Below are 72,089 nucleotides of genomic sequence, written 5' to 3'. Positions count from 1 at the left end.
TCCCCTAGTGCCTGGTAGGCTTTCTATAAACAGCCATTTATTGACTTATTGACTACATGTATATGCTAATCCTTTTTACTAATTGTTGTTACACTATAAATTTCTCTTCTCCCTCTCTTCGCTTCCCTCTTCTCATGTCCCTTGATGCTTCCTACTCAATATTAACATGGACATCATTTTGTGTCTTCAGCATTTCTCTTTTCATTATATTATGATAGGTTAATTTTCCTAAGAAAACACTATTTTGACAAAAGCAAAGCATTAAAGTAAAGCAGCATAGGATCAATTTTTTCCTATTGAAAAGGAAACACCATCTTTCCGAGAAGACAATTCCACCAGGAAACAAAAAAAACACACACATTTCCGGTAAGTCCTAGTTCCCAAGACTTGAAGCCAGTATGTTTTTCCACTTTCAAGTATCCTTGACTGTAGAGATAAAAGGTATCCACTTAGAGATATTGACTCATTACCACTGCCTAAATTTGGTTTCCAGAAACACAACTTAATATGACATCAATGGATGTGATAATCATTTGAAAGTAGCTTTATCAAAATCATCCAACAGAACAAGTTACTTTCCTAATTAGCATCCTCGGTTAAATACCTAAATCTGATGAATAATAAGTTATGCATTATGCTAAATTGCATTGGCTCACTATCTTAGAATGCTTTCAAACTAATTAAAAATGAGATATTCAGTGATGAGAAACATAAAAAGATAAAAACCTATTTCAATCAGTTTAAATTAGAATTTAACATTTCTTCAATACGCTCTTTTGTAGTCAATTGCAAGAGTAATAAAGCAAAATTATTGAGTCTATATTAGTGACCGTTCAAAATTCATAGTGAATTATTAAAAAGAAAACTAAGGTCCCTGCCAACTTTCCACCTCACTTCAAAGCATAGCCAAGGTCATTACAACAGCAAGTAAAAGACTCCACACAATTCCCACTTCTTCGCCTCTATACTGTTACTTCTGGAATCTTCTACTGCTCCAAATTGTGTGTTTGCTCCAGACTCAGCAGTTCTCACCACCTTGTTCTTCCAATTGCCATCTTCTCTGTGCGGCCTTTCTTGACTACCCAGTTAAAAATTATCCTATCAAAATTATCTGATCCCCATCCAGGATTACTTTTCACCATCTAACTTACGATACTTTGCATATTTATGTGGCTCATTGTCTGTTATCTGTCTCCCTAAGTTAGAATGCGAGCTTCATGATGGCAGAGTTTTGGTCAATTTCCTTCACTCAATAATTCCTGACCCAAAGTAAACACTTCATAAGTATTTTTTGAATATACTAATATATAGTCCGAATTATCAAGGAACTTATAAATAAATAAAGACACAACCCAGCATATAGTGCAGCTTGAGAAATGTTGATAGTGTGGTACAGGAGGAGGTATGTAAACTATGAGAAGCAACAGTTAAATAAGAAGCAATCCAGAAAGACACACAGTGTGGGTGACATCTGAGTTAAAGGACAGAAGGTAAGAAGATAACCAGATGGAGAAAAGAGAGGAAGATCTTACAAACAAGCATCAGAAGTTACCATAAGAAAAGCAAGTACAAAATCATCAGAAGAAAAACAATTGCATCCCAGTTATTACCACAAACATAATTAACTATGAAAACCCAGAACAGTTCATGCTTTGATAATGCTAAAGTTGATACGTAGATTAAGATGTGATATAACAATCTGCAAATCTTAGTTTTCAGAAAACCTTTTTAGGCAAGATATGATGATTTAAGGAAGAAAAGTTGCTGATGGATGAGGCATGTTGTCCCTTAAAGACAAACACTATGAAGACTGCGTACAGCCTTTATAATGGAAAGGTGCCACGTTTTTTCTTTTTTAAGTCCTTGGAATCTCAGTTGGCAACTTTGAAATTCATGTGTAATTCATGAGTTTTTTAAAAGAAATGTAATAAGTAACACAAGTGATTCTAGAGCTTGTCTTTAGGCTGAGGTAGATATTGGCATTATAAATTGAAGTGCTAGAAAGGAACAATAAGAATTAAGAATAAGCAGTAATTTCTGCCAAGATCTGTGGCACCCAGTCTCACACATAAGGCTTTTTGGAATCTCTTGGTTTCCAAGGTTCAGGCTCTCATACTTTAGTTTGTACATAAAGGACTTAAGTTATTCTTAAAGCACAGTTTTAGCACTTCACACCAGGAGATGGTTATGAGACTGATCACAGGATAAAGTGAAATAGGATGTGTGCCTACTTGTAGAAGGAACCTCGTTCCTTTTGCCATTCTATTCCTACTTTTCTGGCAGGAAAGTCCTAGAAAAAATTTCATATACAGATTAATTTTAAACAATTTACATTATATTTTACTATTAATAGCTTCTAGAATATCTTAGCTTAGGCTGGCCCTGGTGGCTCACACTTGAAATCCCAGAATTTTGGGAGGCTGAAGTGGGCGGATCAACTGAAGTCAGGAGTTTGAGACTAGCCTAGCCAACATGGTCAAACCTAGTCTCTACTAAAAATCCAAAAATTAGCCGGGTGTGGTGATGCGTACCTGTAATCCCAGCTACACAGGAGGCTGAGGCAGGAGAACCATTGAGCCTGGGAGGTGGAGGCCGCAGTGAGCCAAGATTGTGTCACTGCACTCCAGCCTGGGCAACAGAGCAAGACTCTGTCTCACAAAAACAAAAAACAAACAAACAAAAAAAGAGTATCTTAGCTTATATATTTCTCACATCTGATCCTACCACTTTACTTCTTTTTTCCTGTTTATACCAATTATTTCTATTCCTCTTTACATATAGGCAGAAAGATAAGACTAAAATGTGTCATAGACAATGACATCTAGTAAATTGACGTATTCTTCATGTTTAATTCCACAACAGATTTCAAATACAACCAAAATCTCCAAATAAAATCTTAATTCTAAATTGAGTGCTTGTACAGTCTTCAAATATGTTCAAATAGAACATCAAAGCTCAATAAAAATAGTTATATCACTTGGGATGGTGTTTAAAATATTTTTTCCTAAATAAATTCAGCTTCAGAGGATGAGAAAACCTTCGTTAGGAGATGTTTTAAAGAACAAATTAAGTTAAATGTGAAGGAAATCATACTTTATTTTGTTGAATAGTAAGATTTTTTTGTTGCTATTGTGAATTAATGCCATCCAAATATTGAGTGATGTAATTCAATTTAGTAAAAGAAAAAAGTCTAAATTATCAACTTCTTTCCTTATAAAAATGAAATATGCTATAACTTGCATTTTTTCCATGGCAATGACCCTGATGATCAGAGAGGTTAAAACCTAAAAACATTTAAAATCATCTAATCTAAATTATAAAAAAGAAATCCCTTTCTTCAGAAAAAATAATTTTTTAAGGAAGCACTCATAAACAAATCTCTACTAGTAGATATACAGCATACACATCTCTTACTATCTCCCATGCAGACTGCATAAAAAGGCGTGCTGGCTACTTTTAAGAAAACAACATTCAGATGTCTGGAAAGTATCTGAAATGCATGATTAATCTACACAGATAATTTTCTCAAGAAACCAAATTTTGAAGACAAGTAATTCAAAAGTCTATTGTCTATAAAGTAAATCCGCTGGTATACTTAAACTGCTGTAATCCTTTCTCTGTTTACCTTATAGTGTGCACCTCTCAAGCTATGGGAATGCGTGTCTTCTCTAAGAAGAGCTGACTTCTTTTGTAGGAAAAAGCTGTTGGAAATGACTGTTAGGATTTCAAATGTTTGGGAGTGTGTATTCATGTGGGTTTTACGTGTTGAATATTTGCATTTGTAATTTTAAGATGCTTAAATCAAAAACTAAAATGACCTATGCAACATAATTCTGCCATAGGATAAATTAAATTCAATTAAATGTTCCCATACAAATTATTATCTACCACAATGTAAAAATATTTATATATCACAAAGATGTAAGAAACACTGACTTCTATTATACAGCAGAGTTCAATTTCACTACTACTTAGCTTGATGATATTTTAAGGTCATGTCTCTTGGAATACACATTCAATATTCATTGCCAAACGTCTGAGCTCACCTCTCTTGAAGCAATATTCAATTATCAAAGGAAAATAATTTACCAAGCAACCTCACAAAACACAAACTCTAGGTAGCATCAAGGTTTTTCAAAGTGATTATTCCTTACTGGTCGAGATCCTAAGATATTAAAACTCATAGATCACATGATCTGAGATTTTCTAATTGAAAAGCTGTAGCTGTAAACCTTTCATTCAAAGTCGGATACTACTTTCAGCTGTCAAAAGAATTATGCAATCACTTAAACTTCTGGAATGAAAGAGAAAATGAAGGGAACAATAAAAGTAACTGAAATGCACTGAGAAATGAACATAAGGAACCAAATGGAGGCAAAGACAGAGAGAGAGAGAGAGAGGGCTGTTTATCTAACCTTCCCTTCTTGAGTGGGTTTTCTCTGATATCTCTAGAGAACAATTGGATGTGTAACAATGAAATACAAAACACAAGATACTGTCTTCGTATAATTACTTGTAATGATTCCAAGATGGCATAATTTGAGAACTTGCTAAATAGGACAACAAAGTGATCTGCTTTTCCAAAATTTTGCCCCGTAGCTTATATATTATTTCATGGTGAAGATCAATAAAACTGAAAATTGGAATTGCCAGATATTATCAGATTTTATTTTTTGAATGCTTAACAGCTGACCCAAAATCTGGTCATAAAAATGGAAGTTAAATTAAATTGTCCTCAAAATTTAAGTTTGCTACATTTGTAAGAACCACTTGCTTCTTCAAAATCTCAAACTTTCTCATATCTAGCAGCAAATTGAAATTAGGAATTTAAGCATGTAAATTCATCATGGAAACCAAATTGATTAAAATTTTCTGTGTATTCATGATAATGTTTAAAATTTTTGCTACATTTAAACCCTAAGTTAGTTACAAAAACCCTAAAATTATGCTTGTTTAAAAACTTGGGCTAACTTGCTTTTGAAAACATACTGACATATTCGTTCCATTCTTCTTATAATTATTTTTTTGTCACTCCCAAGCAGCACACCATTGTATATATCCCCAAAACGGCACTTCTTTGTTAAAGCCATTAGGACAGAAATATTTTTGAGCCAGATGCAATGGCTCATGCCTGTAATGTCAGTACTTTGGGAGGCCTAGGTTAGAGGACTGGTTGAGGATAGGAGTTTGTGACCTGCCTGGGCAACATAGCAAGACCCAGTCTTTACAAATGAAATGAAAATAAAATATAAAATAAACTGGCTGGACAAAGTAGTGCACACCTGTGGTCATAGCTACCAGGAGGCTGAGATGAGAGGACCATATGAACCCAGGAGTTTGGGGCTGAGAATGAGCTATGACTGCACCACTGCACTTCAGCCAGAACTATGGGTTGGTGAGTTAGAAATAAGTTCTCAGTTCTGAATATAATAACTGCTCCTGGCACTCCCCAGAATGAGCTGGGTTTTCTTTTGCCTCTCTATAGTCCCTCTTCCTCAGGAAATACCCCCATGGTTCTGCCCGCTGTGCTATTAATTACACCAATGCTTATTATATGTCAGTTCAGTTTTATCTAGATTCTCCCAAAGTCAGTGCTGAACTTAGTTGTTTGAAAATGTATATATTGTAATAGTTACCAAAAAGACCAAATACAGCTAGATATTTATGCTATTTGTTTTATTTCCATCGTAGGTATATTTCCTTTTAAAATTCATATATATCTTTCTCTAAGGATTGTCTCCGTTTTCAGATGTTAAGCACTTTCTCATGCACACACCACCTAAGCAGCAAAGACAGAGTCCACGTCAGGGAATGTCACATTCAGGATAAGTACCTATTATTCTGTAACTCAGAAGTAGGAAAATGGATGTCCTCAAGCAGATGCTTTTCTTGACAGATACAAAAATTTGACAAGGATCACTGACTGACTTCCAACCCACCATTCATCACTTTTATCTTATTTTGACCCTAAGGGTCCCAGAGGGATAATGGCACTACATTCCTATTTAGAATTCAGATTTCAGATTGCATTTCTTATATCATTGTTTATAAGTAGTGGTTGCACACAGTCGCGATAATACTATGACATTAATCTACATTCCTCGTTAAATCGATTTTTGTCTTCCGTTTTTAAGCTTAGCTACAATTTCTCACACGGTTTCTCTAGGAAGATTCCTCAATGACTGAAACATTTAGAACATGGTCGATTCATAAATACGACACTGGGATTCCCCAATGACTGAAACATTTTGAACATGGTCCATTCATAAATACGACACTGGGATTCCCCAATGACTGAAACATTTAGAACATGGTCCACTCATAAATACGACACTGGGATTCCCCAATGACTGAAACATTTAGAACATGGTCCATTCATAAATACGACACTGGGATTCCCCAATGACTGAAACTTTTAGAACATGGTCCATTCATAAATATGACATTGGGATTCCCCAATGACTGAAACATTTAGAACATGGTCCATTCATAAATATGACATTGGGATTCCCCAATGATTGAAAAATTTAGAACATGGTCTATTCATAAATATGAAGAGCTTGTGTAGAAAGTATAATTTACTTATCCTATTATGCTTAAGAAATTATGTGAAATAATGTGAAAATAATCTTAAAACATTTGCATGCATATTTGCTGCAAGAGTCATCTTTCATTGATACTTAATCATAATCATGGACATGGTGGGTCCCAATAACCAATATTTAATGCAAGACTGTAAATTTAATAGAGAGAAAACCTTATTTATAAATTTTCATGTGTTCTTTTCTTGACAATAAGGAGCTGTGAGATTTGTATTTTAAAAGATACTTAGTAATAAAAACTTTAATTTTTAAAACTTTTATTTTTAAATTCTGCTTAATTGCATAAAAGTTAAAAGGTAATATTTAATATTTAATGAGGCTTATTGAGCTAAATGATGATATGCAGCTTGGGTTATACTTGCAATTATAAGATTTGCTCATTATACCTAAGCAATCTCCTTCACTCAATCTAGCTACCACTAAGGAAGCAAAATTCCCTGAATCATAGTATCAAAGCATTCCATTATGTTTTCTATTAAGTTGTTTTGTTCTTTGAATCATTGTCTATTTTAATTTATCCTTTTAGAAAGAAAACAAATTACTTAACTTGCATTTCCCACTAGAAGCTTCACTACAGCTAGACTTGGAATTGATTTCAGGCCATTTTTTAATAAATGATGGTCCCTAGTGAAAGATAGAATACTTGAGCCATCAATATTGAGTAAATAAAAGGGTTTGGGTAAATAAGAGAGAAGATACCTATTTTTCTCAAATATTTTAAATATCTAATAACCTATTCCTCATCTAAAACAAGCCACAATTACTGGAAATGATGGTCAGAGGAAGGTATTAGCAACCCTGTGTAATACTACATGTCATGTTGGATCACTATTACAGAGAAACAGTTGTCATGCTGCATTTTAGTAATTCTACACATCACCAGAGAAATAGACAACTCTTATAGCCAAAGAAATCCAACGTAGCTACTGTCTACATATTCTTGTTTTAGACCTTTGGTGAAAAAAACTACTATGTGTATTGAATATATTTTACATTAGTTTTATCACAAAAGAAAAATGAGAATTCTATTAGATGCAAATACAAATTCTGAATGACAGGAAAGAAAAATTAAAATCAAAGCTGATCTTAATTAACAAAATGTATTATCTGCTTACATGTATATACAACTGTTCATATACAAAGGCACAGATGCATTTGTGGTTTTGAAAAAATATCTATTTCATTTCAAATCTTCATTGAACAATATTACATATGGCAAGAAAACTGATCTTTTTGAAGGATCTTTTAAAAAGTGTTAAACTTTATTAGATACTCCAAACTAGCAAAGCTCAACTTCATCACAATTATATAATAACACTGCACACTTTCAATTTTATCTGGAGAAATATATCTATCCCTTGAAATAACTCTGTAAACTTCCTGCTCACAGATTTCATTTCAAGCCTTGAAAATGCAGAAAATCAATGCTGAATATACTTGCCCCGAAAGGAAAAGAAAATTTCAGGGGTGTCAGGATGTTTTATCACATAAAGTACAGAATTGCAATTTGTATATGAGCAGGCAACACACCTCCAAAAATAATACAATACTTATCACAAAATACATTCACAGATACTAGATTTGGCACAAACCACTCCATACAGCTATTGATGAAATCAGTATTGAAAGCCTTATTCCAAAATCTATGGCCCTTTTCTACTCTCCAACTGACATTTCAGGATGCCACAACCTTGCAGCTCCACTCTCTCATTAATTTCCCCTAAATACCCTTGGCAGAAGAACGAGAAACGTCACATTTTTCATTTAATTTCTAAAGAACATCACATCCTTTAAGAATAGGTTCTTGAAATTTTAAAATGTTAAACATAAAAACCCTAAAGAGACAAACATCCAAAAACATAAAAACCCTAAACAGACAAACGTCCAAAAACTTTTCTTCAAAATCACAACAACTTTATATGCTACGTGTTCCTGTAAAATACCACATACACAAACTCACAGGCACACCCACCCACCCAAAACCCACACACTCGAATTTATATGGCCTCGTAATACCTCACATATATATACATGTCACCAAATGCAACAGAGACACACGCATATATATGGCCTCATAATACCTCACATATATATACATATCATCAATTACAACAGAGAAAAGCCAATTTCAGAAACATGGCTTCAATTTTGATGCATTTACTCACACTTAATTCTATTTCAATTTAACTGCAGAGATATTACAATACCCTGTAACAAAAACCTGACGGAAGATTGTAACAAATTGCTTAAACATCAAACCAAACACTAAACATAATTTCATCACAAAGTGAAATTCGCATCCAACTCGCAAAGAATTAGAAAATCCTTGCACTTACCTTGGCCTTGTCCATTCCCCAGATGACCCCAAAACACCACCGTCATCATCAACAGCCCCGGAGCCCACGTCCACATCCTTCTAGTGACACGCTCGTGTCTTCTGGCCATTGCATCTTAAACTCTGCATATTCAGTGGGGTGGATGTGAAAGTACAATAAATTACATTCTTAGAGAAATACACTACGACTCAAATCCCATATCTAATATGCACTGCGCATTTCTGAATTATCCTGCCTACAAGGAGGTACATTTGAAAATCATGCTTCCCTTTAGGGTTGTCATATTGATGATTAATACGAAAGCTCATTCATTTTTAATCTTTAAGCATTCATCTGAATTCCATTTTTAATATCATTTTCCAAAACAGGCCACTTAACCTATGAATGTTAAAAAGTACTCCCGATATACATATTGGAGTTCAGTCAAGCAAAAGCATGGTGTATGGACACTACTTAAGTATAACTTGATATTTAGGCAAATTGATGAATTTAACATACCATGTAATCTCTACATATATACAAAAGGACTTTTCAACACATTTATGTAAGTTTTGCATAAATACCCTTGAAAATATTCTCAAGTTTTAAGTGGTATTCTAATTATGTCAGTAATTTTAACTGAATAAAGAGATGCATCATGTGCAAAAACTAATCTTGTTTACTTAAAATTGAGAGTAAAATTAATTATAGAAGGTACAAAACACTTGTAATTTTGATTTCAGATATATGACCCACAGGAACCTTCATATATACAAATATTATACACATATATGACAATGTATATTTGAATGTTCATTTTGAAACTGCTTTTCATACTGATACATGAAAATACTTAAATGTCCACCAAAGCAAGGTTATTTATTCATACATTTGAATGATATACAGTAGCTCAAAAGAATAAACTTGAGTTGCATGTACTAATATGGATAAGTGTCCAAAATGAAGAGTGAAGCAAAACTAGCAAATTTAATAATGATAAGTTCAAAATTACACCTTTCATATGTAAACATGTGCAATAGTTAAAACTATAAATTTTATGTTGCATAAATATATAATACAGTATAATAACGCATAAGAATGAGAAACACCTTCAAGACTAAAGTTAGGAAATTACAAGACTACAATTTAAATGGTTAGTAGGTGGAATTTTAAATCAGAGGTTACTCCTAAATCCCAATTTTTCCACAGTTGACAAAATAACGGAGTTAAGAAAAATAAACTTAATGATTTCCAGAATGAATGCTTTATTCAAAATGCTACGTAATTACAATTCTAATAAACTTGCAAGGGAATCCAGTCACCCAGAAATTTTTTATGCCTTTCTCCTACATCACGAAAGGGGAAGATTTAATTACCAACTTTGCATTACTTAACGTCAGACTCATAGTATCAGAGCTAAAGAGAAATTTAAGAAACACCTAACTCAACCTCTCCATTTTAAATGACCAAATGAGTTGAGAAGGTTACAATGACATTTCTAAGTTCATATGTAAAAACAGAATTTTGATGACAATGACAGTTTAAGTACTAATAAACACTCCTGGAAAAGTTACTGTAATCCAGGTTATTTTACTGTGCTAAATGCCTTACATTCTTTACCCAATTCAGTTTTCACAGAAATCCTATGAACAAAGCACTTCCAAAATTTACCACTTCACAGCTAAGAAAACAAGGCTTAGAGAAATGCTACACGATCCCCTAGTCATGAGGTTAGTAGGTACCACTGTGGAGACTGAGGCAAAACAGGACGATTTCAAAGCCTATGCTCTGAACAAGTAAACACTAAGCAGGAATTTAGTTCTAGATCTCCCAGTTGTAGTCCAATAATCAGCCAAAAAATGGTGCTGAGAAGAGGGGAAAGAAAGATGTCTTGTATGTGGAGCCTCATGTATTTGATCCCAAATACATCTTCATATTGAAAATCATTAGAGCACAAGGCAAAAGAATTATTAGTTTGTTTCTAAAATCATCAACCTTTCCCAAGTTGAACATACAAATATATTTTATCATATATATACTATATGTGTGTATAGCGTGTGTTTATCTAAGTATTCCTGTGGTTTATATATCTGGATGTGGAATTACAAGTGTTTTGTGGTTTATTATTTATTTATTATTATACTTTGAGTTTTGGGGTACATGTGCACAATGTGCAGGTTTGTTACATATGTATCCATGTGCCATGTTGATGTGCTGCACCCATTAACTCGTCATATAGCATTAGGTGTATCTCCTAATGCTGTCCCTGCACCCTCCCCCCACCCCACCACAGTCCCCAGAGTGTGATGTTCCCCTTCCTGTGTCCACGTGTTCTCATTGTCTCCCTCTGTTGCTCTGGCTGGAGTCAGTGGTGTGATCATAGCTCACTTCAGACTCCAAGTCCTAGGCTCAAGCGATACTTTTGCCTCGGCCTCTCAAGTAGCTCGGACTACAGGCACGCACCACCATCCCCGGCTAATTTTTTTACAGAGATGGGTCCCACCGTGTTGCTTGACTGGTCTCAGCCTCCTTAAGTCAAGGGATCCTCCCACCTGGACTTCCGAAAGCACTGAGATTACAGGTGTCAGCCACCGTGCGTTTTTTGATTTCTTCAATTAATTTTACTTATACACTTGATTACACAAGATTAATTTTGTGTACATAATGAATCTCTTTTGAGGTTTAAGTTACTGATTAATTAGAGTACCACTTAACAAGCGTGTCATCCCAGCACTTTGGGAGGCTGAAGTGGGCGGCTCACCTGAGGTCAGGCATGAGCCACCGTGCCCGGCTTACACACATTCTTTTCACTCCTGCTTGCAGATCTCTGTTCCCTTCTAATTCCAGTGGAACCACTTTCACTTAGTATCAAAATATCCAGATCCACTCATCAAAGTGTAAATAATCCTCCAGCAAATTACCTTTGCAAATCTATTTTTATGTAATATTTCCTTAACTTCTTCTTACCTACATCCAGTAGTCATTTTACAAGGCAGAATTTTTTCTATTTTATATAGAACTGAGGCAGTATTTGAAAAAAATCTCAAAACACTCTTCAGGAAGGACTGGCATCTAAAACACCAGTTCCAATATATATTTCAGTAACATTTTAAAGGACAGATGCTTTTCAAAATGTTATTATAATTTAAAAAAATGTAACCTTCCTCTCTGAGTTCATGTTTATGGAAAACTAATATTTCATAAATGCCAAGTTACTATGATGTATTATCTAAATGCTGCCCCTGCCATTCTATAAATACAAAAATCATAACCTTCTAACTAACTTTGGTATTAGTCAACAACTGTGCTGATGAAAAGTAAAATCAATTCATTTAAAATAATTTTCCATGAACAAAATCAAGTAACTTGTAAGTAGTATGGTAGATGAACCAAAAAGTAAAGTAACATTAACCAGAAAGACATGCCATGGACTTCTCTAATCTTTTTTTGGAACACCCTTTTCATGCATATGAAAATAAAAATTAAATATAAAATACCTACTTTATGTATGTACTTTTACTTGTGTCTATTGTCCTTTAAAGATTAAAATAACTCCTAAAGCCTGGATAGCTGAGCCCATTGTGCTCTTCTGCCCATAAAATAGATCGGATGTGCAGTGAAAGAGGTAAAACTTAGGCTTTCAGGTTAGTTATGACGATGGAAACACAATTCTATTCAATAGTGTTCATCTTGGTCTTTCAAATGTTTAAGGTCACAAGGCAAAAGAGAACAGACTTTAAGAATGTTCGTGTATTACTTCTCGTCTTACCCAATAGCTACATTAGTTCAATTAGGCCAGTGTTTTGGAGTAAACAGCACTGTGAAATGTGTCGTGGAGTCCGGAGGCTCCACCACCTACCTCCATGTAGTTGTTCTGTCCGATGGAGCCTAGAGTAATACCTTAGGAGATGCATTACATCTACAGGTACCAACCAGGAAGGGTAGTCTTGAATTAAATGGCTTTAGAACACGTTATAAGAGCAAATCGAAGCTTCTAGGTATTAGAACCACTTCAATCACAGAGCGTCTCTGGGTTCTATCTGTGGCCAGCATCAAGTATCTGTCTGCCCTCCCCGAATGCTTTCTCTCATCATGTGGATCTTCTAGATGGTCTTATTCTTCCCCAGCCAGCCAACTTGATCAACAAGCCTAGGTATATTAGATATGTATAAAGTTGGTTCTTAAATAAAGTCCATTTCTGTATCTAGGTAAGTAATGTCTTCAGACTTACAATTTCATTGATATCTAGAAAGAGTGACTCTAGTTAGCTTCTAGTGTCAGTTTTTCTAGCAGCTTCTTTAAAAACAAAAATCCTCTCTGGAACAAAGCTTCCTTGCAAGTATTGCTGTTGGCAATAGTCCTCTTTACTGAAATGCTTATCCGGTGAAACTTGCGCTGTGCCAGTGAGCCTGCAGGTTGATGGTCCTTTTGTTCAACTTCTCCATTATAAAGCAACCTCTCTGATCACCCTTTTAAAACTAAAGACCAAAGAATCAAATGAGATCAGGAAGTGACCAGAGCTCACAGGTCATCAACTCCTCTTCTTAGCATATTATAGCACACAGTCTAAGCCCGAAAAACACAGCAGAACCCATTACAGCTCTCGAGTTCCAGTTATTAACATTGATTTTTTCCAATGGGAAATTTTCATTAGAAGCTATCACAGGACTCACATTCAGTAATAACTTAGATTAGGATACATACTGGAGCCTTTGTCCTTAGAGTAGGTGCCACTGAGTCACTATTAAAAGGAGTCTTTTTGATCTTAGTAAATTCTCACAGGGCTTATCTCAGTCTAAACTGTAACTGGCCTTTACTAGTGATGTCATGTGTAGTTCAAATTAATATTGTAATGTATATAAATTGTATATATAGGTATAATACATGCATGTATTTACAATTATTTATTTTATTTTATTTTTTAATAAGATAAAAGTTAGAGGTTAAAATATGACTCTAGGCCATTGTGCTTTAGAATGAAGAGCACAGACATGGGTTGGAAATGTAAATTTTGGCCCAATTTAATTTCTGTGACAAATTCATTAATGTCTTCAAGGTTCAGGCTCTATGTATGAGACAAATGAAAACAGCTCTAAGATTCCTGAAAACCCTAAAATATTAAAATTCCACTCTGCCATTAGTTCAGATAAATCATTTGCCAATTTGCCCCACAAGAACCAGGCATCTTTAAATGGTAACATAACATGCACTTCTCTCTCCCAAAGTGTGGTGCATAAACGTTCTGCTTCTCAATAACACAGGATGCCTGCTAAAATGTGCTGTCAGTGGGATTAGTAAGGAAATGTTGTATCAAAACTTCTGCAGATGTGGCCCTGAAATACACATTGTAATGAATCCTCCAGGCCTCTCAAGTTAGGAATAACTGGTTTATAAAATTGTACTTACTTAAAAATTATAGATAAACAGATTTCACCATAACCCATTCTTTCTGTTCTGAATGAAATAAGGCTCTATATTCAGACTGAATTTTCAGTGAAAAACAACTTAAAATAGTGACAAATCGTCTATAAGTTTAAATGAATATAACTAGGAGACCTGAAAACTCAGGTTTAGCAGTCATCTTCCAACAGTTTGAGAGCCCACAGGAGCCACAGAGCCCTCATGTCTCTCCAGAGAAGCAGGGTGATTCTTCCCCCTAAACACCATGCAATTCTTGAAGTGAGTGAAAGCATCCCTGCTCACACTGATACCCTCTCAAGTGAACTCAAAGTTAAGCCATCTCCAGCCAGACCAGATATCCTGGCCCATATCTCATTCATTAATATATGTTGAGAAGCCTTTGTTTCTTGGAAACTACATGAAGTGAATAGGCTGTGGACTCCACTGGACCTAGTGGTCTATATTTAACCAATTCCCTTCACACATATGTATCAGATGCTCTCTTAGTTACGGAGCTGCAGTGGTGAATAAGAAAGCCACAGTCCTGTACTCCCAGGGTTTCAATTCTGAAGACGAAGACAGGCACAGAAACCCAACTGAGCAAAGAGAAGAGATTATTACAAAATGTGTTCACATGCAAAGTGAAGCAAGGGACTGAATATACAACAAGGGTTTTGGGGCGAACATTAGATACAATCTTAATTCAGATTATATAAGATTCATACATATAATTTTTATATATAGATATATTAATTTGGGCCGGGCGTGGTGGCTTATGCCTGTAATCCCAGCATTTTGGGAGGCCAAGGCGGATGGATCACTTCAGTCCAGGAGTTTCAGACCAGTCTGATCAACATGGCAAAACCCCATCTCTACTAAAAATAAAAAAGTTAGCCGGGTGTAGTGGTGTGCGCTTGTAGTCCCAGCTACTCAGGAGGCTGAGAAAGGAAAACTGCTTGAACCCAGGAGGCAGAGGTTTCAGTGAGCCAAGATTGTGCCACTGCACTCCAGCCTGGGTGACACAGCAAGACCCTGTCTCAAAAGAAAAAGAAAAAAAGAAATATTAATTTGGATTATACAGATTCTAACCACTTCTTTCAAGTGAGAATATTTAAGGTAAGACCTGAGAATAAAAAGAGTTAGCTTTTCATACACTACAGAAAGATTCGTCTTTTAGGAAAAACCCCCAGTGTTCATGGACCCTAATATATGAGCAAGATCTTGGCATGTAGAAGAAACCTGTGAATTGGATGAAATGAAAAACTGAAAAGTAGGAATCTGGATGAAGTACAGAAGGGAGAAAGACTAATGTGAGACGTGGCTGAAAGAGAAGGATATGTGAAACAGTACAGGTCTTCATTAGTAATGATGAGGAACATAAATGTTAGTCCAAGTACACCAGAAAAGTGGGAGAGTTGGAAACTGAAAGACATGTTAAGAGATCACTTTGGTTTCTCTGTAGCTAACAGGGTGTAGGAGATTAAGAATTAAAGTAGGTTGACTAAGGATGACCTAAGAAAATAAGCATAGGTAAGAAAATATGTGGCTCTGGCTAGGCTGGGGACATTGGAAATCAAAAGAGGTGGAGGAAATTACAGATGTATTTGGAACCAAAATATTTTTTAAATGAATGTTGAATTGGATATTGTCAGAATATTGAGGAAGGGCCAAAAATGACTTATAAGCGTCTAGCATGGCTGGCAGTGCCACTTACTGACATGTGGGAAACCAGGACATGTTACCTCTGAATTATTCGAGTGCTATTGTCATGTAAATCATCAACTCCCAGAATAAAGGTCTGGGCCAAACTCTAAGACTGGAAATTATGAGCTGTTTAGTAGTGTTTAGAGCTTAGAGAGAGTATGTGTGTGGAGAGAAAAGAAGAGCAATTAGGACAGAACCCTTAGAAACATCAATATTTAAAATTTGGGAAGAGAAACAGAAACAAATAAATTGTGGGAAAATGAAGCTCAGGGTAGTTGCAAGGGAATGCTAAAAATGAACTATGGCATTTGAGGAGGAAAACGTGGAAACTGAAAGCAAGAGAGTACGGATGGATCGTGAGGGAGCAGCAGCAGCTGTGTCCTAAGAAGAGTCTCAGTGAAAATGAAGGGTTGTAGGAATGAGGACATCTGGGCCAACGAGCTGGCAAGGAGTGATGTCCAGGAGGCAGAATATTTGCATCTAGATCCTGGTGGTATATACCCTTATAGAAAATGTTTCAGATTTGATGACAATAAAGTGGAGGAAAGAAAAAAAGTAATGGAAATAAAGATGTCAAAAAACGGGGAACCGAGGTTTGTACTGGTCCTTTCACGTGAAAGCTGAGCCACTAAAATGATGGCTGAACTTGCCTGAAGATGATATTGAGCAAAAGATCTACAGCCTTAAATAAATGGCAAGAGGCCAGGTGCAGTGGATCATGCCTGTAATCCCAGCACTTTGGGGGGCTGAGGCAGGCATATCACCTGAGGTCAGGAGTTCGAGACCAGCCTGGCCAACATGGCGAAACCCCGTCTCTACCAAAAATACAAAAATTAGCTGGGTGTGGTGGTATGCACCTGTAATCCCAGTTACTCAGGAACCTGAGGCAGGAGAATCACTTGAAACCGGGAGGAGGAGGTTGCAGTGAGCCGAGATCACACCATTACACTCCAGCATGGGTGACAGAGCAAGACTCCATCTCAAAAAAAAAAAAAAAAAGACAAGAGTGCCCAGGAGGGAGGTCTGTTGATGATGGTAATACCAAAGGGGCATGGCCGATATTTCCAAGGGGTTTGAGTTTCAAAGGAACAGTCTAATTTGCAAGGAGCGGAGAAATTAACAGTCTAGAAGTTGTAACGGGAACCAAGAACAACCACCTCGGCTTCCAGCCATAGGTATGTGGAGGGTGAGAAAAAGACCTGTCTCAATTTATGAAAGCTAGAGGAAAAACTGCACTTTAGTATCAACCAACTTTTGTTTTAAGATAATTACAAACCAATATGGAACTTAGCAAGAGTCAATTTTGACAGTTTCCTGCAGCTTAGTAAATTCTGCACAAAATTAAGATTTAACACAAAAGTAGAGAAAAATTTTAATGGCATAGCACATTTCTTCACAATTCCTTAAACCAAATAATTCCCTGTTCTTCTAACTCTCACCTTACACTATCAACTAGGCTTCTTATTCAATGAACGGTTTAAGTCTACTAAGACACACACACACACACACACACACACGTCTTATCCAGCTGCAGATCTCATTTTTGAAGGTACACTGAAAGTACATAGATCATTCTATAATCATCAACTATGAAGATTGTGAGCAACTGGAACAAGTATTCTTGGAAAAGAAGTTTCCTGTGTATAAGAAAAAAAAGAGTCCAACTCTGGGAACTGACTTGGCTGAGTCATCATTATATGCCACTGGCAAGAAATCAAGAAGTAACTCAGGACTGATAAACTTTGTTAAAGGAAATGGAAACAGCCTATCTGTGAGGCTTAATTCTTGATAATCTGGCCAAGATATAGCATCTGGATAAGAGTTCACTGACTCAACTAAATTTTGTGAAGGTGAAGTACTTGTTAAAATGAAAGATCTATTTAGAGAGAAATAAGTAGACATAATGTCTGCACTATGGATAGGTGTATACCTGTTTTTTGCAAAAACAGTTTGTATCTTTGAAATGCTGGTTTGCCCTGGACAGAGCTAACTTAAATAGAGACCTGGCGCGGTGGTTCATGCCTGTAATCCCAGCACTTTGGGAGGCCGAGGAGGGTGGATCATGAGGTCAGGAGATCGAGACCATCCTGGCTAACACGGTGAAACCCCGTCTGTACTAAAAATGCAAAAAATTAGCCGGGCATGGTGGCGGGCACCTGTAGTCCCAGCTACTCTGGAGGCTGAGGCAGGAGAATGGTGTGAACCCGGGAGGCGGAGCTTGCAGTGAGCCGAGATCGCGCCACTGCACTCCAGCTGGGTGACAGAGAGAAACTCCGTCCCCAAAATATATATATATAGTTTTTTTATATATATATGTATATATACCCAAAGGATTATAAGTCATGCTGCTATAAAGACACATGCACACGTATGTTTATTGTGGCACTATTCACAATAGCAAAGACTTGGAACCAACCCAAACGTCCAACGATGATAGACTGGATTAAGAAAATGTGGCTGGATACATATGTAACAAACCTGCACATTGTGCATATGTACCCTAAAACCTAAAGTATAATAAAAAAAAAAGAAAATGTGGCACATATACACCATGGAATACTATGCAGCCATAAAAAAGGATGAGTTCATGTCCTTTGTAGACACATGGATGAAGCTGGAAACCATAATTCTCAGCAAACTATCACAAGGACAAAAAAAACCAAACGCTGCATGTTCTCACTCATAGGTGTGAATTGAACAATGAGAACACATGGACCCAGGAAGGGGAACATCACACTCCGGGGCCTGTCATGGGGTGGGGTGAGGGGGAGGGACAGCATTTGGAGATATACCTAATGTAAATGATGAGTTACTGGGTGCAGCACACCAACATGGCACATGTATACATATGTAACAAACCTGCACGTTGTGCACATGTGTCCTAGAACTTAAAGTATATATATATATATATATATATATATATATATATATATATATATATATATATATATATATAAATATAAAGAGAAAACCATTAAAGAAAGGCTATAATACACAGGAACACACAGACATACATACACCTGTGTGTCTATATCTTCAGTTATCACACTTTTTCTATACAGACTCCACACGAGACAAACATGTTACATTTTATGAGAAACTATAAGTGGAAAGAGGAGAATTTGTGAAATCAATATAGAATGTTCCTTGTTTAGCATAATTCTAACTGTTTCTCATTAGAGGTCTGAGTATCAATCTGTATTATATGTGGCCATGCTGGCATTTGGGAAATTCCACAAGAAACTTTTTAAATATGAATTTGGAAAAGGGAAAAGGATTTTTAAAGTGTCTTTTTTTGTTCTGCATTCTATGTGGAACATCTATTTTGTGCTAACTGCTCGTGTTAGCTTGTGATTGCCTGTGACTATGTGGAAGATATACTTTATGTGACTATGTGAGCAATAGTCTTAAAGTTAAGAAATCTAAAATTTGGTTGGTTTAGTTGCTAATTAGGTAAATTACCTTGTAATGGTTACTTAACCTCTCAAAGATTAATTATCTTCAGTGGTACATTGAAGGTTCCATTCATATTGATTTTAGTAGACTTATCCTACTAAAAAGTAAATTTAACAGAAATTATTCTAGACCTCATTATTTCAGGAGACCCCACCCCAGCTTTTATTCCTAACTTCAAGAAATGCAGAGAAATTTAAAAATTCGATGTTCTCCCAATTCAACAGAATATAACTGAACTAAATCGATTTATGTATAATTCATTATTTCAACCTTTAACGCTATATCCGAGCGGTTTGTTTTCACCATAAAGTTATAGCTGTTTAGGCCAATAATTAAAGAGGACCTTGATAGAGAATGACAAGAGAGGATGATCACCCTATTGTCTATCTTCCAGCTGTTTTCAATGCCCTGAAGTTTTATTCACACCCAAATATTAGAATCTTATCTGAGAGAGCGTACTCAAATGATGAATCATGCTAATTTCTCAAGAAAAGTGTTACAGAATAATAAATGCCTTTCTGGTCAAAGCACTGATGCTCTGGAAATAATCTTTATCCAAATGAGGTACAGGAATTGTTAGGACTATTAAAAGTTTGTATATGATATCTGCCAGGTTCGACTGAGCTTCACTTAAAATCTACCATATTAGGGCCAAGTGTAATGACTCAAATTAGTGAACTTAAAAATTGTTTTAAAATGTTTCCTGGAGACATTTCAAATATTGCTCTCTGATTTATCACTGTTACTTTTGCTGAATTCAATTTGATGCCAAGATTTATTCAGATTAATCAAATGCCATAAACTCTGATACCTAATGTTCCTTAACACCTTAAGAACTTTTAAACAGATCAAATGTTGAAGATACGCTTTTAGTGAAACTGTACCTAAGCACATGAATTCTATTGAATATAGCTTTTTAGAAGACTAACAAAGAAAGAAGACTTAGGAAATTCGGAAACATTTTTTAAACCTTCTAGAGGGAATTAAACTACTGAAAAATAATTTCAATTGGTGAATCTAATGGCATTAATCAGAAGATAAGAAAAAAGTAACCATAAAACTTTATGGGGGTAATATTTGCTATGAGGATCAGGAAAAACAACCAATGGATATTAGGCTTAATATCTGGGTGATGAAATAAACTGTACAACCAATCCCATGGCATAAGCTTACCTCTGTAACAAACCTACACTTGTACCCCTGAACTTAAAAGTTAAAATTTAAATAAATAACGTTGTGCTATTAATTTCAACCAGAGCCTTTCCAAGGTGCAGGGAACTTTTGAGAATTTTATTTCTTGCAAAAGGAAACTTGATTCCTTGCTTAGGGCCTTCCTAGGAAAACCTCTATTCTTTGGAGAAGCATCATACTCCTACAATATTTAAGGACCATCATATTTGTCAGACTTTTTTTCTGTTTTACTGTGAGCAGTTTACAGAACATAAAGAAAAATCAAATCCGAAGGTGCACTACACGTGTTTTATCAAAAGGAACATTTTTGTGTACTTTTAAGAAAATACGACAAATTGAGTTTTCTGACCTATTACCAAGTTAGACATCTTGAGTGAATTGAATCTGTTGTAATCCTGTTTGGTTTTCATCCCATGGCTCTGGAAAACTGACATTTATCTCCAATTTTTCAACTCTGCTTCTTTCCAGTACCTCATCTATACGACTATTATAGTACTTTTCATCTGCTTCTACCACTACACTATGGCTGCATTACTTTTAACACAGTGTCCCACATGTTACTCATTTCTACCTTATATAAAGAGTAGAAATTGAATTGTAATTGAGTATCCAGTTGCCTCATATTCAGGTCTTCAACTGAAATAACTCCAGCTATCTCAAAACTTCAACCCTCTCTGGAAGTATTGGACCAAATTATCCCAGATTATAGCACTCTCAGGCTAAAATTACTAATGCTTCTATAGTTTCAGAGACTGTATCAGGTTATTCAACACAACATTCCATGCACCATTCCAGCCTCATATAATCAGAGGACACTTAGACGACTTTAATAGCCTTCAAAAGACACCCTCCTCTTTTACTTATATATATATTTATTTATCTATTTATTTAATGGAGACAAGGTCTCACTCTGTCACCCAGACTGGAGCGCAGTGGCATAATCACGGTCCACCGCAGCCTGCACCTGCCGGGCTCCGATCCTTCCACCGCAGCCTCCTGAGTGGCTGGGACCACAGGCGCCGCCACCACGTCTGCCTGGTTTTTGTATTTTTGTGGAGATGGGGTTTCACATGTTGCCCAGGCTGATCTGAGACTCCTGGGCTCAAGAGATCCACCTGCCCCGGCCTCCCAAAGTGCTGGGATTACATGAACGAGCCATTGTGCCCAGCCGGTCCCGCCCGGTTTTTAACCTTCGTACTGTTTATATAATCATCCTTCACAAAATAGAACACTTCATTACTCGATGGTTCTCATTATTCTAATATGAAGAACTATATTAAGAAAATAAATTCCCGGCCGGGCGCGGTGGCTCACACTTGTAATCCCAGCACTTTGGGAGGCCGAGGCGGGCGGATCACGAGGTCAGGAGATCGAGACCACGGTGAAACCCCGTCTCTACTAAAAATACAGAAAATTAGCCGGCGTGGTGGCGGCGCCTGTAGTCCCAGCTACTCGGGAGGCTGAGGCAGGAGAATGGCGGGAACCCGGGAGGCAGAGCATGCAGTGAGCCGAGATCGCGCCACTGCACTCCAGCCTGGGCGACAGAGCCAGACTCCAGCTCAGACAAAAAAATAAATCAATAAATTTCCAATATTTCCTAGCATATCCAATTTAATTCTATACATCACATAAAAATAAAAGCCGTCTTACTGTGTTAGTTTCTTACTGCTGTTACAGTAAATTAACATAAACTCAGAGGCTTAAAACAACACATTTTTTTTCTTTATACTTCTGGGGGTCAGAAGTCCAAAATGGGTCTTAGTGTGCTAAAATCAAGGTATCATCAAGTGTATATTTTGTCTAGAGATTCCAGGAGAGAATTCACCAGGTTTGAGGGGTCACATGTATCCCTGAGCTCTTGGCCTCTGCACATCTTGGACACAGCACATCACTTCAGCCTCGGCTCCAGTTTACCCAAGCTCTTCTGCTCACTCTGGTCTCTCCGCCTTCCTGTCTGAAGGTTCTTTGTGACTACAGTGGGCCCACCTAGATAATTCAGGATAATCGCTCCAGTTTAAGGTGAGGTGATTAGCAATCTTAATTCCACCTCTAACCATAATGCTTCCATGCTGCCTAACAACACATTCAAAAGGTCATCCTGCTAAGGGTCATTATTCTACCTACACACTAAGTGACTGAGAAAAAGTAAAGTTATCTATCATGCCTTACCTATGGCGAGGAAATAATAACTTATAATGATTTATCTACGAAAACCTGTTTTTAAAAGCTTTGGTCCTAGTCTATTGATTAAAGTTTTGGTATATTCCAGATAAATTTCATGTCCTTGATGCTAACACATTGTGCACAGTAGATGGCCTTTTTAAAATAGTACTGCATAAAGGAATATTTAAGGTTGTCTGGACAATAGAAAAGGAACTTTAGTTGCTATGCCACAAAAGTCCGGATTTCTGCACATTACACCTCCTACCAGTGCACACATGTGCCAAACTCCTTCCTGAAAGCCTGGTTTATGTTTCCTATGTGCTTAGCAATAGTTTTACTCTCACGACTGTTTATATTAAGTCCTATTTTTTAAAGCATATCCTCATTTGTTTGTTTTCCTGAGCCTCTGAACTGGATTTCATCTGGTATGTATTGCACAGGTTTGCACACTTGATTGTACGCTACCTAAAAGCATCCTCTTGTGTTCTGGACACGGTTATTTTTCTCCATGGTAAGGTGATAAGTGACTTCTCTGAGGACTTGCCACCTTAGAATGCAGTGGTGACATCACCTGCTCAGGCTCTGTCTGCAATGTGGAATTTAGTATTTTCCAACTTCTGGTCTAACTTGAACTTCATAATTAAGCAGAGCCGCCTTTTGAGGGAACAGTAGGGTGTCTGCCCCTAAACGTCTGTGTAAATGCAGAGACACATTTGGGAACATAACTGACTTTTACGTACAGAAGCCAGATGCATTTCATGACCATGCATGCTTAGGGAAGCAAGTTCATCTCATCTATCACAATAAGCATCTGTGCCACTAAATTCCACTGCAGGATACTTTTCACACTTAGACAACAAAACATTTAAGGAAATAAAAGCTCTTTCCAACAAAAATGTGCATCAAATACTGTGTGTATGTTTAAAAAAAAACCTTCCTCTATAAGATAAGGCCACAGGAACTACTAAAAAAGCATTCTTGAAATACATTTTCTGATAGGAATCTAGGCCCTTGCCTTATATAAGATTTAAGGAAAGTGATGTGTGTGTCTTTATACTTGAAAGGCTGTTTTCAACAGCAAAGGGTATGCTTTGAGGTATCAATATAGTTTTGAGAATGCAAAAGTTTAAAAGAAATGGAATGCATATTCTCCAGGTATGAATATGCAATTGTCATTATTTTCCTACCATCTACTAGATTAGAAACAGAAGAAAAATTATGGAAGTGTCTGTTTTCCCTCAATAGGAGTACCTATTTATTAAAGTTAATTAATTACTATTCTTTAAACATTTTCAAAATAGACTCATAAGTGACAACTTTCAGAGAAAACAAGGGTTTTTGGATGTAAATATTTACTTATAACATGGATAAAATAATTTTGTTAAATATTAACTCCATATTCATAATGTTCTCTATTGTTTTTGCATTTTGTTTAACAATAGAGAATCTAAGACATTTAGTGTTCATGAGTTTCATACAGTTTCCTGTCAATGTACTTTGTCTTTTTTTTATTGGACTACTAATCATTTATTTATGATTTGTTGGAACTACTCATATTTTAAATATGTCAAGTGAACTGCAAGCACTTGTTGCTGATTTGATATTTGCTTTTTACACATATTCATTGTATCCTCTGAAAAAGAAAAGTTTTATATTTTAACAAATTCCAATCCATAAATTTTTTTTTAAATTTTCTGTTATTGGTTAGGGCTATGTTTGGATATTTAATTTTAACCGTAATGTTGCAAGTGATATTTGTCTATGGTATTTTTTCTTTATATTTTGGAAAAGTGTATTTGACATCCACTATGGAATTAATATTTATTAATGACATATTATACCTTTGTGCAACTATAAAATACATATAGCCAATTATCTGAACACCATTTTATGAACTGTTTATCACTTATCCACTGATTTGAAACACTATCTTTATCATATATTGGATTTTAGGTTTATCGAGATTATGTAACATGAAATTATTTAATTATGAAATTATGTGAATTCAAGCATGACAGTCAGCTCTTCTTCCCCACCACTACCCTGTAAAAGGATGGATGGAATAATTGCTTCCCTATGGCTTAAGTGTATGAGAGGTATACAACATGGTCTTGATGAAGTGGGAACTACACAGAAACTGTTTTTGGTCCTGAAATGTACTCCAGCTTTACCAATTTGTTCTACACATATACCATTGAGGGTAGAAGCTGAATTTTGCTAATGATTATATTTATACTACTTAACATTGTGCCAGATACTGAGTAGATGCTTAGAAACATGTTTAATGACTTGTTTTATTGATAGAGACCTGATTATCTGCTGTAGTGGTGCTATCTCATTCAGAATCATTTTGACCAGCCTTTCTCCATCATGAATAAAACACTTATTTACACACTTGTGTACATGCACATGTGCATAGAAACACACACACCCTTTGCAGAGACAAACTGCATCGAAAGCATGTACAAACATTATAGTATTTTTGTTGATTCTGACCTGATTCTGATTCTATTGTATACATTTTCATTCTGATCACAATAACAATAAAAATAGAAAACTATAAGTTGTGAAGCTGGAAGATGCAGAACATGAAAGATCGAATTACCAATTTTTTTTTCTATTTTCTTTAGTTGGCTGCTGATAAAATCAGAAAAGAAATGGACACAAAAATGAAAGTATGCAATGTGTGTGCGTGTGTGTGTGTGTGTATCACATGCACTCGTTTCCATGATGTACATATGGAATTTCATAACCAGCCAAACTAAGCTTCATAAGTGAATGAGAAATAAAATCCTTTACAGACAAGCAGATGCTGACAGATTTAGTCACCATCAGACCTGCCTTCCAAGAGCTCCTAAAGGAAGCACTAAACATGGAAAGGAAAAACCAGTACCAGCCTCTGCAAAAACACACCAAAATATATAAACCAATGAAACTAGGAAGAAACTGCTTCAACTAATGTGCAGAATAACCAGCTAACATCATGATGACAGGACCAAATTCACACATAACAATATTAACGGTAAATATAAATGAGCTAAATGCCCCAATTAAAAGACATACACTGGCAAATTGGATAAAGAGTCAATACCCACAGGTGTGCTGTATTCAGGAGACACATCTCACTTGCAAGGTCACACATAGGCTCAAAATAAAGGGATGGAGGAATATTTACCAAGCAAATGGAAAGAAAGAAAAAAAAAGCAGGAGTTGCAATCCTAGTCTCTAATAAAACAGACTTTAAACCAACAAGGATAAAAAAGGACAAAGAAGGGCATTACATAGTAGTAAAGGGATCAATGCAACAAGAAGAGCTAAGTATCCTAAATATATATATATGCCAAATACAGGAGCACCAGGATTCATAAAACGAGTTCCTAGAGACCTACAAGGAGACTTAGACTCCCACACAATAATAGTGGGAAACTTTAACAACCCACTATCAATATTAGACAGATCAACAAGAAAGGAAATTAACAAGGATATTCAGACTTGAACTCAGCTCTGGTCCAAGTGGACCTAATAGATACCTACAGAACTCTCCACCCCAAATCAACAGAATATACATTCTTCTCAGCACCACATAGCACTTATTCTAAAATGAACCACATAATTGGAAGTAAAACACTCCTCAGCAAATGCAAAAGAATGAAAATCATAACAAACAATCTCTCACACCACAGTGTAATCAAATTAGAACTCAGAATTAAGAAGCTCACTCAAAACTGCACAACTACATGGAAACTGAACAACCTGCTTATGAATGACTACTGGGTAAATAGCAAAATTAAGGCAGAAATAAATAAGTTCTTTGAAACCAATGAGAACAAAGACACAACATATCAGAATTTCTGGGATACAGTTAAAACAGTGTTTAGAGGGAAATTTACAGCATTAAATGTCCACATTAGAAAGTGGGAAAGATCTAAAATAGACACCCTAACATCACAATCAAAAGAAGCAATGGAAAACACATTAAAAACCTAGTATAAAACAAGAAATAACTAAGATCACAGCAGAACCGAATGGGAGAGAAACACAAAAAAACCTTCAAAAAAAAATCAATGAATCTAGGAGTGGGTTTTTTGAAAAGATTAACAAAATAGATAGACCGGTAGCCAGACTAACAAGGAAGAAAAGAGAGAAAGATCAAATAGACACATTAAAAAACGATAAAGGGGATATCACCACTGATCCCACAGAAATACAAACTATTATTAGAGAATACTGTAAACACCTCTACACAAATAAACTAGAAAATCTAGAAGAAATGGATAAAGTCCTGGACACATACACCCTCCCAAGACTAAAGCAGGAAGAAGTCAAATCCCTGAATAGACCAATAACAAGTTCTGAAATTGACTCAGTAATTACTAGCCTACCAACCAAAAAAAGCCCAGGACCAGATGTCTTCACAGCCGAGTTCTACCAGAGGTACAAAGAGGAGCTGGTACCATTCCTTCTGAAACTATTCTGAACAATAGAAAAAGAAAGACTCCTCCCTAAATCATTTTATGAGGCCAGCATCACTCTGATTCCAAAACCTGGCGGAGACCCAATAGAAAAAGAAAATTTCAGGCCAATATCACTGATGAACATCGATGCGAAAATCCTGAATAAAATACTGGCAAGAGAATCCAGCAGCACATCAAAAACTTATCCACCACGATCAAGTTGGCTTCATGCCTGGCATGAAAGGCTGGTTCAACATATGCAAATCAATAAACATAATCCATCACATAAACAGAACCAATGACAAAAACCACATGATTATCTCAATAGATGCAGAAAAGGCCTTCAATAAAATTCAACACCCCTCATACTAAAAACTCTCAATAAACTAGGTATTGATGGAACATATCTCACAAAAATAAGAGCTATTTATGACAAATGCATAGCTAATATCATGCTAAATGGCCAAAAGCTGGAAGCATTACCTTTGAAAACTGGCCCAAGAGTAGGATGCCCTCTCTCCCCACTCTTATCAACATAGTATTGGAAGTTCTGGCCAGGGCAATCGAGTAAGAGAAAGAAATAAAAGCATGCAAATAGGAAGAGAGGAAATCAAATTGTCTCTGTCTGCAGATGACATGATTGTATATTTACAAAACGCCACCACCTCAGCCCAAAAATTCCTTAACCTGATAAGCAACTTTGGCAAAGTCTCAGGATATAAAATTAATGTGCAAAAATCACAATCATTCTTATATACCAATAACAGACAAGCAGAGAGCCAAATCATTAGTAAACTCCCATTCACAATTGCTATAAAGAAAACAAAATACCTAGGAATACAACCTACAAGGGATGTGAAGGACCTCTTCAAAGAAAACTACAAACCAGAGCTCAAGGAAATGACAGGACACAAACATATAGAGAAACACTCCATCCTCATGGATAGGAAGACTCAATATCATGAAAATGGCCATATTGCCCAAAGTAATTTATAGATTCAATGCTATTCCCATCAAGCTACCATTGACTTTCTTCACAGAACTAGAAAAAAACTATGTTAAATTTCATATGGAAGCAAAAAAGAGCCTGTGGAGCCAAGGCTAACCTAAGCAAAAAGAACAAAGCTGGAGGCATGACGCTGCCTGACTTCAAACTATATTACAAAGCTAAAGTAACCAAAACAGCATGGTGCTAATACCAAAACAGATATATAGACCAATGAAACAGAATAGAGGCCTCAGAAATAACACCACACATCTACAACAATCTGATCTTCAACAAACCTGACAAAAGCAAGCAATGGGGAAAGGATTCCCTATGTAATTAATGGCGCTGGGAAAACTGGGTAGCCATATGCAGAAAAGAGAAACTAGACCCCTTCATTATACCTTATAAAAGAATTAACTCAAGGTGGATTAAAAACATAAATGTAAAACCTAAAACTATAAAAACCCTAGAAGAAAACCTAGGCAATATGATTCAGGACATAGGTGTGGGCAAAGACTTCATGACTAAATCACCAACAGCACTTGAAACAACAGCCAAAATTGACAGATGGAATCTAATCAAACTAAAGAGCTTCTGCTCAGTAAAATAAACTATCACAAGAGTGAACAGGCAACCTACAAAATATGAGAAAATTTTTGCAATCTATCCATCTGACAAAGGTCTAATATCCAGAATCTAGAAGGAACTTAAACAAATTTACAAGAAAAAAAAAACAAACAACCCCATCAAAAAGTGGGCAAAGGATATGAACAGACACTCCTCAAAAGAAGATATGTATATGGCCAATAAACATATGAAAAAAGCTCATTATCACTGTTCATTAGAGAAATGCAAATCAAAACCACAATGACATACCATCTCACACCAGTTAGAATGGTGATCATTAAAAATTCTGGAAACAGCAGATGCTGGAGAAGATGCAGAGAAATAGGAACACTTTTACACTGTTGGTGGGCTTGTAAAATAGTTCAACCATTGTGGAATACAATGTGGTGATTCCTCAAGGATATAAAACCAGAAATACCATTTGACCCAGCAATCCCATTACTGGGTATATACCAAAGGATTATACATCATTCTACTCTAAAGACACATGTACATATATGTTTATCATGGGACTATTTACAATAGCAAAGACTTGGAACCAACATAATGCCCATCAATGATAGACTGGATGAAGAAAATGTGGCACATATTCACCATGGAATACTACACAGCCATAAAAAAGGATGAGTTCACGTCCTTTGCGGGGATATGGATGAAGCTGGAAACCATCATCCTCAGCAAACTAACACAGGAACAGAAAACCAAACACTGCATGTTCTCACTCATAAGTGGGTGCTGAACAATGAGAACATGTTGACACAGGGAGAGGAACATCACACACTGGGGTCTGTAGGTGGGTGTGGGGAAAGGGGAGGGAGAGCATTAGGACAAATAGCTAATGCATGTGGAGCTTAAAACCTAGATGACGGGTTGATGGGTGCAGCAAATTACCATGGCACAAGTATACCTATGTAACAAACCTGCATGTTCAGCACATGTATCCCAGAACTTAAAGTAAAATTTTAAAAAATGAAAGTATGCAATATGTGTATGTGTGTGTATACATACATATAAAACAAGCACTCATTTTCATTTTGTACATATATGCACATTATGAGTGTGAATATATGTTAAATAATATCCTATCAGTTTTGTATTTGTAACACATATATGTACATGCATATACAACAAATAGAGGTGTTTTGCATAATAATTTCATTTATATTCATTTCATCAGCTAAGAACTAAAAAGAATTTAAATCAAAATCAATTATTCATTTACAGGTGTTTTTAACCATCATCTCCCCCTTTATCTTCAGTTTTATGCCTCCTTGTATTGCCATTTTGTGACTTTTTTGCCATAAATTATACATATTTGGAACAGTCACTTTAAGAAATTCAATCTTTGGATAAGATCTCTAAGATTGATTTAGTATGAATACGTGTGTGGGCACACACTTGACAAAGAAAGGTCAGTTATAAATATATGTGTACACTTATCAAAATAATTCACATAAAATCTCTGAATAAAATTATCTGTATGCTTTTTCTGTCAATAAAAGCAATATAGTATAATTCTTGGTAGTAAACCTGTTTGTTTTCATTCTGTTGCCTACCATGTGAGCTGCCATGTTGGTATAAAACATCGATCATTTGATATTTTACTACAGCAAATAATAGTGATCCCCACGAAATAATAAATAAATCAGTGAGTTTCACGGAAATAAGTTTTTGGATGGATCAGATAATTTGAAGTTGTTAGTTTATTCTCCAGCAAGGTGAAAGAAAAAAGCTGTTAGTTTGTTCTCTATCAGGTGATCGAAGATGAAAACTAAAGTTCTCAAGGCCAGTGCATAATAATGGTGCCATATTCTGTGCATCAATCACCATTACCAAATACCTATATTGCCAAATATTTCATGTACCGCTTTAGTGGTGATTAATCAATGTGCCATGGCACTGAAACTGAAACGAGACTTTGTAGTACAAGTGATATTCAAAGGGTTTTGAAAATTTATCAGCTCTATAGATATAGATGAAAGTTTATCATCATCTATCTAGAAATCCTGTTTTTATAAATGTTACCTAGCCAAATATTGGTTTTATTTACTTAATATTTAGAAAACATGAGTTTAGTAAAAATTGTTCAGATTTTCTTAATGTAGTGTGTGAAATTACTATGTAATTATACAAGAAATATGCTACACAGCTGAATACACAAAGAGGTCAGCAGAGGGAGCAAAAGGTGCCTTTCCCCTATAATCCACAGCAACATCACCCGCTCTCCTCTCTACATCATCGATGTATGTTATCTAAAGTCCTGTGCAAATGCCACCTCAACACAAGTCCTCTAGCCTTGCCTTCTTATCAGAAGCAGCTCGAAAGCCCCGATAATTCTAGAACCACTGAAAAATACACACTTGTTGCAAGGATTGAAAAGCCTCATATTGCAAATTCAGAATTCACAGTACTGAAAAAATTCATAATTTTTTAAAGTTACAATACTGTGAACTATACAAAATGAATTATGCTGGGATCCGACGACTCTCTTCATTCCAGCCTATCTTATATTTTCTCATTCATTTCTCCACATAGTCACAACAACAGACTCACTATTACATTTCATTAATGGCTATTTTATAATAAATGATCTCAATAGCATTTCTGAAACCTCTGCTGTTCTGGTTTTACAGAACTCTTGAATTTTTGAATGAGTTAGTTTTTGATTGAAAAAGACCTGACTCTTATGCTTAGAAAAGCCATCATTTCTTTCTGTAAGCTTTCCGTCTTCTATAAGCTTTACATGTTCCATAAGCAAACATTCGCTGGTTTTGTGATCAAACTAGAGAGGCAAATTCAGTTAATAATAACAACGTCATTTATCATCCTCAAATCTAGTGTTATGGATAATACGATCTCCACAAGGAGACGGTTGCACGAGCGACAAGAGAAAGACAATCAACAGTCTTTTACTCATACCAAGATATGTCCACACACACTTGTTTCAACAGTCAAAGTAACGCCATATGTCCCCAGTGATGTGGGTGGGCAAAAGGAACAGTTGGCCTGCTAATGAGGGCCATATGTACACGCAGCCTATCGTACCATCCTTCTTACTTATGGTTGCTGAAAACTCAGTGGAAGAGCTTGCTCTGAGGAATGGCATGGCTGGAGGAGGAGAGGCTTCCTTAAGAGCAGGAAAGGACCATTTGTTGTACAACTACTGTATCTCTGAAACTGGGAGCTAAAGATATGCATGTACGTTACTCATTCTTATTAAGAGTTCCTTACGCATCCGTAGAGTTCTTTACTCCAGTTTCACCTTCTTTCACTAAATTGTTTTGCATTTATGTGCAAAGGGATTTTGGGCCCTTTTCAAAAATTACTTTTCCTAATCAATCTTGTTAATTTGATGTTCATTTACATCGGCTTCTCTTTATTTTTAGCTTGATTTCCAGAAAAATTATACTTTCTTTGACATTGTTAAATGTTACAATATTAAAAGAAATGAAAAAGACTTAAAAACTTAGAATATTTGAATGAGGGTTTCTGGAAGGCAGAGAGAACAATAAGGCAAAAGTACTTACTGCACTACTGTTCCAAAGTAAAAGAAAAACAAAGATTTTAAAAATGATTATAGCAGCTTTGTATCTCAACCAGGGTTTCCTTTGAAATTTCTACAACTGCAAACACTATTCAGCAATTTGCACTGATTATAAAATTTATTGTTTTAAGGTCAATTGTGTTACTATGATCAGATAATATAATTTACTTTACTCTTAATGGCTTCATTTTGACAACTGAGGGAGCTTTCAGGAAGGACAACGCTTCCTGCACAACAACCAGTAAAGCAGGTCACATCCATTTTCAATCTAATTTTAAGAAAAATGAAGGACAAACTACTTGTGAGGCAGCAAGAATTCATTTGCATTAAATTAATTTGAACAGGGCATTTCAAGTTCTCTCTGGCAACAATGGAATAAAGGGGAAAATGAATCTATCTTATGCAATGATCCTCTTCTAGGTTACAGAAAGATTTGAAAGGCTGACATGACCATTGCTAAATTTCTTCTAGAAGTCTATGATTAGTGTCATAGATATAACTCATGAGATAAAATATTCACAAAGAATGTCTGTGAACTGCATCAATTGTGATGGAACTACTGTCTAACATCCCTTTGAAAAGTTATATTCTGCAAAGGTTAAAAAACACCAACCTTTCGATGCTTTCTTATATGGATGAGCTTTTGTCAACAAGAACTAAGCTTCACAATTAAGCACTATGGAAGATAATGTTCTAGGTTAATTTAAACCTAACTAATCCAGGACTTGGCCTTGATAAATAATGGGTTTAATTAATATTTTTGACCCTAGCAGTGCAAATACTTTTACTTATATTTTACTAAAGCTAGTTTTGACAAATCTAAGGGTATTTAATTTATCAGTATCTGTTGTCAGATGAAAACTTCCCCATCAATACCTTCTAATGGTTCAAAAATAAACTGTTACCCCCACAGATACATTGTTTTTCCATGCGTAAGCAAGTACATTAATTTCAGGGTCTCAAGGCATAAAAGTGATATTACCACTTGTGATAGGCTGCATAATAGTCCCAAAAGATGTTCTTCACCTAATCTCCCGGCCCTGGGAATGTGCTGCCTTACACAGCCAAAGGACTTGTAGATACGATTCATTTAAGGATCTGGAGACAAGGTGATTATCCCAGATCATCCACGTGAGTCCAAAGTAATCACAGGAGTCCTTAGATGAAGTGGAGAGAAGGACTCAAAGTTAAAGGAGGAGACAGCGCGGAGACAGAAACAGAAATAAAAGCAACGCACCTTGAAAATGGAGGAATGGGGAAAAGACAATGAAGACAGGTGCCACCAGAAGCAGAAAATGCAAGAGAATGGATTCTCCCCTCAGCACCTCCAGAAGGAACCCACACTGCAGACACATTGACTTAGCCATATTAAAGTGATTTTGGACTTCTGACCTTTGAAACTGCAAGACAATAAATATGTGTTAAGTTATGTAAATGTGTCGTAATTTGTTATAGCAGCAGTAATACAACTAATACACCACTACAATAAGCAAAGGAAATAAAGTGCAATAGTGACAAACTTAAGGGTTTCCAGGAAAGAGAAACGAAGTGGTAAACTCAATCACAGGATTATATTAGTAACTGTAGTATATGTTACTTGCTTACCCTTTCAATCACATTATTGCTGTAATTATCATTATCATCCAATCAATATGATTACACCAGTATGTATAACTTAGACATGAAAATTTTTTTCTATTTCACTCTTCCCATAATTCCATGCAGCTACCCCTAAGCAACTATGTATCTGATGAAGCTAATATTTTCAGGGAAAATCTTCCATGTTAAGCAGAAAATTTACATCTAAAATTAAATTCTTTTAAGCCAGTCTGGGGACAATACCTAGAAAATTCAAACATTACTTCTCAAGAATACCACTAGCAGTGAATTTGTGACGCTATCTTCCACCAACTGAATCAAAATTAATTTTAAATATTTTCAAAGCAATATTTTAAAAAATCGTGTACACATTTTTTCCTCTTGGTAAAAATAAACCACTTCTCAACCATCCATTATATTTATGTTAGTTACATGAAGTCCATACATGAATTATCATACCACAAATAGAAAACTATTTAAATAGAAAAATCTCACTTGGTGCTGACAGAATGACAGCATAAAACTGTTAAGCATGAGGAGAAAGTTGTTTGCAGTGTAAATATTTCCCTTTTCCTATCAAAGTGTGTCCTGTGATCTAGCGCTCTTCTCTCCACATGCTTAAGTACAGCAAAAGTTATAAAAACACTCATTCTAGTTTTCTATACTTTAATGGTTGTAGAACATCAGAAGAGAATTGGGAGATGGGAATGTTTTGTGCTTGACATTGCATTTGAGGGGAAAATAAAAACTTGGACATAATATGTGGGATGTCTCCACAGTAATACATGGGAGGGCAAGAAAAAAATGCTATCAAATTTCTACCATGCGCTGAGCCCCTTATATCAACAAATATCCAGCCTTTCTAATGTACTAACAACCACTCTTCATAGCAAGTATTCTATTCCCAGCTTGTAGGTAAGAAACAAAGCTTCAGAAAGGGATCTTCACCAATTTCACACAGTCAATAAAAGGCAGAACTAGGGCAAATATCAATAATAAAAATAGCAATCTAATCCTAATTGGACCTGGCACTGTTCTAAGAAGAAAATCATTAACAAAGGATTTTGAGTTACCACACTCTTAGTCTCCCCGTTTTACAAAAGAAGCAACTGGGGTAAAGTGAAGCTATGCCGTTTCTTTTCAAGCTCATATACCTAACAAGATACCACTTTAATCATGGGTCTCTGATAGATCGTGTACCTCATTTCTAGCGTTTGCTGAGATTTTTCTTATTAACCCTAAGCAAGTATTTGATCCCTGGTAAGTATGCTGTAATTTTTTCACCGCTCATTCTTATCACGGTTCTTCAAGAAAAGTACAGTTCAACACATTTGTCCTATTTGGTTACAAATTTTGAAATTCAAAATATGTATCACACTAAGCTGTTAGCTCCATTTGGAATTTTAAAAAACTAAATTTTTCACTCAGTTAAAAAAAATTGCATTGTTTACTCCCATATCTACAATATAGCTTATAAGTGTATATTTGTATTGAAAACATAATTTTCTACAACTTTTATAATATTTAAATATTATTTAAGGTTTTAATAATATTTAAATATTTAAATAATACATTTAAAAACATAGTTCAACAAGTCCGAATAATCCATCACTTACTTATGACAGAATATTTGTTCAGTATCTTCTGTTTGTTCACTCTTGTGTAATATATCCTATTTTAAGAATCAAAAACTTCTCTTAATGTCAACACTACAGCCTCTTCACAATTCCTACTTATTCCTAATTACCCTTCAGGAGCAAATAAAATGAATTTATCCCAAATTTCTTTGCTTTGAAACAACTTCAGTGAAAATGGTGGTTGTCAACCATATCTACCATTCATATATCCCATTGTTTTCTGCATTAAATTTCATCTAATACTCCTTATGCCATCAGTGTCACTACAAAGGGGGACAGGGGATGAATCTCATCATGAACAAAGGTATATACACTAGATCTTAGGATGTTCAATCATTTCCTTACTCTATTATGTCCCATCTGAACTACTCATATTAAAATGAGCAACTATATGAACATGGTACTTTTAAGAAAGGATGTTCAAAAATTAATTCATATCTTGTACAAATTGGTATCCAAGAAATCATGACCTAATAGGCATCACATATGTGAATGAAAAAATTCACTTTCAGCAATGAATGTTGATGACACTCCTTTAGCAAGAGTTGTACCGAGCTACCCACAACTCCTCAGCACTCACTATTCTCATACATGCGGTCGGACAATGTCCAAGGGTGCAGTGATTCTGTCCAGAGGCTTTTCTGGGCCGTTAGAGCTGTCTCAGCCTGTGTACAGGGTTATACAGACACTCTAGGGCATTCATGACTCTGATCACTGGAGCAGCCCTGTACTAACTGCAAATTTATGGAGGAAACTTTCAAGTCCTCTTGCCCCCCAGTTGGGGTAACTCTGTTACCTATTTCATGTGGTCTCAGTTCTCCAACAAAAATGATCTCGGCCTGCTCATCTTACTTCCATTTCACTACATGGCATAACTAGAAGTTGACTAGGTATTCTGCTTTAATGTATATGCAAAGCCCTCTTGTTCAGGAATGTTTGTAGAATAATATTTCTAAATTAGGAATACAATTGGTCTTGTTCTTTCCTGAGGGATAAAATGTCATCTCTCTTCTTCTCTCCCTCTCTCCTTTCTTCCTAACTCAGCTAACCCTCTATCTGAAAGAATTACAAAGGAAGAAATCTAGGGCATTGTTTAGCATTCTCAGGAGGATTGGAAATGTTGGAATGACAGCGAGTATCACACATACACTGCTTGAAGTATTTTGTAGGATCCAAGGGAAGAGAAAATTTTGACATTCCAGAAAATTTAAGTCATCCTTTTAATATCAGGACCAGAAAGAAACAGGTCACACGGGCAAGAGCCATAAAACTAATTATCTTGACTCTTTCCAGAATACCTGAGCTATAAATGTACAGGGAATCCTGTAATCAGATGCAAAGTTGTGTATAATATACTTAGTTCCCAAATGTAACTAGGAATTTTATGTATATAATGTGAAAAATCGTTCCAAAGTATTTGAGACTCCAAAAACTTTCCTAGCTAGCATTCAATATTCTTGCTTAACTTCTCCTTATACCCCTAACTGTATTGAGCATGCATAGACACACAAAAGCTAGGATCAACTATTACCGCTTAGGAAAGAAAAGGAGGAAAAGGGCTGTATTATAGGGATTTAGTTTTCTTCCTCAACTCTTGAAGAAGCCTATTTGTATCAGCCCGTGTCAGACAACAAAGTACTTATCAATAAAGTTTTATGAATGTGGTCACATATGAAATATAAGAGCATTCAGTTTCTACCTCTCCTTTTCTCATAAATCCTACATCAGATAGACATTAGCTATATCTGCCAATGTTTCCACGGAATCTTAAAGACTATTCACTGCAAAGCTGGCAGTGTAGCCTGAAAGCAAGTTATGTCTGCGTTGCAACTTCACACTAAGTGGTTTAAAAATACAACTAAATGTGGCCTGTCTTTATCTTGATTATAAGACATAAATTATCCCAAGAATATTCTTAGTAAAAATTGGGTCTCCCGGTCAAGCCACTTCTATTAAGAAGGACACAGGTCAGTTTTTAGGAGTTTAGGTGTTATTTGGAAGTTAGGAGCATCTAAATATGGAATATAACTCCATTAAATTATAGTATATTTTATATCAAAGAGAAACGACAAAAATAAGAAATGTTTTAAGTATTTTTTCGTATAGCGTGTTCATATATAATTACTTCAGTAGTCTCAATGTAGTCATGCAATTGTTTGGGTAAAGAACTAAACTTGAAGTTAAATAGCATAGGTCTGAATTCTTATGGTTTATAACATTCATATATTTTATATGTTCCAGAATAATATGTAATTTCTAAGTTTATAACATAATAATTACAGAAATCTAGGTAAAGTAATACTTCTGTGACACAGTCTCTTCATCTACAAAATGGAATATTGCTTTTCTCCTTAAATTTATATTAAAAATTGGAGAAGTAATATATGTGAAAGAACCTTACATTAAATATGCAAGTTTTATTTGTTGAATTCAAACAGTCATTAAAGAACAAAATAAAACATTACATTTGGATTAACAAAGTAGATACATATATCTCAATCTGAGAAACCTTTAAGCTCTCTTGACCATAAAATGACATTAGATCCTATAAGAGAGTTTGGTAAATATTTGAAAGATATTTCAATTTCACACCTAAATGTTGATTCTGACATTTATTTCCTAAACTTATCATTTGTATACTTACCTGCTGTTAAATCCACAGGGGTCATGTCACTAACTGTATGCCCACCGATTTTATTGAGAGGTATTCAGCAAGGCCCACAAAGTAAGTATTGAATTTTTTTAAAAAACAGACCCAAAACACCTAAAAGCAAAACACTTAGTAAATTCTTATAATCATGAAGATCACAAATTAGTGCTATTAGTAAGAAAGAAACTTCTAAACCAAATAAAGTCCTAATACCTCCAACGAATTTTGTCTCTCTGATACACACACACACGATTAAAAAAAAAATGAAGGAAATGTAAAAAAATAAATAAATGAAGGAAGTTCTGTGGGAAATGTCCATAATTTCATGCCCAGAATTTCCCTATCAATCTCTTTCCCCAAAGTTCTTCCGAGAAAATAAAGTTGCCTTTCTCTCAACGTTAACTCATCACTTTTCTCATAGCATTTTCAAAAGAAATATTTCCTGTCAGCCGGCCACTTAAACTTTGTGCTGTTAAAGAAATCCAAAAAGGTATCAATTTTGCAACAAAGGATAAAGAGGAGACGAAGTGAACCAACATGGCTTTTAAGCTAAATTGCCGTCACCTGTCACAGGTTGTCTAGCGAGCCTCAAGTTCCCTCTAATAAGCTTATGGAGGGTGCGGAGCAAAGGCACCTCAAGGTGCTCTGCGGGTTTTCCCCTGGTAAATTAGGCTGAAAGGAAAAGAGTCCCACCCCTCACCCCCAAACTTGGAGACCAGGGCTGCCCTGCCGAATGCTGTGCCCAGACCTCCTACTTCCACGCCCTTCCAGTCCTTTCCTCGGCTTGGAAAATTGGGCATGAGGCAAGCAAAAGGAAGGACAGAAGGCCAAAACGGGCATCCGGGAAGCCAAATTTCTGTCTCAAAAGCTCGTCTAGAAACGCGTACATAGCGCGTGCCTTGCGGACATCTCCTAAAACCCCGTTCACTGAAGCTAATTCCTCCCGAACGCCCCCACGCCGGCTGAGGATCGCAACCGCCCATCCGCCCCTCCAGCCTGTGCAGCCGCCCCCAAAACCTCCCGTGAATCGGGAAATGTCAAGGCAGCAGCGCTTGGGGAGCCGAGCAGCCTCGCCAGTTCCAAGTCTCTGGTTCGAGACCCCTCGCTTCGCCTCTTTGGGGAACTCACCTGGAGTCAGGTTTAGATGGCAGCCTCCACCCAGGGGACCGGGAAGCGGCCCCGGGAAGCGCCGCCGCGTCCTGTGAATAACGAGCGCAGCGCAGCGGAGCAGCTCCCCCTGGACTGGCCGCTCCCCGATTCCTCCCGCTCTGTCCGGGAACCGTCCCTCCGTTCTTTCCTCTCCCTCCCCTGCCTGCAGCCGCCGCGCTCCCTCCTCCTGCTGGCGGCTCAGGGCTGTGCTTCCGCCTCCCTCCTGCGGGCGCACGAGCTGCCCGCGCTGCTAATGAGCAGGCTCCAGGCTCCGCCCGGCCAGGGGTGCGCACACACCCCACGCCGGAGACGAGCTCCCGGGAGCGGAGCTATGGATACGCCTGGTGCGGCCGCTGGAGAAATGAACTGGAGGAGGCATCCAGCATCTCACACTTTCTGGCCACTCAGCTTAACTAAGCCATAACCCCAGACTTCTTCCTAAATCTCCAGTAATTTACAGGTGCTGAAAAGTCAATGAGGGGTTTGAGCACAATCTGTGTTAACAGTATTGCCAGTATAGACATGCTAATCTGGCTAGATTCTAGGGATGAAATGTTCAAGGGACGGTATATGATTCTTTCTGGTGGTTATTTTGACATATTTTGGCTATACTTACAGATCTGTAAAATAAACCAGCAATCTTCTAATCATGACAACACAGATTCCTAATTGAAGGCAGCTGATACTTATTAAATACCAGGCTCTGTTTAATAGGCTCTTCTTTCCCAGCTGATCTTTACTACAATTCTGTGAGCACTACTAGCACCCCTATTCTATATTTTAAGAATTTGGGTTTAACTTTTAAAACAAGACGGTCTTAAAACAAGACTAAGGATCATGTCCAACCTTGCAGAGATTCTAAGTTTCTGAGCCTAAATAATAACTGAAATCTGTAGCTCCCACAACCCATAGCCTGTGTATAATGTGTTGCAGCATCTTGGATGGTACTGTGTAACTGAACCAACAAAGATAATAGGACCATCAGCAAATACACACCACGAGACTAATGAATACCTAGAATCCTAGTGAGACTTGTAAATAGTCAAGCACCCTAAGTAACAATAGTTCAAGTGCATGCTAAACATGGTGATTACTTATAAAAGAACAGCAACCAGTATGAGTGAAGACAGGCAAATAATGTTCAAAATGTTCAGAATCAATGTCCAGCCACTTATGAGTTGAATTCCCCACTCTAAAAAGGAGGCCAGATGTGATGTATTCTAAGAAGTCTACAATGGGCGTGGTCTTTTCGCAACCAAAAAGGGCTTTTTAAACACTTATTTCCCATTAAGAATATGCAATAGCTAATTAATATTAAATCTGAAAATCAGTGATAATTTATTTCAACTAACCTTACATGAAAAAATCATTACTCATTCAAGCTTTTAGAATTAGATTAAATAGCATTGAGTATCAAATTTACTTCAACCCATAGAAATAATAGACAGTTAATTAATAAAGTAAGTAATTTAATTAACTTTACTTTTGTGTCATGATGTATTTTTCCTTAGGAAAAGGATAAGACATTTTTTCCATGGTATAAAATACTAGAATATGACTTTTATATTTTTCTTCATGAAGATTAAAGAATTAATAAAATAAGTACAGACATATTGTCAACAAATCTATCCAGATCATTCATTCTCCACTCAAGAAATTATGCTAGGCAAGCTTTATTTCTCCATATGTACAAGGCAATTCAGAGGTCAAAAATTTGAAAACACTTCAATGAACATCAACCATTAATTAACTAAGAGTAGATTTTATTTATAAACAACTTTAAAAGACTATAAAAAAGGTATAACAAACTTCTACTTTATCAGTACTGCTACTCCTGTTGAACACAAAGATATATAATTATAGTTTTCTCCCTATTTAAAATATTTATTGATTCTGGCATAATAATGTCATACTCATCCCTCAATAATCAGTGTACATGGAACCAGAAATCTTTTCTTTCACCTAGTCAATTTAAGTATTTCTGTGTTTTGCATGTTAACACTCTATTTATTCTGTGTTTCTAGTGCTTATCCTCAAAATTTTTATAGTTCCGTTCACATATGAATTCTACCAATCAGCACTATATATAAATAATGCAACGTATAAAATGTGTTAAATAAATGGATGTAAGATTTATGCTAAATTTTTCACATAGTAAGTACTTCAAAACCCTTATTATTTTTCCTTAAGCTTTTATGTGCATATATTTTATCTCTCCAACTAAAGAATAAACTTCTAAATAAGAAGAGTTTTGTCTATAAATTTTACGCATTTTAATACATTATTAATCTAAAACCTTGGACTAGAGTTTGGAATTCTTTTATGTATTCATTTATTGATTCAAAAAATAGGTGTCCATGCCATTTTTTCTAAACCTTGTGCAAGATGTAGGGTATACAATGATGTCCAGACTTTAGAGTCCTTGACCTCATGGCGTTTAAAGTGCAGTAATGTACAGTAATTTTAAAATCTATTTATTATTATTTAAAACAATCAATGAATACATTCTTGTCGAAAATAACTGAAAAGTCTGTCTGAATTCCCTGGCCAAGGCCAAAACATGAAAGCAAAAGAGCTGCCTGAAAACAGTGCAAGCCACTCTCCAGAGGGTTTCTCTGTTGAAACAGCACATCGCATTATGGAAATAATGAGAAAAATTAGTAACTGTGCAAACGACAACACATATGCATCTTTGTGGTTTCTGACCTTTTAGCATCGTCGAAGCAAGACCACAAACCTTTCAACACCAGGCGTGGTATTAATCTTGCACAGAATATAATGTTTTCACATATTTTATTCTGATTTCCTACAAAGTAATTTCAATTTCTAGCTAAAGCTAATGGATTTTTCTAGTGAAAACATTGTGTACCGAATGACTTTCCAGTGAGATCCGCGTACCATGCGCCATTTTCATGTTCGTGCTCATTTCTCTGAAGTCTGTTTGCCTTTAATTCACCATAATGAAATTCCTTGTGTACTTTTATTGGCAACCATTGCATAGTGACACTTGCATCCAAATGTAATTCCATTTGAGCTTGGCAGTGTTTGCTTTTTTATCAGAAGAGGAAAGTTAGAGGGAACAAGGGGCAAAGATGTGTGTAAGAATATCTGAGGGACCATCACAGCATCATCACAAATTCAAGATTTTTTTGAAACATTAGACAAGGGACTCACAGCCATGCCCTGGGATGGCTGAAACACTTCACAACCTGCTCATGTTTATGACCAAAATCATCACCTAAAATGAATTCAATGTGTCAATATCATAATATTGTTTGTGTATAAGTAATCATGAAGCAGTTAGGGAAGGGAGTATAATCTAGTAAGAAATTGGAACAAAAAGTGTTAGACAAAATTCAAGAAGATTTAAAAGAAGAAAATTAACCTGTCTGATCTGAACAGAATTGGAAAAGCACATCAATCATAGCTCTATACATTGACCATAGACTTAAAGCATAACATAAAAATAAAGAAGGCAGATAACTCAGGAAAACATTTCTATTAAATCTACTCCGTAAAGTTTTCCCATACTTTTATTTTACTAACAGGAGCATACATTTAAATCTGACAAAATCATATATATTTTGTTGATTCAATTTGTAGCAGATAGAGGAGCATGTCCCAGTGCTATGACAGTGAGTTGTCACTATAACATACCACTGCTTTACATCTTACCCACAGGCTAAAATGTTTACCCCTAGAGTCGTGACTTTGTATATGACAGGAGATTGCTACTAAAAGTAAATATATTTGGCTGAAGGGTAGATACAACTTTAGGCCATTATATCATTCACTAAAATTTAGCTGGCATTTACATATTTACCTGCTTAGTTCATATGACAAATATGTTTGAGAGACTGCCATATACAAAAAAAAAAGATGGAACCATCTTACAAATTTAGAGATTACTTAAAGAAATGGAACTGAAGGGTTAACTGTGATGGCAAGAATGAAGAGAGCAAAACCAGAGGGTACTTCAAGGAGAACAGGCATGAGAGAGGCATTATAATTTGGAGGGTGCTCTGATTTGAACCTATGTGCCCATCCAAAGTTTGTATGTTGAAACTAAAATCCCAGGACAATGACATCAAGAGATGGGGCTTTTGGTTAAGTGATTAAATGAAGAAGGATCCACCCTCATGAATGAGATAAACGTCCTCGTAAAAGATGCTTTAGAGGAATGCCGGGCTCCTCAGTCTCTTCTGCCATGTCGTTACATTGTCCGTTTTTGCCCACTTTTGTCACGTGAAGACGAAGCAAGAAGGTGCCACCTCGGGACCAACTGCCAAATCTCCACTGCCTTGATTTCGGACTTCTCAGCCCCAGAACTGTGAGAAATACATTTCTGTTTTTTATGAATTACTCAATCCGTGGCATTTTGTTATAGCAGCATACAGACAAAAACAGGGTAAACAGCCTGGTGAGAGTGGATATTTTAGAAACTTGAGATGATTCAATGTCGCTGATTCTCCATTTTCTCATATGTAAAATGAAGGAAATAATGCTGATTACTTCATAGTTCATTGTACAAATTAAATTAACTATGTAAATAAAGCAATATAGTTCCTTTTATCTAGTATACATTGTTTAAGTGTTGTTGTCATTACATGAGGAAAACAAGAACTTCCCCAAACAGAAGGATGTGGGAACCAAAACTAAGATATAAGAAAGGACCAAAGTTCACTGTGACAATCTGGTCAAGCGCTGGTTAGGGAAGATAGCATAATGTTACGCATAGATATTATTATAGGATAATTTTCCTCCACCCCGAACTCCTCTAGCACTTTCCCTACGTCTTTCATTGCACTTCTTCATTTGTCTCTTTAATTACGGTTATTTATATAAATCTTTTAGCTTCCTACAAAAATAAGCTTGTAGTGGGACAGATTCTTGAGGATCTATGTCAAAGCAATTTTTCTATTTCCTACAGCAAGTAACCCAGTAGTAATCACACAGAATTTGTTAAAAGAATAAACATAGGAAGATTAATTTCCATTTTTTTCTTTGCTAATTTTTAATCAGAATTATACCATTGTTAGGGAGGGAGAAATTATAAATTGAGGACATGAGTATTAACATTTAAATCTGTTATTCTGCTTTATTTTAGAGCTTGCCATGTTTTGTGATTAAAAAAAGAAACAGGACATTCTATATAGCTGTTGCAAAACGTGTGGTCTGTTGGTGAACTAGCAGCACCAGCATTATCAAGATTTCCTTAGTTTGCAGGGCTACTGAGTCAGAATTCGCATTTTGACAAAACTCCAGGTGATTCATGCTCTGCATTTAAGTTGGAGAAGCACTGTTCTATAGTTCTCCTTATGTCCTAAATGCATTGTCAGTGAAAGAAAATACTATACGTATGATAATAATAACGGTAATATTAACAAAAATGTAACTATTAGTAATTTTCTATGCTCTCCCAGATACTAAGTCCTTTATTTAATACTTGTGATATTTCTGCGAAGTTGCAATTGATATCACCTACTAAACTGATACTCAGAAATCTGAAGTAATTCTCCAAGGTCACAAAGCTAGTGAATCACAAACCAGATTTTTAAACTCTTGCTGCTTCATTCCAAAGACTAAACCGTTTCTAACTCACGGTTAATACATTTGCTTCTGCCTTCCATTTCCTAAATATGGTTTCCTTTCTATTTCATTAGCTTTACTTATACATGACTGATTTTTAACCCTCTCTAACATTTGCAGAATATGGTGTACTATGGTTAATAAGGACAATACCAAGTAATATCATGTTGAGAAAGTGTGCAGAAGTAGCATCAAAAAACAGACTTTTTCCAAAATGTTTACTAAAAACTTTCAATAAAAACAAGATTTTCTACTTAGAATTTCTACCTTGCATAACTCAAATGGAGCATGATTATTAAAATGACAAAAAGATTCCGTAATTGCCTAAGAGCTAAGAATAAGAATTGCTATATAAAAAAGCATAAATATGCCATATGAATGACATGTATAAGAATCATGGGAGTGCTATTTGGTATTTAGTATTTAGTTCCATTCTGCAGCATGATCAAAAAGAAGCATCTGTATAGTTCACTGTGCATTATAGCACAATAAATCACCTCATTAGGCTCAGATATATGTAAAGATTTACAGTCTGGGAAAGTCCACTAGATATTCTTAATCACTTCTTAGACTGTACTGTCCCCCATATTTCTCTTTTTCTATAGAAAGGTTGCACATGGAAAGGCTTTATTTGAAATCCAGCAATGAATGGAATGTCTGTGAAGCAAGAAATAGATGGAAATTGACATTTTAAAAGAAAGTTTGGCTTCTGAAGAGATACAGCTGTGACCTTGGTCTTTTTGTTGGAGAGAAGTATTCCCTAGCCTTACTGTACTATTTTTCCCAAAGCACCCTCTCTATTGTTCTCCCTTCATCTCTGGCTCGTATCATATGGCCCCTCCCTCATTCTATCTGGTGAGTTCTGAGAAAAATGCTTAAATTCTGCAGAGAAGATTGAGAACAATGCTAAATATTCCTCAGAGAAGCAAAATATTATGTTAACAGTTTATATTTTCACATGAAATTGTCTATCTCTTCTCTCTGTCTCATGTGTGTATGTGTGTATGTGTGTATGTGTATATATATATACATATAATATACAGTAGATATGTATATATAGAGTATAATATTCAGTATATATGTATATATAGTATAATATACCGTATATATGTATATATATACAGTGTGTGTGTGTATATATATATACATATATATATATATATGTATATATATACTACCATTTACCTCCCAGGCTATACGTCCTGACATCTTAAAAGTAGAAAGCCCTCACAGGCCGCGGTTGCTCATGCCTGTAATCCCAGCACTTTGAGAGGCCGAGGCGTGCAGATCACCTGAGGTCGGGAGTTCAAGACCAGCCTGACCAACATGGTGAAACCCCATCTCTACTAAAAATACAAAAAATTAGCTGGGCGTTGTGTTGCGCACCTGTAATCCCAGCTACTCAGGAGGTGAAGGCAGGAGAATCACATGAACCCGGGAGTCGGAGGTTGTGTGAGCCGAGACCATGACATTGCACTGCAGCCTGGGCAATGAGAGCAAAACTCCATCTGAAAAATAAAGGTGGATAGGCCTTAAAAGACTTTTGAAAATGAGATTTGTCAAATATTTATTAGAGATGAAGAAAATAAGTGCGGACCCACACGTAACTTGTCTGAGGTCACAGAAGTAGGGACCCACACGTAACTTGTATGAGGTCACAGATGTAGTCATGCTGCAGCAGCCTTATTGGTTTTCCTCTATGACATGCATTATTATTGTTTTTGATCATTTCAAGAGGTTTCTAGTCGATAGTGGGACAAAATTTCTAATTTGGGAACCTAATTTTCTCTGCAAATCTTCTTTACATCTCTAGCTTATTAATACACCTCAGAAGTGTTACAGGAATTAATTCGCAGGATTTTGAAGAATATTTTGAGGTATGCTGGGAAAAATCATGTCAAGTATCAATGATTAGAAACTAAACAATCAATATTAGATATTGTAAAATTATATTTAATCTTCCATATGGCATAAATAAGTTATTTTAATGTACAGTCGTTGTACTTTGTAAATTTGCATATAAAATATTTGAAAAAATAACTTTCAATATGTAAAATGTAAATATACAAAGGAAAGGATCGGAAAAAATAGATAAAAATAATCAGGCTAAGAAAACACTACAGTGTCACCCTCAGAAGACTATAGAAGGATTCTCACCCTCGAGAAACAGAGGAACTTGAACATGGAAATGACCCTCTGCTGGCCATACTGATTATGGTACATAATTTTAAAAGGCTTTTAGAGAGAAGGGAAATGTTTTATTATGCATTCAGCACAGTGTTATGGTGATGTTTCTTAACTATCAGCTATTTTTAAAATTCTTATAATCTTTCTATAGATGACAAAGTTACATAAATATGAAGGATAAGAAGGGCCCCTGCAAACCTGATAATACAATTCTCTTTTCAATGATAACGTATTTCTAAGCGCGCATCTCCTAATCATATTGATGTGCATTAAGTGTTCTTTTACCTACACCTGTCAAAGTGGCTAAAGTAATATTTCATGAGGAGATAATTTTTTCCTTTAGGTGATTTTTTCCGCATAATACTCTAACATTTCCAATTCCATCTTTCTTGAAAAAGTTTACATGATATATATATACAACTACTAAAATTTTGGCGGCATAAATAATTTAAATGGACTTTACTTCAAAGATAATATTTACTTTTAAAGTTGTAAACCTTTGAATCATCAATTAATTAGAATTATCTTTTTCTTTATAAATAAAGTTTTTTGTCCCTACATATTTATGATTTGGAAATTTTCACCTGGAAAATTTCATTTTCAGTTGTATGCCTTGTCTTTAGTATAAAATTCAGTATTTCAATTTCAATATAATTTTTTGATTGATTTTAATGCAGAGAACAGAAAGGAATATCTTCAAATATAAACTACACAGAATCATTCTGTGAAACATCTTTCTGATCTGTGCATTCAGCTAACAGAGTTAAACCGTACTTTTGATTGAGCAGTTCTGAACACTCTTTCTGTAGAAAATGCAACTGGACATTTGCAGCGCTAAGAGGGTAGTAGTGGAAAAAGGAATATATTCAAATATAAAGTAAACAGAAGCATTCTGTGAAATTTCTTTCTGTTCTCTGCAACTTCTTTCTGTTCTCTGCATTCAACTAACAGAGTTGAGCCTTACTTTTGAAGGAGCAGTTCCGAAACACTCTTTGTGTAGAAACTGAAATTGGACATTCGGAGAGCTAAGAGGATAAAAGTCGAAAAAGGAATATCTTCAGCTAAATACTACACAGAAGCATTCTGTGAAACTTATTTCTGATATGTGCATTCAACTAACAGAGTAAAACCATACTTTTGATTGAGCCATTATGAACACTCTTTCTGAAGAAAATGCAAGTGGACATTCGGAGCACTAAGAAGGTAATACAGGAAAAAGGAATATATTCAAATATAAACTACACAGAAGAATTCTGTGAAACTTCTTTCTGTTCTGTGCATTCAACTAACAGAGTTGAACCTTACTTTTGATTGAGCCGTCCTGAAACACTCATTCTGTAGAAATTGCAATTGGACATTCTGAGCGCTAAGTGGCCTATATTGGGAAAAAGAATATCTCCAAATAAAAACTACTCAGAAGAATTCTGTGAAACTTATTTCTGATCTGTGCATTCAGCTAACAGAGTTAAACCATACTTTTGATTGAGCAGTTATTAAACACTGTTTCTGTAGGAAATGCAAGTGGACATTAGGAGCGCTAAGATTGTAATAGTGGAAAAAGGAATATCCCCAAATAAAAACTACACAGAAGCATTCTCTGAAACTCCTTTCTGTTCTCTGCATTAAACTAACAGAGTTGAGCCTTACTTTTGAAGGAGCTGTTCTGAAACACTCTTTGTGTAGAAACTGCCAGTGGACATTCGGAACGCTAAGAGGGTAATAGTCGAAAAAGGAATATCTTCAACTAAATACTAAACAGAAGCATTCTGTGAAACTTCTTTCTTTTCTGTGCATTCAAATAAAAGAGTTGAACCTTACTTTTGATTGAGCCGTTCTGAAACACTCTTTCTGTAGAAAATGCAAGTGGTGATTCGGAGCGCTAAGAGGGTAATAGAGGAAAAAGGAATATCTTCAAATATAAACTACACAGAAGCATTCTGTAGAACTTCTTTCTGTTCCTTGCATTCAACTAACAATATTGAACCTTACTTTTGATTGACCAGTTCTGAAACTCTCTTTCTGTAGATACTGCAATTGGAAATTCTGAACGCTAAGAGTCCTATATTGGAAAAAGGAATATCTTCAAATAAAAACTACACAGAAGAATTCTGTGAAACTTCTTTCTGATCTGTGCATTCAACTAACAGAGTTAAACCATACTTTTGATTGAGCAGTTCTGAACACTCTTTCTGTAGAAAATGCAAGTGGACATTCGGAGCTCTAAGAGGGTAATAGTGGAAAAAGTAATATCGTCAAATAAGAACTACAGACAAGCATTCTGTGAAACTACTTTCTGTTCTGTGCATTCAAATAACAGAGTTGAACCTTACTTTTGATAGAGCCATTCTGAAACACTCTTTCTGTAGAAAATTCAATTGGACAATCTGAGCCATAAGAGGCCTATATTGGGAAAAAGAATATCTTCAAATAAAAACTACACAGAAGCATTCTGTGACACTTTTTCTGATCTGTGCATTCAGCTAACAGAGTTAAATCATACATTTGATTGATCAGTTCTGAACACTCTTTCTGTAGAAAATACAACTGGACATTTGGAGCGCTAAGAGGGTAGTAGTGCAAAAAGGAATATATTCAAATATAAACTACACAGAAGCATTCTGTGAAACTTGTTTCTGTTCTGTGCATTCAACTAACATAGTTGAACCTTACTTTTGATTGAGCCTTTCTGAAACACTCTTTCTGTAGAAAATGCAATTGGACATTCTGAGCGCTAAGAGGCCTATATTGGTAAAAAGAATATCTTCATATAAACACTACACAGCAGCATTCTGTGAAACTTCTTTCTGATCTGTGCATTCAGCTAACAGAGTTAAACCATACTTTTGATTGAGCAGTTCTGAAACACTCTTTCTGTAGAAAATGCAACTGGACATTCAGAGCGCTAAGTGGGTAATAGTGGAAAATGGAATATCTTCAAATATAAACTACACAGAAGAATTCTGTGAAACTTATTTCTGATCTGTGCATTCACCTAACACAGTTAAACCATACTTTTGATAGAGCAGTTCTGAACACACTTTCTGTAGAAAATGCAAGTGGACATTCGGAGATCTAAGAGGCCTATATTGGTAAAAAGAATATCTTCATATAAACACTACACAGCAGCATTCTGTGAAGCTTCTTTCTGATCTGTGCATTCAGCTAACAGAGTTAAACCATACTTTTGATTGAGCAGTTCTGAAACACTCTTTCTGTAGAAAATGCAACTGGACATTCAGAGCGCTAAGTGGGTAATAGTGGAAAATGGAATATATTCAAATATAAACTACACAGAAGCATTCTGTGAAACTACATTCTGTTCTGTGCATTCAACTAACAGAGTTGAACCTTAATTTTGATTGAGCAGTTCTGAAACACTCTTTCTGTAGAAAGTGTAATTGGATTTCTGAACGCTAAGAGTCCTATATTGAGAAAAATAATATCTTCAAATAAAAACTACAGAGATGCATTCTCTGAAACTACTTTCTGATCTGTGCATTCAGCTAACAGAATTAAATGATACATTTGATTTAGCAGTTCTGAAACACTCTTTCTGTAGAAAATGCAAGTGGACATTCGGTGCGCTAAGTTGGTAATTGTGGAAAAAGTAATATCTTCAAATAAAAACTACACAGAGGCATTCTCTGAAACTTCTTTCTGTTCTCTGCATTCAACTAACAGAGTTGAGCCTTATTTTTGAAGGAGCAGCCCTGAAACACACTTTCTGTAGAAACTGCAAGTGGACATTCCGAGCGCTACTAGGGTAATAGTGGAAAAAGGAATACCTTCAAATAAATACTACACAGAAGCAATCTGTGAAACTACTTTCTGTTCTGTGAATTCAACTAAAAGTGTTGAACCCTACTTTTCATTTTGCCCTTCTGAAACACTCTTTCTGTAGAAACTGCAATTGGATATTCAGAGCGTTAAGAGGCCTATATTTGAAAAAGGACTATCTTCAAATAAAAACTACACAGAAGCATTCTGTGAAACTTCGTACTGATATGTGCATTCAGCTAACAGAGATAAACCATACTTTTGATTGAGCAGTTCTGAACACTCTTTTTGTAGAAAATGCAGGTGGACATTCGGAGCGCTAAGAGGGTAATACTGAAAAAAGGAATATATTCAAATATAAACTACACAGAAGCATTCTGTGAAACTTCTTTCTGTTCTCTGCATTCAACTTACAGTGTTGAGCATTACTTTTGAAGGAGCAGTTCTGAAAAACTCTTTGTGTAGAAACTGCCAGTGGACATTCGGAGCGCTAAGAGGTTAATATTCAAAAAAGGAATATCTTCAACTAAATACTACACAGAAGCCTTCTCTGAAACTTATTTCTGATATGTGAATTTAACTAACAGAGTAAAACCTTATTTTTGATTGAGCCGTTCTGAACACTCTTTATGTAGAAAATGCAAGTGGACATTCGGAGCGCTAAGAGGGTAATAGTGGAAAAAGGAATATATTCAAATATAAACTACTGAGAAGCATTCTGTGAAACTTCTTTTTGTTCTGTGCATTCAACTAACAGAGTTGAACCTTACTTTTGATTGAGCCGTTCTGAAACACTCTTTCTGTAGAAACTGCAATTTAACATACTGAGCGCTATGATGCCTATATTGGGATAAAGAATATCTTAAAATAAAAACTAAACAGATGCATTCTGTGAAACTTCTTTCTTATCTGTGCATTCAGCTAACAGAGTTAAACGATACTTTTGATTTAGCAGTTCTGAAACACTCTTTCTGTAGAAAATGCAAGTGGTCATTCTGTGCGCTAAGATGGTAATTGTGGAAAAAGGAATATCTTCAAATAAAAACTACACAGAGGCATTCTCTGAAACTTGTTTCTGTTCTCTGCTTTCAACTAACAGGATTGAGCCTTATTTTTGAAGGAGCAGTCCTGAAACACTCTTTCTGTAGAAACTGCAAGTGGACATTCGGAGCGCTAAGAGGGTAATAGTGGAAAAAGGAATATATTCAAATAAATACTACACAGAAGCATTCTGTGAAACTACTTTCTGTTCTGTGCATTCAACTAAAAGAGTTGAACCCTACTTTTGATTGAGCCATTCTGAAACACTCTTTCTGTAGAAACTGCAATTGGATATTCGGAGCGCTAAGAGGCCTATATTGGAAAAAGGACTATCTTCAAATAAAAACTACACAGAAGCATTCCGTGAAACTTCGTACTGATCTGTGCATTCAGCTAACAGAATTAAACCATACTTTTGATTGAGCAGTTCGGAAACACTCTTTCTGTAGAAAATGCAAGTGGACATTCGGAGCGCTTAGAAGGTAATAGTGGAAAAAGGAACATCTTCAAATATAAACTACACAGAAGCATTCTATGAAACTTCTTTCTGTTCCGTTCATTCAACTAACAGAGTTGAACGTTACATTTGATTGAGCAGTTCAGAAACACTCTTTCTGTAGATACTGCAATTGGACATACTGAGCGCTAAGACTCCTATATTGGAGAAAGGAATATCTTCAAATAAAAAGTACACAGAAGCATTCTGTGAAAATTCTTTCTGATCTGTGCATTCAGCTAACAGAGTTAAACCATACTTTTGATTGAGCAGTTCTGAACACTCTTTCTGTAGAAAATGCAAGTGGACATTCGGAGCGCTAAGAGGGTAATACTGAAAAAGGGAATATATTCAAATATAAACTACACAGAGGCATTCTGTGTAACTCCTTTCTGTTCTCTGCATTCAACTAACAGAGTTGAGCCCTACTTTTGAAGGAGCAGTTCTGAAACACTCTTTGTGTAGAAACTGAAATTGGACATTCGGAGAGCTAAGAGGATAATAGTCGAAAAAGGAATATCTTCAACAAAATACTACACGGAAGGATTCTGTGAAACTTATTTCTGTTATGTGCATTCAAATAACAGAGTAAAACCATACTTTTGATTGAGCCGTTCTGAACACTCTTTCTGTAGAAAATGCAAGTGGACATTCGGAGCACTAAGAGGGTAATACTGGAAAAAGGAATATATTCAAATATAAACTACACAGAAGCATTCTGTGAAACTTCCTGCTGTTCTGTGCATTCAAGTAACAGAGTTGAACCTTACTTTTGATGGAACCGTTCTGAAACCCTCTTTCTGTAGAAAATGCAAGTGGACATTCGGAGCGCTAAGATGGTAATAGTGGAAAAAGGAATACATTCAAATATAAACTACACAGAAGCATTCTGTGAAACTTCTTTCTGTTCTGTGCATTCAACTAACAGAGTTGAACCTTACTTTTGATTGAGCCTTCTGAAACACTCATTCTGTAGAAACTGCAATTGGACATTCTGAGCGCTAAGTGGCCTATATTGGGAAAAAGAATATCTCCAAATAAAAACTACTCAGAAGCATTCTGTGAAACTTATTTCTGATCTGTGCATTCAGCTAACAGTGTTAAACGATACTTTTGATTGAGAATTTATGAGACACTCTTTCTGTAGAAAATGCAAGTGGACATTCGGAGCGAGTAAGATTGTATTAGTGGAAAAAGGAATATACCCAAATTAAAACTACACAGAAGCATTCTCTGAAACTCTTTTCTGTTCTCTGCATTCAACTAACAGATTTGAGCCTTACTTTGAAGGAGCTGTTCTGAAACACTCATTGTGTAGAAACTGCCAGTGGACATTCGGAACGCTAAGAGGGTAATAGTTGAAAAAGGAATATCTATAACTAAATACTACACAGAAGCATTCTGTGAAACTTCTTTCTGTTCTGTTCATTCAACTAAAAGAGTTGAACCTTACTTTTGATTGAGCCGTTCTGAAACACTCTTTCTGTAGAAAATGCAAGTGGTGATTCGGAGCGCTAAGAGGGTAATAGTGAAAAAAGGAATATCTTCAAATATAAACTACACAGAAGCATTCTCTGAAACTTCTTTCTGTTCCGTGCATTCAACTAACAGTATTGAACCTTACTTTTGATTGAGCAGTTCTGAAACTCTCTTTCTGCAGATACTGCAATTGGACATTCTGAGCGCTAAGAGACCTATATTGGAAAAAGGAATATCTTCAAATAAAAACTACACAGAAGAATTCTGTGAAACTTCTTTCTGATCTGTGCATTCAACTAACAGAGTTAAACCATACTTTTGATTGAGCAGTTCTGAACACTCTTTCTGTAGAAAATGCAAGTGGACATTCGGAGCTCTAAGTGGGTAATAGTGGAAAAAGTAATATCGTCAAATATGAATTACAGAGAAGCATTCTGTGAAACTACTTTCTGTTCTGTGCATTCAAATAACAGAGTTGAGCCCTACTTTTGAAGGAGCAGTTCTGAAACACTCTTTGTGTAGAAACTGCAATTGGACAATCTGAGCGCTAGAGGCCTATATTGGGAAAAAGAATATCTTCAAATAAAAACTACACAGAAGCATTCTGTGCAACTTCTTTCTAATCTGTGCATTCAGCTAAGAGAGTTAAATCATACATTTGATTGAGCAGTTCTGAACACTCTTTCTGTAGAAAATGCAACTGGACATTTGGAGCGCTAAGAGGGTAGTATTGGAAAAAGCAATATATTCAAATATAAACTACACAGAAGCATTCTGTGAAACTTCTTTTTGTTCTGTTCATTCAACTAACATAGTTGAACCTTACTTTTGATTGAGCTTTTCTGAAACACCCTTTCTGTAGAAACTGCAATTGGACATTCTGAGCGCTAAGAGGCCTATATTGGTAAAAAGAATATCTTCATATAAACATTACACTGCAGCATTCTGTGAAACTTCTTTCTGTTCTGTGCATTCAGCTAACAGAGTTAAACCATTCTTTTGATTGAGCAGTTCTGAAACAATCTTTCTGTAGATAATGCAACTGGAGATTCAGAGCGCTAAGTGGGTAATAGTGAAAAATGGAATATCTTCAAATATAAACTACACAGAAGAATTCTGTGAAACTTCTTTCTGATCTGTGCATTCACCTAACAGGGTTAAACCACACTTATGTTTGAGCAGTTCTGAACACTCCTTCTGTAGAAAATGCAACTGGACATTGGGAGCGCTAAGAGGTTAATAGTGGAAAAAGGAATACCTTCAAATAAAGACTACACAGAAGCATTCTGTGAAACTTCTTTCTGTTCTGTGAATTCAACTAAAAGAGTTGAACCCTACTTTTCATTGAGCCGTTCTGAAACACTCTTTCTGTAGAAACTGCAATTGGATATTCGGAGCGCTAAGAGGCCTATATATGAGAAAGGACTATCTTCAAATGAAAACTACACAGAAACATTCTGTGAAACTTCGTACTGATCTGTGCATTCAGCTAACAGAGTTAAACCATACTTTTGATTGAGCAGTTCGGAAACACTCTTTCTGTAGAAAATGCAAGTGGACATTCGGAGCGCTTAGAAGGTAATAGTGGAAAAAGGAATATCTTCAAATATAAACTACACAGAATCATTCTCTGAAACTTCTTTCTGTTCTGTTCATTCAACTAACAGAGTTGAACCTTACTTTTGATTGAGCCTTTCTGAAACACTCTTTCTGTAGAAACTGCAATTGGACATTCTGTGCGCTAAGAGGCCTATATTGGTAAAAAGAATATCTCCACATAAACACTACACAGCAGCATTCTGTGAAACATCTTTCTGATCTGTGCATTCAGCTAACAGAGCTAAACCATACTTTTGATTGAGCAGTTCTGAAACACTCTTTCTGTAGAAAATGCAACTGGACATTCAGAGAGCTAAGTGGGTAATAGTGGAAAATGGAATATCTTCATATATAAACTACACAGAAGAATTCTGTGAAACTTATTTCTGATCTGTGCATTCACCTAACAGAGTTAAATCATACTTTTGATAGAGCAGTTCTGAACACACTTTCTGTAGAAAATGCAAGTGGACATTCTGAGCTCTAAGAGGGTAACAGTGGAAAAAGGAATATCTTCAAATACAAACTACACAGAAGCAATCTGTGAAACTACATTCTGTTCTGTGCATTCAACTAACAGATTTGAACCTTAGATTTGATTGAGCCGTTCTGAAACACTGTTTCTGTAGAAAATGCAAGTGGAGATTCGGAGCGCTAAGAGGGTAATAGTGGAAAATGGAATGTCTTAAAATATAAACTGCACAGAATGATTCTGTGAAACTTCTTTCTCATCTGTGCATTAAGCTAACAGAGTTAAACCATACTTTTGATTCAGCAGATCTGAACACTCTTTCTGTAGAAAATGCAACTGGACATTTGGAGCGCTAAGAGGGTAGTAGTGGAAAAAGGAATATATTCAAATATAAACTACACAGAAGCATTCTGTGAAACTTCTTTCTGATCTGAGCATTCAGCTAACAGAGTTAAACCATACTTTTGATTGAGCAGTTTTGAAACACTCTGTCTGTGGAAAATGCAACTGGTCATTCGTAGCGCTAAGTGGGTAATATTGGAAAAAAGAATATGTTCAAATATAAACTACACAGAAGCATTGTATGAAACTTCTTTCTGTTCTGTGCATTCAACTAAAAGAGTTGAACCTTACTTTTGATTGAGCCGTTCTGAAACACTCTTTCTGTAGAAACTGCAATTGGACATTCTAAGCGCTAAGAGGCCTACATTGGGAAAAATAATATCTTCAAATAAAAACTACACAGATGCATTCTGTGAAACTTATTTCTGATCTGTAAATTCAGATAACAGAGCTAAACCATATTTTTGATTGAGCAGTTATGAAACACTCTTTTTGTAGAAAATGCAAGTGGACATTCGGAGCGCTAAGTTTGTAATAGAGGAAAAAGGAATATCTCCAATTAAAAACTACACAGAAGCATTCTCTGAAACCCCTTTGTGTTCTCCGCATTCAACTAAGAAAGTTGAGCCTTACTTTCGAAGGAGCAGTTCTGAAACACTCTTTGTGTAGAAACTGCCAGTGGATATTCGGAGCGCTAAGTGGGTAATAGTCCAAAGAGGACTATCTTCAACTAAATACTTCACAGAAGCATTCTGTGAAACTACTTTCTGTTCTGTGCATTCAACTAAGAGAGTTGAACCTTACATTTGATTGAGCCGTTCTGAAACACTCTTTCTGTAGAAACTGGAATTGGACATTCTGAGTGCTAAGAGGCCTATATTGGGAAAAATAATATCTTCAAATAAAAACTACACAGAAGCATTGTTTGAAACTTATTTCTGATATGTGCATTCAGCTAACAGAGTGAAACCATACTTTTGATTGCGCAGTTCAGAACACTCTTTCTGTGGAAAATGCAAGTGGACATTCGGAGCGCTATGAGGGTAAGATTGGAAAAAGGAATATATTCAAATATAAACTACACAGTAGCATTCTGTGAAAATTCTTTCTGTTCTGTTCATTCAACTAAAAGAGTTGAACCTTAGTTTTGATTGAGCCGTTCTGAAACACTCTTTCTGTAGAAACTGCAATTGGACATTCTGAGCGCTAAGAGACCTATATTGGGAAAGAGAATATACACAAATAAAAACTACACAGAAGCATTCTGTGAAACTTCTTTCTGTTCTGTTCATTCAACTAAAAGAGTTGAACCTTAGTTTTGATTGAGCCGTTCTGAAACACTCTTTCTGTAGAAAATGCAAGTGGAGATTCGGAGCGCTAAGAGGGTAATAGTGGAAAAAGGAATGTCTTCAAATATAAACTACACAGAATCATTCGGTGAAACTTCTTTCTGATCTGTGCATTCAGCTAACAGAGTTAAACCATACTTTTGATTGAGCAGATCTGAACACTCTTTCTGTAGAAAATGCAACTGGATATTTGGAGCGCTAAGAGGGTAGTAGTGGAAAAGGAATATATTCAAATATAAACTACACAGAAGCATTCTGTGAAACTTCTTTCTGATCTGAGCATTCAGCTAACAGAGTTAAACCATACTTTTGATTGAGCAGTTTTGAAACACTCTGTCTGTAGAAAATGCAACTGGACATTCTTAGCGCTAAGTGGGTAATAGTGGAAAAAAGAATATGTTCAAATATAAACTACACAGAAGCATTGTATGAAACTTCTTTCTGTTCTGTGCATTCAACTAACAGAGTTGAACCTTACTTTTGATTGAGCCGTTCTGAAACACTCTTTCTGTAGAAAATGCAATTGGACATTCTGAGCGCTAAGAGGCCTATATTGGGAAAAATAATATCGTCAAATAAAAACTACACAGAAGCATTGTGTGAGATTTATTTCTGATATGTGCATTCACCTAACAGAGTTAAACCATACTTTTGATTGCGCAGTTCCGAACACTATTTCTGTAGAAAATGCAAGTGGACATTCGGAGCGCTAAGAGGGTAATGGTGGAAAAAGGAATATATTCAAATATAAACTACACAGTAGCATTCTGTGAAACTTCTTTCTGTTCTGTGCATTCAACTAACAGAGTTGAGCCTTACTTTTGAAGGAGCAGTTCTGAAACACTCTTTGTGTAGAAACTGCCGGTGGATATTCGGAACGCTAAGTGGGTAATAGTCCAAAAAGGAGTATTTTCAACTAAATACTACACAGAAGCATTCTGTGAAACTTCTTTCTGTTCTGTGCATTCAACTAAGAGAGTTGAACCTTACATTTGATTGAGCCGTTCTGAAACACTCTTTCTGTAGAAACTGCAATTGGACATTCTGAGCGCTAAGAGGCCTATATTGGGAAAAATAATATCTTCAAATAAAAACTACACAGAAGCATTGTTTGAAACTTATTTCTGATATGTGCATTCAGCTAACAGAGTTAAACCATACTTTTGATTGCGCAGTTCAGAACACACTTTCTGTAGAAAATGCAAGTGGACATTCGGAGCGCTAAGAGGGTAATAGTGGAAAAAGGAATATATTCAAATATAAACTACACAGAAGCATTCTGTGAAACTTCTTTCTGTTCTATGCATTCAATTTCCAGGGTTGAACCTTACTTATGATTGAGCCGTTCTGAAACACTCTTTCTGTAGAAACTGCAATTGGACATTCTGAGCGCTAAGAGGCCTATATTGGGAAAATGAATATCTACAAATAAAAAGTACACAGAAGCATTCTGTGAAACTTCTTTCTGTTCTGTTCATTCAACTAAAAGTGTTGTACCTTAGTTTTGATTGAGCCGTTCTGAAACACTCTTTCTGTAGAAACTGCAATTGGACATTCTGAGCGCTAAGAGGCCTATATTGGGAAAAAGAATATCTACAAATAAAAACTACACAGAAGCATTCTGTGATACTTATTTCTGATCTGTGCATTCAGCTAACAGAGTTAAACCATACTTTTGATTGAGCAGATCTGAACACTCTTTCTATAGAAAATGCAACTGGACATTTGGAGAGCTAAGAGGGTAGTAGTGGAAAAAGGAATATATTCAAATATAAACTACACAGAAGCATTCTGTGAAAATTCTTTCTGATCTGAGCATTCAGCTAACAGAGTTAAACCATACTTTTGATTGAGCAGTTTTGAAACACGCTGTCTGTAGAAAATGCAACTGGACATTCGTAGCGCTAAGTGGGTAATAGTGGAAAAAAGAATATGTTCAAATATAAACTACACAGAAGCATTGTATGAAACTTCTTTCTGTTCTGTGCATTCAACTAACAGAGTTGAACCTTACTTTTGATTGAGCCGTTCTGAAACACTCTTTCTGTAGAAACTGCAATTGGACATTCTGAGCGCTAAGAGGCCTATATTGGGAAAAAGAATATCTACAAATAAAAACTACACAGAAGCATTCTGTGAAACTTCATTCTGTTCTGTTCATTCAACTAAAAGAGTTGAACCTTACTTTTGATTGAGCCGTTCTGAAACACTCTTTCTGTAGAAACTGCAATTGGACATTCTGAGCGCTAAGAGGCCTATATTGGGAAAAATAATATCTTCAAATAAAAACTACACAGAAGCATTGTGTGAAACTTATTTCTGATATGTGCATTCAGCTAACAGAGTTAAACCATATTTTTGATTGCGCAGTTCCGAACACTATTTCTGTAGAAAATGCAAGTGGACATTCGGAGCGCTAAGAGGGTAATAGTGGAAAAAGGAATATATTCAAATATAAACTACACAGTAGCATTCTGTGAAACTTCTTTCTGTTCTGTGCATTCAACTAACAGAGTTGAACCTTACTTTTGATTGAGCCGTTCTGAAACACTCTTTTTGTAGAGACTGCAATTGGACATTCTAAGCGCTAAGAGGCCTACATTGGGAAAAAGAATATCTTCAAATAAAAACTACACAGATGCATTCTGTGAAACTTATTTATGATCTGTAAATTCAGTTAACAGAGCTTAACCATATTTTTGATTGGGCAGTTATGAAATACTCTTTTTGTTGAAAATGCAAGTGGACATTCGGAGCGCTAAGATTGTAATAGAGGAAAAAGGAATATCTCCAATGAAAAACTACACAGAAGCATTCTCTGAAACCCCCTCTGTTCTCCGCATTCAAGTAACAGAGTTGAACCTTACTTTTGAAGGAGCAGTTCTGAAACACTGTTTTTGTAGAAACTGCCAGTGGATATTCGGAGCGCTAAGTGGGAAATAGTCCAAAAAGGAGTATCTTCAACTAAATACTACACAGAAGCATTCTGTGAAACTTCTTTCTGTTCTGTGCATTCAACTAAGAGAGTTGAACCTTACATTTGATTGAGCCGTTCTGAAACACTCTTTCTGTAGAAACTGCAATTGGACATTCTGAGCGCTAAGAGGCCTATATTGGGAAAAATAATATCTTCAAATAAAAACTACACAGATGCATTGTTTGAAACTTATTTCTGATATGTGCATTCAGCTAACAGAGTTAAACCATACTTTTGATTGCGCAGTTCAGAACACTCTTTCTGTAGAAAATGCAAGTGGACATTCGGAGCGCTAAGAGGGTAATAGTGGAAAAAGGGATATATTCAAATATAAACTACACAGTAGCATTCTGTGAAACTTCTTTCTCTTCTGTGCATTCAACTAACAGCGTTGAACCTTACTTTTGATTGAGCCGTTCTGAAACACTCTTTCTGTAGAAACTGCAATTGGACATTCTAAGCGCTAAGAGGCCTACATTGGGAAAAAAATATCTTCAAATAAAAACTACAAAGATGCATTCTGTGAAACTTATTTCTGATCTGTAAATTCAGTTAACAGAGCTAAACCATATTTTTGATTGAGCAGTTATGAAACACTCTTTTTGTAGAAAATGCAAGTGGACATTCGGAGCGCTAAGATTGTAATAGAGGAAAAAGGAATATCTCCAATTAAAAACTACACAGAAGCATTCTCTGAAACCACTTTCTGTTCTCCGCATTCAACTAACAGAGTTGAGCCTTACTTTTGAAGGAGCAGTTCTGAAACACTCTTTGTGTAGAAACTGCCAGTGGATATTCGGAGCGCTAAGTGGGTAATAGTCCAAAAAGTAGTATCTTCAACTAAATACTACACAGAAGCATTCTGTGAAACTTCTTTCTGTTCTGTGCATTCAACTAAGAAAGTTGAACCTTACATTTGATTGAGCCGTTCTGAAACACTCTTTCTATATAAACTGCAATTGGACATTCTGAGCGCTAAGAGGCCTATATTGGGAAAAATAATATCTTCAAATAAAAACTACAGAGAAGCATTTTGTGAAACTTATTTCTGATATGTGCATTCAGCTAACAGAGTTAAACCATACTTTTGATTGAGCAGTTCAGAACACTCTTTCTGTAGAAAATGCAAGTGGACATTCGGAGCGCTAAGAGGGTAATAGTGGAAAAAGGAATATATTCAAATATAAACTACACAGAAGCATTCTGTGAAACTTTTTCTGATCTGAGCATTCAGCTAACAGAGTTAAACCATACTTTTGATTGAGCAGTTTTGAAACACTCTGTCTGTAGAAAATGCAACTGGACATTCGTAGCGCTAAGTGGGTAATAGTGGAAAAAATAATATGTTCAAATATAAACTACACAGAAGCATTGTATGAAACTTCTTTCTGTTCTGTGCATTCAAGTAACAGTGTTGAACCTTACTTTTGATTGAGCCGTTCTGAAACACTCTTTCCGTAGAAACTGCAATTGGACATTCTGAGCGCTAAGAGGCCTATATTGGGAAAAATAATATCTTCAAATTAAAACTACACAGAAGCATTGTGTGAAACTTATTTCTGATATGTGCATTCAGCTAACAGAGTTAAACCATACTTTTAATTGCGCAGTTCCGAACACTCTTTCTGTAGAAAATGCAAGTGGACTTTCGGAGCGCTAAGAGGGTAATAGTGGAAAAAGGAATATATTCAAATATAAACTACACAGAAGCATTCTGTGAAACTTCTTTCTGTTCTGTGCATTCAACTACCAGGGTTGAACCTTACTTTTGATTGAGGCGTTCTGAAACACTCTTTCTGTAGAAACTGCAATTGGACATTCTGAGCGCTAAGAGGCCTATATTGGGAAAAAGAATATCTACAAATAAAAACTACACAGAAGCATTCTGTGAAACTTCTTTCTGTTCTGTTCATTCAACTAAAAGTGTTGAACCTTAGTTTTGGCTGATCCGTTCTGAAACACTCCTTCTGTAGAAAATGCAAGTGGAGATTCGGAGCGCTAAGAGGGTAATAGTGGAAAAAGGAATGTCTTCAAATATAAACTACACAGAATCATTCTGTGAAACTTCTTTCTGATCTGTGCATTTAGCTAACAGAGTTAAACTATACTTTTGATTGAGCAGATCTGAACACTCTTTCTGTAGAAAATGCAACTGGACATTTGGAGCGCTAAGAGGGTAGTAGTGGAAAAAGGAATATATTCAAATATAAACTACACAGAAGCATTCTGTGAAACTTCTTTCTGATCTGAGCATTCAGCTAACAGAGTTAAACCATACTTTTGATTGAGCAGTTTTGAAACACTCTGTCTGTAGAAAATGCAACTGGACATTCGTAGCACTAAGTGGGTAATAGTGGAAAAAAGAATATGTTCAAATAAAAACTACACAGAAACATTGTATGAAACTTCTTTCTGTTCTGTGCATTCAACTAACAGAGTTGAACCTTACTTTTGATTGAGCCGTTCTGAAACACTCTTTCCGTAGAAACTGCAATTGGACATTCTGAGCGCTAAGAGGCCTATATTGGGAAAAATAATATCTTCAAATAAAAACTACACAGAAGCATTGTGTGAAACTTATTTCCGATATGTGCATTCAGCTAACAGAGTTAAACCATACTTTTGATTGCGCATTTCCGAGCACTCTTTCTGTAGAAAATGCAAGTGTACATTCGGAGCGCTAAGAGGGTAATAGTGGAACAAGGAATATATTCAAATATAAACTACACAGTAGCATTCTGTGAAACTTCTTTCTGTTCTGTGCATTCTACTAACAGAGTTGAACCTTACTTTTGATTGAGCCGTTCTGAAACACTCTTTCTGTAGAAACTGCAATTGGACATTCTAAGCGCTAAGAGGCCTACATTGGGAAAAAGAATATCTTCAAATAAAAACTACACAGATACATTCTCTGAAACTTATTTCTGATCTGTAAATTCAGTTAACAGAGCTAAACCATATTTTTGATTGAGCAGTTATGAAACACTCTTTTTGTAGAAAATGCAAGTGGACATTCGGAGCGCTAAGATTGTAATAGAGGAAAAAGGAATATCTCCAATTAAAAACCACACAGAAGCATTCTCTGAAACCCCTTTCTGTTCTCTGCATTCAACTAACAGAGTTGAGCCTTACTTTCGAAGGAGCAGTTCTGAAACACACTTTGTGTAGAAACTGCCAGTGGATATTCGGAGTGCTAAGTGGGTAATAATCCAAAAAGGAGTATCTTCAACTAAATACTACACAGAAGCATTCTGTGAAACTTCTTTCTGTTCTGTGCATTCAACTAAGAGAGTTGAACCTGACATTTGATTGAGGCGTTCTGAAACACTCTTTCTGTGGAAACTGCAATTGGACATTGTGAGCACTGAGAGGCCTATATTGGGAAAAATAATATCTTCAAATAAAAACTACACAGAAGCATTTTGTGAAACTTATTTCTGATATGTGCATTCAGCTAACAGAGTTAAACCATACTTTTGATTGCGCAGTTCCGAACACTCTTTCTGTGGAAAATGCAAGTGGACATTCGGAGCGCTAAGAGGGTAATAGTGGAACAAGGAATATATTCAAATATAAACTACACAGTAGCATTCTGTGAATCTTCTTTCTGTTCTGTGCATTCAACTAACAGAGCTGAACCTTACTTTTGATTGAGCCGTTCTGAAACACTCTTTCTGTAGAAACTGCAATTGGACATTCTAAGCGCTAAGAGGCCTACATTGGGAAAAAGAATATCTTCAAATAAAAACTACACAGATACATTCTCTGAAACTTATTTCTGATCTGTAAATTCAGTTAACAGAGCTAAACCATATTTTTGATTGAGCAGTTATGAAACACTCTTTTTGTAGAAAATGCAAGTGGACATTCGGAGCGCTAAGTTTGTAATAGAGGAAAAAGGAATATCTCCAATTAAAAACTACACAGAAGCATTCTCTGAAACCCCTTTCTGTTCTCCGCATTCAACTAACAGAGTTGAGCCTTACTTTCGAAGGAGCAGTTCTGAAACACACTTTGTGTAGAAACTGCCAGTGGATATTCGGAGCGCTAAGTGGGTAATAGTCTAAAAAGGAGTATCTTCAACTAAATACTACACAGAAGCATTCTGTGAAACTACTTTCTGTTCTGTGCATTCAACTAAGAGAGTTGAACCTGACATTTGATTGAGGCGTTCTGAAACACTCTTTCTGTAGAAACTGCAATTGGACATTCTGAGCGCTGAGAGGCCTATATTGGGAATAATAATATCTTCAAATAAAAACTACACAGAAGCATTGTTTGAAACTTATTTCTGATATGTGCATTCAGCTAACAGAGTTAAACCATACTTTTGATTGCTCAGTTCAGAACACTCTTTCTGTAGAAAATGTAAGTGGACATTCGGAGCGCTAAGAGGGTAATAGTGGAAAAAGGAATATATTCAAATATAAACTACACAGAAGCATTCTATGAAACTTCTTTCTGTTCTGTGCATTCAACTACCAGGGATGAACCTTAATTTTGATTGAGCCGTTCTGAAACACTCTTTCTGTAGAAATTGCAATTGGACATTCCGAGCGCTAAGAGGCCTATATTGGGAAAAAGAATATATAAAAATAAAAACTACACAGAAGCATTCTGTGAAACTTCTTTCTGTTCTGTTCATTCAACTAAAAGAGTTGAACCTTAGTTTTGATTGAGCCGTTCTGAAACACTCTTTCTGTAGAAAATGCAAGTGGAGATTCGGAGCGCTAAGAGGGTAATAGTGGAAAAAGTAATGTCTTCAAATATAAAATACATAGAATCATTCTGTGAAACTTCTTTCTGATCTGTGCATTCAGGTAACAGAGTTAAACCATACTTTTGATTGAGCAGATCTGAACACTCTTTCTGTAGAAAATGCAACTGGACATTTGGAGCGCTAAGAGGGTAGTAGTGGAAAAAGGAATATATTCAAATATAAACTACACAGAAGCATTCTGGGAAACTTTTTCTGATCTGAGCATTCAGCTAACAGAGTTAAACGATACTTTTGATTGAGCAGTTTTGAAACACTCTGTCTGTAGAAAATGCAACTGGACATTCGTAGCGCTAAGTGGGTATTAGTGGAAAAAATAATATGTTCAAATATAAACTACACAGAAGCATTGTATGAAACTTCTTTCTGTTCTGTGCATTCAACTAACAGTGTTGAACCTTACTTTTGATTGAGCCGTTCTGAAACACTCTTTCCGTAGAAACTGCAATTGGACATTCTGAGCGCTAAGAGGCCTATATTGGGAAAAATAATATCTTCAAATAAAAACTACACAGAAGCATTGTGTGAAACTTATTTCTGATATGTGCATTCAGCTAACAGAGTTAAACCATACATTTGATTGCGCAGTTCCGAACACTCTTTCTGTAGAAAATGCAAGTGGACATTCGGAGCGCTAAGAGGGTAATAGTGGAAAAAGGAATATATTCAAATATAAACTACACAGTAGCATTCTGTGAAACTTCTTTCTGTTCTGTGCATTCAACTAACAGAGTTGAACCTTACTTTTGATTGAGCCGTTCTGAAACACTCTTTCTGTAGAAACTGCAATTGGACATTCTAAGCGCTAAGAGGCCTACATTGGGAAAAAGAATATCTTCAAATAAAAACTACACAGATACATTCTCTGAAACTTATTTCTGATCTGTAAATTCAGTTAACAGAGCTAAACCATATTTTTGATTGAGCAGTTATGAAACACTCTTTTTGTAGAAAATGCAAGTGGACATTCGGAGCGCTAAGATTGTAATAGAGGAAAAAGGAATATCTCCAATTAAAAACTACACAGAAGCATTCTCTGAAACCCCTTTCTGTTCTCCGCATTCAACTAACAGAGTTGAGCCTTACTTTCGAAGGAGCAGTTCTGAAACACACTTTGTGTAGAAACTGCCAGTGGATATTCGGAGCGCTAAGTGGGTAATAGTCCAAAAAGGAGTATCTTCAACTAAATACTACACAGAAGCATTCTGTGAAACTTCTTTCTGTTCTGTGCATTCAACTAAGAGAGTTGAACCTGACATTTGATTGAGGCGTTCTGAAACACTCTTTCTGTAGAAACTGCAATTGGACATTGTGAGCACTGAGAGGCCTATATTGGGAAAAATAATATCTTCAAATAAAAACTACACAGAAGCATTGTGTGAAACTTATTTCTGATATGTGCATTCAGCTAACAGAGTTAAACCATAATTTTGATTGCGCAGTTCGGACCACTCTTTCTGTGGAAAATGCAAGTGGACATTCGGAGCGCTAAGAGGGTAATAGTGGAACAAGGAATATATTCAAATTTAAACTACACAGTAGCATTCTGTGAATCTTCTTTCTGTTCTGTGCATTCAACTAACAGAGCTGAACCTTACTTTTGATTGAGCCGTTCTGAAACACTCTTTCTGTAGAAACTGCAATTGGACATTCTAAGCGCTAAGAGGCCTACATTGGGAAAAAGAATATCTACAAATAAAAACTACCCAGAAGCATTCTGTGAAACTTCTTTCTGTTCTGTTCATTCAACTAAAAGAGTTGAACCTTAGTATTGATTGAGCCGTTCTGAAACACTCTTTTTGTAGAAAATGCAAGTGGAGATTCGGAGCGCAAAGAGGGTAATAGTGGAAAAAGGAATGTCTTCAAATATAAACTACACAGAATCATTCTGTGAAACTTCTTTCTGATCTGTGCATTCAGCTAACAGAGTTAAACCATACTATTGATTGAGCAGATCTGAACACTCTTTCTGTAGAAAATGCAACTGGACATTTGGAGCGCTAAGAGCGTAGTAGTGGAAAAAGGAATATATTCAAATATAAACTACACAGATGCATTCTGTGAAACTTATTTCTGATCTGTAAATTCAGTTAACAGAGATAAAACATATTTTTGATTGAGCAGTTATGAAACACTCTTTTTGTAGAAAATGCAAGTGGAGATTCGGAGCGCTAAGAGGGTAATAGTGGAAAAAGGAATGTCTTCAAATATAAACTACACAGAATCATTCGGTGAAACTTCTTTCTGATCTGTGCATTCAGCTAACACAGTTAAACCATACTTTTGATTGAGCAGATCTGAACACTCTTTCTGTAGAAAATACAACTGGACATTTGGAGCGCTAAGAGCGTAGTAGTGGAAAAAGGAATATATTCAAATATAAACTACACAGAAGCATTCTGTGAAACTTCTTTCTGATCTGAGCATTCAGCTAACAGAGTTAAACCATACTTTTGATTGAGCAGTTTTGAAACACTCTGTCTGTAGAAAATGCAACTGGACATTCGTAGCGCTAAGTGGGTAATAGTGGAAAAAAGAATATGTTCAAATATAAACTACACAGAAGCATTGTATGAAACTTATTTCTGTTATGTGCATTCAACTAACAGAGTTGAACCTTACTTTTGATTGAGCCTTTCTGAAACACTCTTTCTGTAGAAACTGCAATTGGACATTCTGAGCGCTAAGAGGCCTATATTGGGAAAAATAATATCTTCAAATAAAAACTACACAGAAGCATTGTGTGAAACTTCTTTCTGTTCTGTTTGTTCAACTAAAAGAGTTGAACCTTAGTTTTGATTGAGCCGTTCTGAAACACTCTTTCTGTAGAAAATGCAAGTGCAGATTCGGAGCGCTAAGAGGGTAATAGTGGAAAAAGGAATGTCTCCAAATATAAACTACACAGAATCATTCTGTGAAACTTCTTTCTGATCTGTGCATTCAGCTAACAGAGTTAAACCATACTTTTGATTGAGCAGATCTGAACACTCTTTCTGTAGAAAATGCAACTGGACATTTGGAGCGCTAAGAGAGTAGTATTGGAAAAAGGAATATATTCAAATATAAACTACACAGAAGCATTCTGTGAAACTTCTTTCTGATCTGAGCATTCAGCTAACAGAGTTAAACCATACTTTTGATTGAGCAGTTTTGAAACACTCTGTCTGTAGAAAATGCAACTGGACATTCGTAGCGCTAAGTGGGTAATAGTGGAAAAAAGAATATGTTCAAATATAAACTACACAGAAGCATTGTATGAAACTTCTTTCTGTTCTGTGCATTCAACTAACAGAGTTGAACCTTACTTTTGATTGAGCCTTTCTGAAACACTCTTTCTGTAGAAACTGCAATTGGACATTCTGAGCGCTAAGAGGCCTCTATTGGGAAAAATAATATCTTCAAATAAAAACTACACAGAAGCATTGTGTGAAACTTATTTCTGATATGTTCATTAAGCTAACAGAGTTAAACCATACTTTTGATTGCGCAGTTCTGAACACTCTTTCTGTAGAAAATGCAAGTGGACATTCGGAGCGCTAAGAGGGTAATAGTGGAAAAGGGAATATATTCAAATATAAACTACACAGCAGCATTCTGTGAAAATTCTGTTCTGTGCATTCAACTAACAGAGTTGAACCTTACTTTTGATTGAGCCGTTCTGAAACACTCTTTCTGTAGAAACTGCAATTGGACATGCTAAGCGCTAAGAGGCCTACATTGGGAAAAAGAATATCTTCAAATAAAAACTACACAGATGCATTCTGTGAAACTTATTTCTGATCTGTAAATTCAGTTAGCCGAGATAAAACATATTTTTGATTGAGCAGTTATGAAACACTCTTTTTGTAGAAAATGCAAGTGGAGATTCGGAGCGCTAAGAGGGTAATAGTGGAAAAAGGAATGTCTTCAAATATAAACTACACAGAATCATTCGGTGAAAGTTCTTCCTGATCTGTGCATTCAGCTAACAGAGTTAAACCATACTTTTGATTGAGCAGATCTGAACACTCTTTCTGTAGAAAATGCAACTGGACATTTGGAGCACTAAGAGCTTAGTAGTGGAAAAAGGAATATATTCAAATATAAACTACACAGAAGCATTCTGTGAAACTTCTTTCTGATCTGAGCATTCAGCTAACAGAGTTAAACCATACTTTTGATTGAGCAGTTTTGAAACACTCTGTCTGTAGAAAATGCAACTGGACATTCGTAGCGCTAAGTGGGTAATAGTGGAAAAAAAATATGTTCAAATATAAACTACACAGAAGCATTGTATGAAACTTCTTTCTGTTCTGTGCATTCAACTAACAGAGTTGAACCTTACTTTTGATTGAGCCTTTCTGAAAAACTCTTTCTGTAGAAACTGCAATTGGACATTCTGAGCGCTAAGAGGCCTCAATTGGGAAAAATAATATCTTCAAATAAAAACTACACAGAAGCATTGTGTGAAACTTATTTCTGATATGTTCATTAAGCTAACAGAGTTAAACCATACTTTTGATTGCGCAGTTCTGAACACTCTTTCTGTAGAAAATGCAAGTGGACATTCGGAGCGCTAAGAGGTTAATAGTGGAAAAAGGAATATATTCAAATATAAACTACACAGTAGCATTCTGTGAAAATTCTTTCTGTTCTGTGCATTCAACTAACAGAGTTGAACCTTACTTTTGATTGAGCCGTTCTGAAACACTCTTTCTGTAGAAACTGCAATTGGACATGCTAAGCGCTAAGAGGCCTACATTGGGAAAAAGTATATCTTCAAATAGAAACTACACAGATGCATTCTCTGAAACTTATTTCTGATCTGTAAATTCAGTTAACAGAGATAAAACATATTTTTGACTGAGCAGTTATGAAACACCCTTTTTGTAGAAAATGCAAGTGGAGATTCGGAACGCTAAGAGGTTAATAGTGGAAAAAGGAATGTCTTCAAATATAAACTACACAGAATCATTCGGTGAAACTTCTTTCTGATCTGTGCATTCAGCTAACAGAGTTAAACCATAGTTTTGATTGAGCAGATCTGAACACTCTTTCTGTAGAAAATGCAACTGGACATTTGGAGCGCCAGGAGCGTAGTAGTGGAAAAAGGAATATATTCAAATATAAACTACACAGAAGCATTCTGTGAAACTGCTTTCTGATCTGAGCATTCAGCTAACAGAGTTAAACCATACTTTTGATTGAGCAGTTTTGAAACACTCTGTCTGTAGAAAATGCAACTGGACATTCGTAGCGCTAAGTGGGTAATAGTGGAAAAAAGAATATGTTCAAATATAAACTACACAGAAGCATTGTATGAAACTACTTTCTGTTCTGTGCATTCAACTAACAGAGTTGAACCTTAGTTTTGATTGAGCCTTTCTGAAACACTCTTTCTGTAGAAACTGCAATTGGACATTCTGAGCGCTAAGAGGCCTCTATTGGGAAAAATAATATCTTCAAATAAAAACTACACAGAAGCATTGTGTGAAACATATTTCTGATAAGTTCATTAAGCTAACAGGGTTAAACCATACTTTTGATTGCGCAGTTCTGAACACTCTTTCTGTAGAAAATGCAAGTGGACATTCGGAGCGCTAAGAGGGTAATAGTGGAAAAAGGAATATATTCAAATATAAACTACACAGTAGCATTCTGTGAAAATTCTTTCTGTTCTGTGCATTCAACTAACAGAGTTGAACCTTACTTTTGATTGAGCCGTTCTGAAACACTCTTTCTGTAGAAACTGCAATTGGACATGCTAAGCGCTAAGAGGCCTACATTGGGAAAAAGAATATCTTCAAATAAAAACTACACAGATGTATTCTGTGAAACTTATTTCTGATCTGTAAATTCAGTTAACAGAGATAAAACATATTTTTGATTGAGCAGTTATGAAACACTCTTTTTGTAGAAAATGCAAGTTGAGATTCGGAGCGCTAAGAGGGTAATAGTGGAAAAAGGAATGTCTTCAAATATAAACTACACAGAATCATTCGGTGAAACTTCTTTCTGATTTGTGCATTCAGCTAACAGAGTTAAACCATACTTTTGATTGAGCAGATCTGAACACTCTTTCTGTAGAAAATGCAACTGGACATTTGGAGCGCTAAGAGCGTAGTAGTGGAAAAAGGAATATATTCAAATATAAACTACACAGAAGCATTCTGTGAAACTTCTTTCTGATCTCAGCATTCAGCTAACAGAGTTAAACCATACTTTTGATTGAGCAGTTTTGAAACACTCTGTCTGTAGAAAATGCAACTGGACATTCGTAGCGCTAAGTGGATAATAGTGGAAAAAAGAATATGTTCAAATATAAACTACACAGAAGCATTGTATGAAACTTCTTTCTGTTCTGTGCATTCAACTAACAGAGTTGAACCTTACTTTTGATTGAGCCGTTCTGAAACACTCTTTCTGTGGAAACTGCAATTGGACATGCTAAGCGCTAAGAGGCCTACATTGGGAAAAAGAATATCTTCAAATAAAAACTACACAGATGCATCTGTGAAACTTATTTCTGATCTGTAAATTCAGTTA

This window comes from Symphalangus syndactylus, chromosome 1 (genome assembly GCF_028878055.3).
Source record: "Symphalangus syndactylus isolate Jambi chromosome 1, NHGRI_mSymSyn1-v2.1_pri, whole genome shotgun sequence".
NCBI lineage: Eukaryota > Metazoa > Chordata > Mammalia > Primates > Hylobatidae > Symphalangus > Symphalangus syndactylus.
This window is presented reverse-complemented; position numbering follows the sequence as displayed.